General features: G+C 36.5%; 1 long non-coding RNA gene across 1 annotated transcript; it reads left to right on the top strand.

Moving 5' to 3' along the window:
- Positions 1–23,821: 23,821 nt before the first annotated feature.
- LOC139008114 (uncharacterized) lies at positions 23,822–62,146 on the top strand. Its single transcript, XR_011471099.1, has 3 exons — positions 23,822–23,895; positions 61,281–61,411; positions 62,012–62,146. It is a non-coding gene; the product is annotated as an uncharacterized lncRNA (long non-coding RNA).
- The last annotated feature ends 9,943 nt before the right edge of the window (positions 62,147–72,089 follow it).

Below are 72,089 nucleotides of genomic sequence, written 5' to 3'. Positions count from 1 at the left end.
CCAGGCTGAGGGACCCCACCCTTGCACGAATTCATGCACCAGGCCTCTAGTGAATATATAAATAATTGGAACAACAAACTGATGTTTCTTTCTCTTGCTTTCTCTCTCTCTAAAAAATTAATAAATAAAAAAGAGATGTTTCCAACCAAATTTTTCATAGATAAAAATATCTAAATTTTTATTTTCATAAGCTTTACTTAAACAACTTTATTAAAATAAAGTAATTATTTTAGTGTTTAAGCTTTGTTATATTTGAGAACTTACTCTTTATGTGAAGGTATTTGAAAGTAATTATCTATAGTGCTTATGTGGATAATCTTAAATTCTTCTGCTTAATTTTCTTAGTTGGCTATTATGCCAGATACCTGTGATGAATTGCCTTTAGGAATAAAACTGTGTATCTATCTGTCTATCTATCATCTATCTATCTATCATTCGACCTACCTACGTATATCCTAAAGAATCTGAAAATATTAGTTTCAGACTTTAGAAATTAGTCAATTATGAGTGTGGTTTTTATCTTTCTAACTTTCATCTTTCTACAGAACATTTGGAGAGAAGTACAAATCTCATTTGGCCCTCTCCATGGGCCAAAATTTTCTACTTTCTTTATCTGGCAGCTAGAAAATTTAAGTCCTTTCCCTTTCACAGTAGACAATTTCTCCAAATATTGCAGCAACTTTGCAATTTAAAATTAGTATCTTACTGAAAGCCTTAACCTTTTATGCTTAGATTATTTACAGCTATTAGTCTTCTAATAGGACACACCATCCATCCACCAATTTTTTTTTTACTCCAGTTGTTCATATGCATCTCTGACAGATTGATCTTCCTAAGACATGTAGTTGTCAAACTTTTATACATTGCACCTCTACCAAATTGATAAAATCTTCACGCTAGCATTAAAGACTTTACGTGCTTTCAACCTCACCTCTCTAGCACCCGCTAGTTTTTTCTGAGGAGCTTAGTCTACATTCCTTCTCTAGATTTTCATATTTAAGTAACTGCTTATACCATCTCCATCTCCTTGCATAACTTCTAATTACATCAATTAAAATCTTATATAGTTGACCCTCAATAATGTTAATTTCTTTCTACCTGAAGATATAATGTTGTTAATATGTAAATTCTTCATATTCCCTATGTTGCTCATGGTAAATGCTCAGTAAAAATTTGTCAAATAAACAGTAAGATGGAATTATTACTTGGAGCCTATTTTATTTGGAGTTAAAAGTGGTCCTATCCTAAAAACAAATCTTCCCCTCAAATGTGTGTATTTCTATATTAACATTACTCTTTGCTTAGAGATGTTATTTTGGGCAAAAAGACTGGAGATTTCATGGGATCCAAGAGGTCTTTCTGAGGAGCATTCTGTGAAACCCCTGCAAAAGTTATCCTAGCAAAATTTCCCACACTAATTAAATATGCCAAAGATGGCTTCAATGGAGATTAACCTCTGAGTTTAAGGGTAAGTTCTTCCTCCTTTTATTTAAAATAAGTTACTTCTCACTGGATTAGACAGCCAAATAGAGTCCAAAAATTGAATTCACTAGAGGCTGTGCATAAAGAAAGGTATGTGACAGCAGCATCTATTCTCTAAAGGCTTAAATATAATCCAATGATAATCACTTTTGAAAGAGTAAAACAAACATTTGGTAACGAAATGAAGGGCAGGAATAAATTCTCAAGCATAGGGAATAATGATGATTTTATGGCAAATGATTATTTTATTTAATATGTCCATTTCATTAGTTATTGTATTGAAATGCTCTATTAAAAAAAATTATCCCACAAGTACATAGTGCTGAGGGAAAGAAGGTGTTTTTCAGAAATTACTTTGGTAGTGATCAACCAGTTTGAAGCTTTTTATTATGTTCTGTGCCTGGTGAAAATTATTTATCTCTAGAAGCCTGATCTGCAAACACAGTTCAAGAAAGTGAAGTCTTTGGGGGTTCCTTTGCTAGGCCATTTAGTCATATCTCTGCACCTACTCAGTGCTCTTGTTTCTCCTCATACCAATGAAATCTCTTCACAAACTGGTAAATGGTGAAACTGAGATTTGAACCCAGGCCTGCAGACACTAAAGCCTAAACATTAATTATGTATTTTGCTCAAAACTAACTTTGCAGCTTAAGTATCATCATCATCATCATCATCGCTAACATTTATTGAGTGCCTACTATGGGCCAGGTACTGGGTTAAGATTCTTTTTTTTATTATTGATTTTTTACAGAGAGGAAGGGAGAGGGATAGAGAGTTAGAAACATCGATGAGAGAGAAACATTGATCAGCTGCCTCCTGCACAACCCCCACTGGGGATGTGCCCGCAACCAAGGTACATGCCCTTGCCTGGAATTGAACCTGGGACCCTTCAGTCCGCAGGCCAACGCTCTATCCCCTGAGCCAAACCGGTCAGGGCTGGGTTAAGATTCTTTATATTTATTGTGCTAAACTTCAAAATAGTGTTATTGTATTTCATGGATGAAATTTTATGCTGTGGAATGGCCCAAATAAGAATCTAAGTGCTTGTCATTTGCATTTTTGCATATGAGAGGTCATCTTCATCTTAAAAGTAGCCACAGTTCTGGGGCATGTTTATATTTATTTCTCTTACGTTTTAAATTTCTTAAAAGTAGAACACATACAAATATCTACTATTAGTAGAGTAGGTAGCATAAATAAGTAAATCAGACTTTAAGATGATAAGGACTAGTGAGGATTATGGAAAATTGTGAGTTTATGTTCTTCAGGAAGTCATTCAGATTTAATTTGTAATGAAATTGTGTGGGAACACACGCACACACACACAATCACACACACACAAAAGTCACCAGTTTGTAGACCTTTAAACTATTGCTTCTTTTCTTTTTTAAGCAAAGGTTTTTAGATATGATAGATCAAGAAGATTAAGAAAAAAACCTCATAGACATAGACAACAGTATGGTGTTTACCAGAGGGGTAGGGAAAGGGAGAAGAGAGTATGGGGGTATAAATGGTGATGAAAGGAAACTTGTCTTAGGGTGGTGAACACACAATACAATATACAGATGATGTATTATAGAATTGTATACCTGAAACCTATATGACTATTAACCATTATCACTCCATTAAATTCAATTTAAAAATCTAAAACAAACAAACAAACAAACAAACAAATAAATAGAAAGATATACTTCCATTTTGGGAATGAATGTGAAGTAATTGGTTTGCATGTATTCATATTTACGCCCTCAAATCTAGTCTGATGAGTGCATGATGATCGCTTTTAAGGAGTTACTGCTTTGGCTGAATTATTTCACTTAGGTGGTGATGATATATACATGTTTTAGTACTTTATCAAAGAAGAAAAATAGATCCTGAGTTCCCTTCTTCTCTCAGATGATTATAGTTCATAGCTTGAGAGCACAGTAGTTACTTGGCAATCAGAGAACTGCAAGGGCAGAGCAGGGCGCTCACTGCTGTGTGGACAGTCTCAGGCCACGGCTGCTCCGGCCCTCACTGACGGCTCCTTTGTCAAGTGGTTTTTCGGTGTTGGAAAATGGGACCTCATTGTTTCAAAGTTTCAGTTTGGAAAATCCAGACATTAAGGGCTAATCTACATTTTAAAACAGTTGTCTTTGGAAGAAATTATGCTATAAATGAGAAACCTGTGTGGAGTTCTGGGCTCTCTCTTTATGTTAGCTTTGGCAGGGCCAGGAGCCTGTTTTGATGATAACGCCAGCATTTGAAACCTGTATTTTACATCACAGGAAAACTAAACAAATTTAAAACACTCCACATTTGCCTTTTGACACCCCGTAACCAATAGATGAACTCTAATTTCTGGGCAGCCTCCCAGCGATTAATGCCTTTCCATTTATGACGTGAGAAGAATGAGCAGCATGTTACAGTTGGTCTTCTGTCCGTTTCTGAAGAGTGCCGTGCCAGGATTTTGATGTGCACTCGCGTTCTGGCACCAGGCGTCACACTTCTCACCCAGCACTGAGCCAGCTCACAGATCCTGTTCGGCACAGCAACTCCAGACATGCAGCCTGAATTTGAAGGTGCCCTCTTAAAATGTGGCAGGCACAGCCTCTCTCTTAGTATTTGGAGCTCAGCTGCCTTCAGAGCAGCCTTGGAAGAGTTGTGTGTTACCTACTCACTGAAGCAATCTCCATAAAGGTGAGGCTTGGCACTGCAGTGCTGTACCACAAATGTTTTCTGTTGCCTATACTTACTTTTAAGAGGAAACTCTCACCTATATCTTTCCCCATTGTTATTAGAGATTACATACTCTTGCCCTAGCTGGTTTGGCTGAGAGGATAGAGCATCAGCCTGCAGACTCCAGGTTCAATTCTGGTCAAGGACACATGCCCCGGTGCAGGCTCTATCCCTAGTAGAGGGCATGCAGGAGGCAGCCAACCAATGATTCTCTCTCATCATTGATGTTCCTATCTCTCTCACCCTCTCCCTTCCTCTCTGAAATCAATAAAAAATATTTTTTTAAACAAGAGAGAGAGAGATTACTACTCTACTCTCTTGGAGGGAACAATATTGGAGTAAATACCTTTGGGGCCTTCCTTGATTCCTGCATCCTTTATGGAGAGATATGACGTTCACTCAGCCATGTGTGGTAGTTGTTAATGCTGCCCACCAAATATCTTTGCTTCTCCCCACTTCAAGGCAAATGGTAGGATTGCATTTCCTGCCTCCTTCTGTAGCCATGTAACTGCTTTGGTCAGTAAAAATTGTGCAGCCCTCACCAGGTGGCTCAACTCATTGGAGCATCGTTCGGTACACCAAAGGGTTATGGGCTCAACTCCCAGTTAGGGCACATGCCTATGTTGTGGGTTCGATCCCAAGTTAGGGAGTGTATGGGAAGCAACTGATGAATGTTTCTTTCTCACATTGATGTTTCTCTTTCTCCCTTCCTCTTGCTCTAAAAATCTATAAAAACATCCTCAGGTGAGGATTAAAAAAATAATAATAAAGCCCAGCTGGTGTGGCACAGTGGTTGAGCATTGACCTATGAACCAGGAGATCACTGTTCTGTTCTTGGTCAGACATGCCTGGGTTGTGGGCTTGGTCCCCCTTGTGGGGTGTGCAGTAGGCAGTTAATCAATGATTATCTCTCATCATTGATGTTTCTCTCTCTCTCCCCTCTCTCTTTCTCTCTGAAATCAATAAAAATATATTAAAATAATAATAATAAAATAAAAAATAAAAATTGAGCAGAGGTAATGTGTTACTTTGCCCTGTAAATATTAAAAGCCAATGTGAGATTCACCACTTTCCTTCTCTTCCTGCTGCATGATTAAAGAGGCACAGGTTGAGAGGAGGCCTATATTAGCCTGGGCCCCTGAGTGTGTTAAAGAGAACCCCTGTTTACCAGTTTTAGACTTGAAACATGAACAAGAAATACATGTTGGTGTGTTGGTCACTCCAATTTAGTTATTGCTTGTTACTGCATCATAACCTAGCCCATGCTGACTAATGGGCCTTGTTAACTGAAATGTGAAACTATTGCACTGAAGTTCAAACAGGACAGAGCCAGGTACAACTCTTTCTTGTCTTATTATCTTTTAGTGAGTTTCCTCCATGTAGATAAGAGACAAACAGAGCCTTGCTTTAGTAGGTTGACCATCTTTCAAATATTCTCCCTGTAACAGGTTAGAAATACCAAAGTATAAATCAAGAAAGGGGATAGAAGAACATGCTATGCTCTCCTACTAACTTCACCATTAATAAATTTTACTATATTTTGATCCCTACTTAGTTCTTGTGTCTTTCTTCTCACATTGGTTAGGGAAGCTATAAGAAGGAGAAGTGATGATAATTGTTTTCCCAAATCTCCAAACTTACAGAACTTAGATATTTATACAGCACACTATTAAGTCATAACTGTAGATAACAGGTGTAGGCATACTATTGTTATTTCTTAAATGGTAGTAGCCTAATTATTTACAGATGTGATGGGCAGGACATGGGCCCCAACTTTTTAAGCCCCTGGTGTACATTCCCTGAATTCCTTTCCTTTTGGTGTATAATGAAAATATCATTTTTGTATAAATGAAATACCACTCCCCATGGTTAAGTTACATTTTATGGCACAGATTGAAGAGATGTTACCAATGTAAGTAAGATCCCTAATCAATTGAGTTTGAGTTCATCAAAAGGGGGATTATTCTGGTTATACCTAACTTAAGTGATATTTTAAGAGTCACTTTCATAGAAGTCAGGGTCATTTTTCTCCTGGTGTTAAGGAAGCAAATAGTGAAGTTGTGAATAGCCAAGAGAGGAGGCCACAGGGCAAGGAGCTGAAACTGTCCTCTAGCTGCTCAGGGTGGTTCCTGGCTTACATCTAATGAGAAAGTAGGGAACTCAGTCAGAAACAAAATCTGCCATCAACCTGAGGTAGAAGATCTTCCGTAAGTTATTCTCCAGATGAAAACATTGGCAATCAGCATCTTGCTTTAAGCCTTAAAAGATCCAGCAAAATGTGCCAGACTCCTGACCCACAGAATCTGTTAGATAATAAATTTATGTTGTATTAAATTTGTGGCAATTTGTTATGTAGGAACAGAAAACTAATGCAAAAGTAATCTGACCTGATAGTCTCTTCTTGAAATATCTAGCTTTTTAATATATATATATTTTTATTGATCTCAGAGAGGAAGGGAGAGAGAGAGAGAGAAACATCAATGATGAGAGGATTATTGATCGGCTGCCTCCTGCACGCCCCACACTTGCAACCTGCACATGTGCCCTGATCGGGAAATAAACCGTGACCTCCTGGTTCATAGGTTGATGCTCAACCACTGAGCCATGCTGGCCGGGCTCGAGCTATTGTTTTAATAACAAATCATCTAACATTTTCTGCTCTTTAGCTTCCTGAAAACAGTTTTAACTCTCTTATGGAGCAATGAGATTGGAAGAGGTTCTAACAGTGGTTAAATGAGGCCCTTGGTGTCCTCAGTGCATCCCTAGTCAAACCACTGCAAACAGCCTTGGGAGAACCTGTGGGATCTAATAATAAAGCCTTTTTTTGTCAATTTATGCTTACTCACGTTAGTGTTGTTTTCCTACTGATCAGCCATTGCCGTCAGTTGTGTTTCAGGCATTTCTAGCCTTGTCTGAGATCTGCAGTTTTGCTTTGGGTAGAGAATGAAGATTGCTTGTCTCACCTTTATTGCACCCTCCTGCGTCTCTTGTAAGTCCCAGAGAGCCTGGGTCAGAAAGGGGGAGTCATGGCTGCACTGATTCCTTGAGTCTGACACTCTGTCCTAGAGGCAGGAGAAATGTGTTCAGCTGGGAGAGTGAATTAATTAGTGACAAATTCAGAAGTCTCTACCCTTGACCCTTTTCTGCATTACCCAGAGCAGTCTTGAAGTGGCTAATGATGATGTGGTAAAGAGGTGAACAGGGGTAATTCCTTCCTCTGAATCCTCAGAAGATAACATCTGTTGTATAAAAGATAAAATATAGCCAACAATGTTTTCATCATTCTCAAAAATAAATCTTTTTCTCTAAGAAAGAGGAAAATCATACTCTGCATGAACTGTTAGGCCTTTCTGCTCTGAATTTTAAGCATATCAGTCCTTTTGTTTTGGCTGAGTGGTTGTAGATAGGTTATGAGAAAAGAAAAATAAGAAAGAACTTCTATAGTATCTGACTACCATCCGAGATGTTAACTGAAAGGCATAGTTGACCTTGTTCATTTGCTTTCATTTTAGAAGATTGGGTTCACCAATTCTACCTAGGGTTCCAGATTCCATTTTCATAAAGGCCAGTTTAAAGTAAGCCCCACATCCCAACTTGATGAGGTAATTGAGGAAGAATTATAGGCATCCCCTGGGCCTTTAACCGAACAGTTTACCTCTGAGAACATCCAAACTAGGTGAGGCTCAGATCACTTTGTAATTGTCCCAAATAAATCCCCTCAGGATTTTCTCACCTTTCTTTATATTTTTAATCTTATCTCCAACTCTGTCTAAATTAGTAGATGTTAGTCCATGCTCCTTACAGCACTGTGGGAATTCCCATGGGTCTACAGCAGAGGAGGAGAGAGTGCAATGGTAGGGAAGCAGGAATAAATGGTAGGGGGATGTTCTACTCACCCTCCAGACAAAGCAGTTGTGTACTTTTGTTCATGTTTTTCATTTTACTTTTTTTCTGTTTTACAAATTGGATTTAAACAAAGGGACTTGGATCCTGCCACCACCTCCAGCAATCACCTCAAACCTTTCATACTTCTACATCAAAATTCTTTGAGAAAAAGTGTCTATGCTATCCTCCTGAAATTGTTCCTTTGAAGGTTACAAATACCACTGGAACTTCTAATTAAGTTTAATTTAAAAACTTTTAAAATTACAGTTGACATTCAATGTGATATTAGTTTCAGGTGTTCATTACTAGTATAATGATTAGACATTGATATAACTTACTAAAATATCCCCTCCATAAGTCTAGTACCCACCTGGCACCATACGTAGTTATTACAGTATTATTGACTGTATTCCCTATGCTGTACTTTACATTCCCATGACTAGTCCATAACTACCAATCTGTACTTATCAACCCTGCACCTTTTTCACGCAGCCCGCTCACCATCCTCCCATCTGGCAAACATCAATTTGTTCTCTGTATCCAGAAATCATGAAAAGTTTAATTCTACCATAACCAAACCTACAGAAACCTATTTCACATTTGATATTAATTAACTTTTTTATCTTTTACAATCACCATTGATACCAATGACTATTCTCCCCTCAATTAAGATTCTCTCTCTCACCATTTTCAGGATATAGCCCTATCTCTATGATAATTTTTAATCTACTTTTTTATTGACTACAGTTCCCCCACATGTGGCATCTGTCTTAGGCCATGTTTCTTAGAAGCAAAGTCTGAGATGGGAGTTATTGGTCAAGTGATTTATTGGAAGTGCTCTTAGGAGAATTCAGCTAAGTAGGACAGGGCGAAGAGTAAGCAAGAATATGACTTCAGTTGGAGACTAATTCAGTCTGATCTCATGAAACACTCTAAAGCACAAGCACAAATTGCACCACTGTGTTTTCTCTTTGAGGCAAAGGGCTAGAGTTTTGTACCCAAAGTTTTGTCCAACAATCACAGCAATAGGCAGATAGATGTTCCAGCTAGTAAAGGAGAACTGGGCAGGGTTGCATTCGCATACACTATGCCATCTTTAGGGTGTGTTCTCTTTCCTCTTGACATGTCTCCCTTAAAGTGATCTATTCTCAATTCTATATATATGTGTATGTCTGCCACAAAATATCACCAACATCTCATCCCAACTGCAGATCTTCATTTTTAAATCATTGAACATTGGCTATATTATAAAGTTCACAGTTTCAAATTATTACTCATCATTTTTATCTCCCCAAACTGACTTTGCTATATTTATAAATAGTGTTGTTATTTGCCATTATTAGGGCTCAAAAGATTTTAAACTATCATGCTTTCTTCCTTTGTTATCAAATTATCTGTCATGCTTTATTCTTCTTTATTCCCTACTTCTGATGCCTTGCAAAGCACTAATAATTCTACTACCTGACACATTTAGTCTTTGTTCAAGACATTTTCTTCATCTTTAATTTTTCTACCCATTTGCACATGAACGAATTGATTAAGATGTTCTAAAGTCCTTATGTTGTCCTGGAGAATAATAAAGGTATTACAAAATACTACATTTTGATAAATCCAGAGTACACGTTTAAATTTAGAACACCAGCAATGCCACAGATGTTATCATTACCCTGAGCCATACACAATCCATTAGCCCATTTAAATATGCCTGTTGGTGTAATAGATTGTCTGCATGCATGCTGACAACTTAGTATCACAAGTGCCTGCATCTCTCTTCCTCTCCGCCTGAGGGAATTCTATGGCTCTCTGAAACTTATTCCACCACAATAGACAAGATTATTTGTGTGTGTGTGTAGAAAAGCTAACTATTCCAGGGGTATTTCATGATTGGATAGAATTTGTTGAAGAATGCCTTAGATACTCAGTCTTCTGTGGGGTGATCCTATCATATGATCCAGAGGATCCACAGTAGGATTGATCCAAGTTGTCTACAACAATGCCTCACTCATTCATACACCTTTATTGAATTCAATTCTCACCCTTCTGTCTCTCATATCCCACACACTCACAGCTCTTCCTGGGATTTCTCCCAAGTAAGCTTCTGGATTTTAAGTTCTTATCTTAGAATCTGATTTTTAGGGAAGCCCTTAACAATTGCACCAGACTTTGCTCTAGAAATCAGACTCTTAGGACATGATTCTGGCATTGGATCTCTTGGCCATCAGATTACAAGGACACAATTGCTGATGGTAAGTTTTGGAAAATCTTTTATGTACTGCACTATCATAGTTCCTTACATCAACAAATTTTAATTGGTGTGTTGCAAGAGGCACACTGGTGTACTGCAAGAATTTTTAAAATGTAATACCTAACTATTTAGTTAGTACCTCTTTTCCCTTAGGAAAGGTTGAAACTTGCTGTCTTAGACTATCACTGTGGTGGACTTGGATAAGGTGTAGGGTGGCAGGGACAAAGTGCTTGTTTTTGCAATCGTGCTAGCACCTAAACAATAAAGAGGCCATGACAATTATAAACAATGTAGAGTGAGCTGGCTTTTTAACTGACCTACCTAGAAACCTTGAAGAAGGATAATTAGACTTAGGTCAGCTATAAAATCCAGGAGGCTTCCATAAAAGTATTAAAGAAATCCTTATCTGCTGCATCCAGTGGGAGAAATACATTCTAAGTCAGGTGCCCACATTGTTACAGGGATGGCAGAGGCACAAAAGAGGCTGAGTGCACTTCTAGCAGGGAGTTATGCTGAAGTCACGATCTGGAAGCACAGGGAGCCGGACTTACAACCTGGCAGGGCAGGCATGAGGGGTTTGTTTGAAAGCCTTGACTCTCCTAATGCCCTTGAATCATCCTGGCCAAGCAGTCCTCTTCTTTGCTAGAGAGCAGTCTCACATCGTACTTAACTATCAGAGGCAAGATGGATGTGATTACTCCACTGAGCAATGAGGCTAGAATGACTTTGATCCACAAAGATCAATGGCTAATAGACCATGACATGCCTAGAGGCTAGGTGAGTAGGCAAACAACAAAGTGTTTCCTAACTAATCAAAATGTTCATGAGCATTAAAAGGCTGATGTTAGCCACTACAATGAAAGCCTTAACCAGTCCATTAAAATAGCAACCTACTTGTCCTATTAGTCTACCTTGTCAACTCTTAACTACCCTTACCTAGTCCTATTATATCCCTTCACACTTAGAACTCTCTAACACTATAGTTTTCCCTTTTTATTATGGATTTTTAAAAGTATCTACTTTCCGCCATTTGAATGTAAATTTCACAAGGGCATTGTTGGTGGGTATATTTTGTGTATTGAAATATCCCAACTACCTAGAACAATGACTGTCACATAGTAGGGGCTTAATGAATTTTGATTAATGAATAAACCAGTTCTCTGCACTGCAATAGAGATTTATTTTTTCTGAGTAGCACTATAATGCAGTATAATTGGTCAGTATCAAGGGTGATTTAGAAAAAGCATCCATGAATCTTGTGACACTGTAAAGAAGTTGTGCATTCCTTTGTATGAAGTATAAGTATTCTCAGGAGGCATTTCTGGCTGGCTGGGTTAGAATAGTTTAACTTATTCCCTAGGTAATTGCTTTCAGTTGTCTTGTGGACCCAGGATTTAGAAACCCAGGTTTCTAAAGCAATTTTTTTCTCTTTACTGTATTATCATTCTTTAGGATGTAATTTATTCAACTTTTTTTTTATGTGGCATTGTAATATCCAAAATCCTTTAAGGGAAAAATGGGTGTATTTATAAATATTGTCTTTTTTAAAAAAAAGAACAGTTCTTGGTGGAACGAGAGTGTGGAAGGGGTTAATGCATTATCCAACATGGCTAACATACTCTGAGAGAGGAATATGTGCATTCAAAGACCTGAGTAATGATGCCATTAACCTTTCCTAGTCTAGCTCTATAAGACACTTCACCATTGGTTCAAGTGACTCTTTTTCCCTTCATTGTGACTAGCTAGAATTTGTATTAAGTGTCATTAATCAAAGGTGAAAAATTCTCTGAGCAGGAAAATTGTCAGTGAAATTGGCTGCTGTGTGTGGAAAAAAATAAATAAAAAGGTTTAATAATTATATATTAACTCAAGCAGTAATAGTCTTTTCAAATCATCATAGGTTGAAGCTCCTCTTTGATTTTAGGGGTCTAATTTTGAGGAAGACCTATTAATCTTTTTTCCATTTCTTTGCCTTTCTTATTCAGTAATTGAACTGTTCAGGTGTTATTGATTAATGTAGCTTTCTTAAATGACAGGTTGGTATGGCAGCCAAAGCTATTCTCTATGCTGTTCTTATTTCTGAAATGACATGAAATATTCTGGAATCTGGGGAAAGAATAAGATATTAACTTTTTTTATAAAAACAGACTCAGGTACCTCTAGAAGGGGGGGGCGGTGGCAGATTTTCTTTGAACCATTGATGTTGGAGCTAATAAAATGAACTTTAATTTGTAGCAAGAATAAGAGCTAGCCTCCTATAAACATATAATATTTTGAGGAAAATCGACCTTAGGAAGGTTTTTATTAACATGTCCCCATAGCCTTTAAAAGAAGTGACTGCAGGAAGAAATTCTAGTCCAGATGCAGCAAAGTGAGGCTTATGCTGGCTGCAACAAGTAGGTGAGTAAAATTCTTCATATTTTAATAGGTTCACATCATAGAGAAAAAAGGAAAACATAATCTTGAAAGATCAGTAGAAAGTAGCTATTTAGAAAGAAAGACTCTATAGGATTATATCAGAGCCCCAAACTACCAATATCATTTATTTTGTGGAATAAACATCTGTGCTTTGCAATGTAACTGGGAGATAGGAGTGCGATGCCAGTTCCGTTTAGTTTGCACTTCTGGCTGTTCCTTCCCTCACACTGTGTGTGTTAATTGCCCCTTGCAGATGGCCTGCATGGTCTCGAATCCTCATAGTGTGCAAGTGAATTTGTTCTGTGCTGCTCTCAAGCACACCTGCAAGACATTTTAATAGCTTTTAAAACTGACGATGTTTCCTTAACTCCCTGTTGCATAACAGTCCTGACTACCTGAGGCATCATCACAAAAGATAATTTAATAACAGCTATGATGATGTAGGAACCTGAAATTCCATCTGGCAATAAACACTGTAGTGTGATTTATATGTACTAGTATATATCCATTATAAGTGGGTGAATGCTTTGACATATTATGTCCTGTTTCATACCATCCCCTGAATTTTTCTCTTTAACATTTAAATTTAGGACACAAAATTGTATACAAATATAATGGGAAAAATAATTGGCTTCACTAGCTATAGTCTTCTTGCAGCTATGGAGTCAACAAAGCAAAAATAAATGCTATTTTTAATAAAATGTACAATACAGTTTAAAGATTTTCCAAGCTTACAAATTATTTATTTACTATACCTTAAAAAATTTTGTCATTTTTTAGAAAGGGGAATAATTCTAAACAGGGCTAGAGTATTTTTCCTATATGGATCAGTAACTCTTTTGAATAAATAAATGCATCATTGTATAGATGAATAAAGGAATTAATTAAATGTATACATTTGTTAAGATTAATAATTATATTTAACTTATTCATTTATATGCATTTTCAATTCCATTTATTTTAGCCATAGATAAAATTTTCTAAGTATTTCTTGGTTTTTGGTCATCACTAAATGGCTACATCTTATTTGTCATTAATCAAATATTTTGAAAGTTGGACATATGAAGGTTGGAAGAACAATTTTAATGTTATGGTTGTGAATCCTTTACTCTTTATCTGCTCTCTGACCATGTTACTCTTTTACTGTTCCCTAATATGCAATAGAGGACACCTTGCATTTTCCTATCATTGAGAATCCTTTCTAGACTCACTGGGTCTCCTTACAGCTGATAGAATGGTGGGAAGAGCGGAGGGGATTCTGGAAGAGAGAGGAGTCTCCGCTAGAGAGCTGTCTACAGCTGGTGCTTAGCATCCTGTTTTGGATGCTCTCAGCTTAATGCTAGCTTATTAGTTTTATTTCATATATGATCTGTATTAACACCATTATAACTCTTACTGCTGTAACATAATGCTTAATGCAGCATGTTAACTTTTATCAAAGGTAAAAAACAAAAGCTATTTTCAACTAAGATGGTTTGGAGGCCATTGAAATATCACCTGAATGCTTGCCTGGTCTATATTCTTTCTTTAGAACATGTATGTAACAATTTGAAAATTGGACCTGAAGCTTTCATATAGTTGAGGTAGGTATCAAAAAGCACATATTATCAGTCTGTGTCTTGAAAGATACGATTCTAGTATGCTAGAGACCTCAAAAACTATCTTGATATGTTAAATGCCTCAGAAATTTTTCAATCTCAATTGAATTTTTTAAAACTTAAAACTGTTGGTTGTAATTGGTTGAGATTTTAGAATTACTAAGTTCTTTTTGTTTTTAACTTGAGATTTTACCCAGTGTGTTGAAACATTCTTTTTTTTCATCAAAGAAAGAATCAAGGCCATGAAATACGAGATATGGCATATCTTCCTCACATGTACAGTACAATTTTTCAACAAAATAATCTCTAAAAAGAATGTTTATTTTGTTAATATAAAATGATACAATATATTCTTTGCAGACTATATAATTCTATGTAAGATTAAAGTGCATTGCCTGAAAGTAACAGAAAATATCACTAACAGAGGTCTAAGCAATAATGACTTTTATTGTTGTAAATAAGAGGATGTGTGGTAGTAGAAACCAAGAAGTTTGTACATTTTTCACCATGCAGAAATGAACTTCTGTTTCTTCTATTCTTTCATTCTACCATGCTTGTCTCTCTATTTCAAAATTACCATTTCAACTCCAATTGCAGGTAGACAGGAGAAGAGGGACACTAGAGTCTGTCACCTTTTTTTTTTTTCCAGGAGATCAAATCTTTTCCTGGATATACCCCAGGGGACTTCTGCTTAGATCTCATTGACCAGTATTGTATCACATGGCCATTTCTAGCTACAAGGGAATCTGGGATTCTAATCATTTAGATTTCACAAGACAATGGAAAGCAAGTATTTAGCATTTCCACCTCTGTGGTAGAAGTCAGTAAGAAAATAAAGGGTGGAGAATTATGTCATAGTGTCTACCATGATTTCTAAGCTCTATTTTATAGCCAATTGAATTCTAGCAATTTGACTACAAAGAAATATGGAACAACAAAGGAACTGGGGCATCTTTTGAACATTTATTGCAGTGGATCTTATTAAGATATAAATGTCATTATCTAGTAGGGCTAATATGTATTGGAATTTCACACACAGAATGTCACTGACTGTTTTAGAAAAATGAACTTCAGTGGTATTGTCTACTTTAAAAAATTAGGATGGAAATGGGGTTTTCCCTTTAAAAAACTATTTAATACAATTCCTTTTAGGTAAGTCATGTTAACAGACTTGTAGGATGAGTAAATAAGAATGTTTGAGGGGTGGGTAAGAAGTTAGTTAAGTGAGCCCCAGTAGCACTAGGTTATGAGTATTCATAACCACTACTTGTTTTATTCTAGAGCAGCAACAAAATGGCAGAGACGACAGCTGCCACATCATATACATACACACACTCCTTCCTACACAAACTATGCTTTGTACATCAGATGCAGCATAAATATCATGGCATGTGGCAGTTGCTATGGTGATACTTTTTTTTTAAATGAAGAGCAGATGGAATAGGCATGTAAAACTTGCATAAGTTGTTAGTAATCTGTGAGTTACTGCAGACTAGTTGATGAAGGAAACTTTAAAATTCTAGCTCTTCTAATTCCTCCATATAACATGTTCAACCACCACTTTCCTCATTTTCTTCAATTTTGATATATAAGTGGCAGTGAAAAAATTTTAATTGTTTCTTTTGTATCACAGAAATTGTATATATATATATATATATATATATATATATATATATATATATTCCTGTCCTCTTTCTATTGCGGAGCTTTAAACTCTTTCAGTGACTACATGTGTATTTCCAGGGGACCCTATTGAGTTCATTTCCTTTAAGTCTAATTCTAACAATCTACGTTATAATTTTGAGAATAGTTCCAGATATGAAATGATTGCAACCAGTGAGAAGTAGGCTTATTATACTTTACAAAGTGCTGTATAAAACTGTATAATGTATAAGAGCTGTAGGACATGTAATTAATATTTTACATTAGTTTGTGTCTGCTGTGTCTAATCAGCCAATCTAGGCAGACCTTATTCTGAAGACTCCTAATCATCTAAACTTCTTAGCTGCTCTATGGAAATGGGCAAGGGAAAAAAATTTCAAGGGATGATTCATGGTTATAATCATAATCAATGGTTTTTCTATATTTATCTGTAAAACCAAATGGCAAATACTTAACATAATTTAGCAACTACTTAGTGTGCATTCAACTCAAGGCAACATAGGACAATAGCACTTTTAGGGACAAGCCAGAAGTGACCATCATTGGTAATGGCTCTCTTTGATGACTCCGCATCATGTACACTATTGGTTTCATGAAAATCTTAGATCTTCTCTGCAGTCACCTCTGATTCTGTACTTTCTGGTTTCCTTAATCTGATCTGATGGCAAATTTTCTATGCATGTTGGATCACCTGGATAGAAAATAAGATTACATATTTGATCCATGTTAATTATTCCTTGGACTATTTCTTGAGAATTTCCTCGAAGGTGAGTCAGGCTCATTAATTATATTTATATTTCCTATTTTCTGTGAGATTAAGATGAAGTAGAAAGATTCATGATCAGCGGTTTTTTAATAGTCTTAAAATGTAAAGACATCTCTTTAAATTGCAACCCCAATTGCTATTTTAGATGCTATGGGGTCTTGTGTTTAGATGCTATGGGGTCTTGTGTTTCTGCTTCCACCAATAACAAACTTTGTGGTGTGAAGTTACAGTATTTTCTAGCCAAACTCTGATGTGTGTTTAATAAGTGATGTTCCCTGCCCTTACTGCCCAGGTGCTTTCAGACCTGCCTTATGGCAGAAGCTGATCATTAGAACTCTAGGTAAGACTGACCTTCCCTTCACAGACTATCATTACAGGCTCCACTGTTATACATTAGTAGACCAGTAGAAGATTGCCAAGCTGGGGCCACAAACCCTTACTTGTTAATCCATTAATTTATCCATTTAACATCTACATATTAAAATGTACTCTTGCCTGGCAGGCTTGGCTCAATACTTGAGCATTGACCTATGAACCAGGAGGTCGCTGGTTCGATTCCTGGTCAGGGCACATGCCCGAGTTGCCAGCTCGATCCCCAGTGTGGAGCATTCAAGAGGCAGCCGATCAATGATTCTCTCTCATCATTGAAGTTTTTATCACTTTCTCTATCTCCCTTTCTCTCTGAAATCAATAAAAATATATTGATTTTTAAAATGTACTCTACACCAAGCCCATATAGGGCACTGGAAATAACAAAAGTCAATGTGACAGAAAATGTTTATATTTTAGGGAAGGCATCAATCATTAACATGTACATTCTTTGTTTTTTAAAACAATGATGGCAAATTTTATCTGCTTTGAGGTGATAGCATGGGTTGATACAACACAGCACAACTGGAGAGAATAATTTAGACCAGGAGGCAAAGGTGCTTCTCTAGAAAGAAACATGTGTGGTGAGAGCACAGAGATTCCTAAATTGAACTTCAAATTAAAATGATACAGTTTCCATTTCAGGCCTGGATGGTCTGCTTTGTGTGTGTTTTGCAGCATGTTTTAAGTAATCAATGTGAAAAATCCAAGATTAAAAACATGGTTTTTGTTGTTGTGTTATCAAGTATGGAACTGATTAAGTACTCCATTCATTAAACTAAGCACAGTAATCATAGCATTTAAAAAAATAACAATTCACTTTATTGTTATACTAGAGGATTGATGCACGAAATTCGTGCAAGAGGCTCCAAGGGCTGAGGCGGCAGTTGGCTGTCGCCTCGGCCCTCGCAACTGCAGCCCAAGCTGCTGTCCCAGCCCCGGTAGCAGCAGCAGCAGCCCTGGCTGCTGCCTCGGCCCTCGAAGCCCTGGCTTCATCTGGAAGGTTGTCTGGAATGTCATCCGGAAAGTCACTCGACCGTCTGGTCTAATTAGCATATTACCCTTTTATTATTATAGATGTAAGCCTAAAATAATTATATCATTACAAAGAGGAGAAAAGAAAGAAAAGTCCTTTTTTGGGATTAATATTTTGAATTCAAGATGCATTTCTTGTTTCTCAGTGATAATTTCTGAGTACTTAGTTTTTTAAAAAGTCCATTAGTTAAAGGTAAGTATATTCATAGTGTTTTAGGACATTAAGAGATAAAAATGTGCCTTCTTACAATCCTAAGAGAATCACGAAGTGGTACTACCCTCATGGATTTAAAACTCAAGAACATCTCCCTCATCAAGAACCAATACCCAATAATTACTATAATCATACTGCATTCCTTACTAAATTAACCCTTCAATCCATGGAAGCTAAGGAGAATTAATCATGCTTTGAGTTCCAGAAAGTTACATGTATTTTTACATTTCTAATTCATTATAAAAATAATTGTGGGCTCTAATTTTGTTTAACTGGTGTGCTGCTTATAATTGCAAAATAGCTGTTAAGCAATTGTGGCAAAGTCTTGAATCCGTAAGACAGTAATGACTGTTCAGCCTAGTGAGACACTTAATGTGGAAGGACGTGAGAGATTTATAATTAAAACAATTTTCTCAATGAACTGTTTACTCAGACAACAAACAGCTCACCTTTACCTTAACACTAGTTGACAATTAATTGACAACATTGTTGACAGTGCATTTAACTATGCTTTGCCACTTATTAGGAACTAGAGGCCCTAGTTTCATGTGCAGGTAGGGCCCCTAGCCCTAGCCTGCAATCAGGGCCATCTTCCGCCCATTTGCCAGTCACCAGTACTGCGACACCCATCCTTGTTCACCATCTGGCGATCTGTCAGAGTCTGCAGGCCCAGGGGAGGGACCAAGAGGTCGGCCATTCCACCTGCTCACCAGTCCCCAGTCCCGCCCCGCCACCTCCCACCCTGGTTCCCTGTTGGCTATCCAGCGATTGGAGCCTGCGGGCTGCTGGGAGGGACCAAGAAGTGGTCAATGCACCTCATAGCGACTGGTTGATCATTTGTTCTGGTTTTTATGCCATTATGGTCGCTGGCCTTTTATTATATAGGATAGGATTTACTTCCATAACATCATTATAGTACTTGTGATATTTCTAACCATAACTTGCTAGTAAAATATATGTGACTGAACATTCTTTTCTTCTTAGCAGTGCCATTAGAGAAATTGTGAAGGTGTTATACATGTATTAGTGTTCATGCTTCCAAAACTGGTTTTTAGTTTTCATTAGTGTAAATAATACAGTTACTTGTATTTTATTATTTGTATGTTAAATTTTAATGAAGACTTAAAGCAAAGTTATTATAGGCAATGTAGTACAGTAGAAAGATTAATGATTTGAAGTCTGTCAGATTGGTTTTGATCCTTGGCTATTTTTAATAACATGTGTGTCTTCGAGTAAATCACTAAACCTCTTAAGCCTCAGCTTTCTAACCTGTAAAATGGGGTAAAAACCAACATTGCATAAATAATGGGAAGATTAAATAAAGTAGTAAGTGTAAGATTATTGACATACTATAGGAACTTAAGAACTGCTTGCTAGTCATTATTAATGACAACATTTAAGGAATTATAGGACTTTGGTGTATTCTTTTTATTCTCTGAAATTATACCTACTAGGCTATTAACCTCTGTACCCCCTGCTGTACCACTGAAGAAAAAAAGGGTACTCATTTCATTTCATTCTGTGTTGTTGGTTTTTTTGGTATAAAAAAAGACTGATCATTTTTAGCACATGCTTGTATTTATGTACTAAAAGTTGTGTTTCCTCAACTTATTATTTAGTAATAAAGGCATGTATATATTATCTACTGGGTATCTATAGGGCATAGGCTTAGCTACTGTACTAACTTTCTATTGCTGCCATAAATAATTACTACAAACTTAGAGGCTTACTCAACACAAATGTGTTATCTCACAGTTCTGTAGGTTGGAAGTTTGAGCATGTGTAGTTGGGTTCTCTGCTCACCAGGCAGAAATCAAGGGATGGTGAGAGCCACAGATGCATCTGATACTTAGGGTCTTGGTCCAAGCTCACTGGTTGTTGTCAGAATTTAGTTCATTATGGCGTGTAGAACTCAGGTTATTGATTCTTGCTGCTGTGAGCTAGGGGGCAGTCTCTGCTCTGGAGGCCACCTGCGGGATTCTTTGTGTGTGGCTGTCTCCACACTTGGCAGTCTGCTTCTTCAATGTCATTGGTGCGTTTTTCTCCTCCTGTACAGCGGGTTCCTCTTCTGAGAAATATTTTCAACTAAGCACTTTAAAGGTTATATATTTTCTTTTCTTGGATTTAATCCTTTCAATAACACTTTGGATTTAAAAAAAAAAGTGTTTTTCCCCCCGTTCATTTAATCCTTACAATAAGCATTTGGAGTAGTTACTGTTATTCTGGTTTTGAGATAAGAAAACCCAGCACCAAAGAAGGCAAATGATATACCCAAGGCCACAAAGCTGTAAACAGTTGAAAACATTTTAGTATTTACGTGTTCGGGTTGCAAGTCCAATGTTTTAAAAATTAGGCCATACTTTTCTTAAATCAGTTTTGTTTTTCTTGAGATAAATATTGTCTTGATTTTATAATTTTGAACTTTTTATTACAATCCCACTTTTAAGGTATAAGTGAAATTTTTCCAATTTATTTTATTATTCTGTTAACTATAAACTAAGCGAAGCTAAGACAAACATAGACTATTTAGTTTTTAAAATATTCAACTTAACCATTTCTTATGTAAATAGGACCAGATAAAACATAGATCTATACTCATTTCATATTGAAACTCCATGTTAGTTACATTTTCCAAGTAGACAGTTAGTAAATTATTCTAATATATTTAGTTCAACATCATTCTGAGTGGTGATGTTTGGCCTGAAGTATAGTGGCTTTTATCAGCGAATATGTACTTTATTTTCTTTATAATTAAACATGAAATAAATAATTATAGAAAATTTGAGATGTACAGGATAAGTTGACATCTGTGCTATTGGAGCTCCTGATACATTTTGCTGTTCTTAATAATTTGTATTAGGGTCTCAGGGAGATTCCTTTTATCAAGTGAAGTTCATTGAATATAATGGAAAGTCTACCCTTTATCATAGTGCACAAATGTTTCATATAGACATTATGCATACCATTTTTGTTTGAACTAGTAAACTTTATCTTCTGGAGAAAACACATTTGAATGATTATTTTATTTGTAATCATTATTAAGAGAAATGGACTTTCATGACTAGGAAGGAAGGAAAAGAAGTTATATCCCAGACTAGGTCTCAGTCCTCAGTGATCTTTAAGTGAAACCACACACCCTTCTCTCTTCTCCACTTCACTTTCTATTCCTTCGTATTAAGTGGGAACCAATCCTTCATTCAAAAAGTAGTTATCGAGTGAGTACTAATCAGTAGACATTATTCTAGGCACAGTGTTCATCCTTAACTTTTTATCAGCCAACCTAGGTCCTTGTTTAGAGGATGAAAGCTGAGTAGTGAACCCAAAGCTCAATCTGAAGTAGAACTTGGACTATTTTAGTGGGAAAAAAATATGTGTTAACCATATTCATTTACTCCTCTCTGGGTAAGCCCTGTTTCTATGATGGGGCAGTGATCTCTACACCACTTCCTTGGAGTTACGTTGATGGTTATTATTGATTCGGGTGGCCATACAGACGCTGTTTTCACTGTCTTTATAGGGTTATCTATTTCTGAAAAATACATTGCACAAATTTTTCAAAAGTTTAAAGAAACATTTATTTCAACGAAATTTGTATGCATTCCTGAGCCCAAATTAATACTAATTTATTATAAGACAACACCAGATTCCATTGAGATTTACAAAATTATTTTAATATGAAACACCAGCTATCATAACACAACCTAATAAGTCATATTAGCTTCAATTATTACTTTATAATATAATTGTTTATCTGCTATCATTAAATTATTTGGTAACTATTATCACCATATGTTTAATACTACACTTACAAACATAACATACTTACGATACTCAACATTTATGTATTTCAGCCTTAACTCATGAAGAAAAACAGCAAAACAAGAGTAAGGAAGACTAAAAATAAATTGAAATCAACAAAAATGATATAACCAGTTGATCAACTTTGTTGACTCAAAGAGTCTTAACTAGATAATTCGATTATTCTCCATAATTTTGCTATTCTCAAAAACACTACATAAATACCTTGGATTTTAGTCATTAGTCATTTGGTGTGTTGCTGGTTATGTCCAGAGAACAGATTTCTAGATCTTGGTTTCATAGAGTGTTTGAATATTTTTAAAGTTTTAGGTACATATTCCATTTTGCCTCACAGAAATATCTTCTCAGTGCATACTCTCTGTGGCAGAATGTGACACTGCCCATCTCACCAGATCTTTGACACAACTGAACATTATTTTTCAAATTTTTACCAATTTGCTGAAGAAAATAGTGTATGTTTATAATTTTCCTGGCTTTTTCTACCAAAAAGGTTAAGTATTTTCCCACATTCACAGAGGTCCTGTGTTGGGGGACAGGTGCTTGTGTCATTTGCCTATTTCATCGCCTTACCTTGTTTCCATTTTTGTATTTCCCTTATGTTTGTGTGTAGCGTAAACCCTGACATTGGTTTTTGTAATGCAAGTGCCTGACTTAAGTTTTGATGGCCCAGGCATTCCCTTCAAAGGCAGTTATCTCAAATAAATACATTGCCAGCCAGACACTAGGTAAAGAGCCAGGCGCCTCCCCGGCTGAGGCTCCTTTGTTTTGGTAGAGATCTTGGTTGATTTCAGTAACTGTCCACTAGGGCCACTTGTTTGTTTTCTCTACCACAGCTTTAAATGCCCGCGCTTACGTTTTAAATTCACTAATAAAAAGTGAGCCTTGAAACCTTAGGTCCCTCTCTCCACCTCAAGAAAGCAAAGCCCCAGGCCTGTGTACTTTCTCTACCTGCAACTGTGACTTTCCTGTGTGGCCCCGGGTGTACTGTGTAATTTCTAGGTCATGTGAGTAATAAACCTGTATCGTTTCAAAGTGTCCTTATGGTTATTGCTGAAGGGTGTCTTGTAGTCATAATGAGAGCCACAAGGCTGGTCCAGCCACAACACGTTATTGATAGACTAAGGCCAGTACAAAACATTTTATTATATTTTCAGATAGCAGAGTCTTCTGTTGGCTTGAAGTCAAATCTCTTCCATAAAATGTTTTCTTGAGAGCTTCTTTGGCACAATGCGAGTCTGACACAAGAAGGCTCTCCCATCTGAGTCACTCTAGAGCAGTGGTTCTCAACCTGTGGGTCACGACCCCTTTGGGGATCGAACAACCCTTTCACAGGGGTCGCCTACGACCATCGGAAAACACATATATAATTACATATTGTTTTTGTGATTAATCACTATGCTTTAATTATGTTCAATTTGTAACAATGAAATTGGGGGTCACCACAACATGAGGAACTGTATTCAAGGGTCACGGCATTAGGAAGGTTGAGAACCACTGCTCTAGAGCAATGGATGTGTTCTGCCATGATGTCTGAAGTCTCTTTCCTTGGGGTCCCTGTTGCAGGTATTGAGAGAATGAATGTCTCACAGGCTATCCAAGAACCAGGGCAGCCTAAGCAGTGACCTGACAACCTGACAGAGGGCAGTCAGTCTTGAACAGCAACATTGTGTCAACAAGAAACAATGTAAGTGGCAACTGGTGTATGGTTCCCCTAATGGGCATGTGGAAAAACCATTGAGCATTTAAAGTGAAGGAAACCTCCTCAAAAGAAAAATTTAGATTTGCTTGCAATAGGATATTTGAGTGCTTAAGCATTTAATTGAATTAAAAATGACTATATCTGTACATTAAATTTGTTGAAGCAAGTTACAGCATTTAAAACTTATATAATAAGTTGCTGACTTTAATTATTAGAAAATACTGTACGTGCATCAATTAAAATCATGTTAGGCCCGGCCAGCGTAGTTCAGTGGTTGAGCGGTCACAGTTTGATTCCTGGTCAGGGCATATGCCCAGGTTGCAGGCTTGATCCCCAGTATGAGGTGTGCAGGAGGCAGCCGATAAATGATTCTCTCTCATCATTGATGTTTCTATCTCTCTCTCCCTCTCCCTTCCTCCCTGAAATCAATACAAAAATATATTTATTAAAAAAATCATGTTTGTCAATTTTTTGCTCTGTGAATTACCAATTTGCTTTAGATAAATATCGCCATCCTGCTCTATCCTACAGGTATTTTTGGTCATTTTTATTTCTTTTCTTTTAATAATTTTTCTGTTTTTAATTTATTAATTTCTCCAGAAAGTAGAATTCTTTTTGTTGTTGTTGTTGTTGCTGTTGTTGTTGTTGTTAATCCTTACCCAAGGACACTTTTCCATTGATTTTTTTAGGGACAGTGGAAGAGAGAGGGAAAGACAGAGAGAAACATCAATGTGAAAAAAACACATTGATTGCTTGTCTCCTGTACGGACCCAGCACAGGGCCCTGGCCAGGGAGGAGCCTGCAACCCAGGTACATGCGCTTGCTGGACTGGAATCAAACCTGGGACCCTTTGGTCCACAGACCGATGCTCTATCCACTGAGCCAAACTGGCTAGGGCTCCAGAAAGTAGAATTCTAACCCAGATTTTATGTTTAAAACTTTTATATTTGTCTTCATTTCTGCTACATTTAATCTTCTAGTCATCATTTCTTTTTTCTTTCTATTTTTCATGTTTGCCTACTGTGTCCAATGCTAAATGAGAGATCTATTATGACATTATTGCCAAAAATTTAAATTCTTATTTTTATTTTTCTCTCAATAGAGTAGATCAGATTTTCAACATTTTCATCTCATGGCACACATAAACTAATTACTAAAATTCTGCTGCACACCAAAAAATATATTATGTTTTTTTGCTGCTCTGACAAAAAAAAAGTTATAATTTTTATTCATTCACAACGGATGGCTATTGTTGGGTTGGTTGTTGTAATTTCTTTGGCAATCTAAGGGAAAAGAGGTCAGTGCCCCCTGACTAGTCAGGTATTGCCTGTTTTAAAAGTTCTTGCGGCACTCCAGTATGTCTGCTGTGGCATAGCAGTTGAAACTCACTAGACTAGTTTGTAATCTGGTCTAGATTATTTTTAACAGTATTTTTAGTACAGTTTTAAATTTACATAAACATTGAGGAGATAACACAGAAAAATCCCATACCTCACTGTCAGATTCCCTCAGTTTCTCCTATTCTTAACATGTTACATGAATATGGTAGCTATTTGTTAAAATTAGTAGACCTAGTTTGATACACCATTGTAATTAAAGTCTATACTCTATTCAGATTTCCTTAGTTTGGCCTAATATCTTTTTCCATTCCATGATCCTACCCAAGACACCCAGTAGCATTTAATTGTCATGGCTCCTTAGCCTCCTGTTGGCTGTAATAGTTTCTCAGACTTTCCTTGTTTTTCATGACCTTGAGAATTTTGAGGAGTATTATCCAATACTTAATTGGATAAGTATTAAGTATTATCCAATACTTAATTGGATAAGTATTTTGTAGGACGTCCCTCTATTGGAATGTCAAAGTTTTTTTTTGTGTGTAGGTTTTTTTAAATGATTTAAATGGAGTTATGGGTTTCAGTCAGGGTTCTCCAGAGAGACAGAATTAAGAGAGCCTATATAAAAAGAATAATTTTAAGGAATTAACTCACATAATTAGAAGCACTAGCAAGTCTAAAATCTCTAGGAAAGGTCTACAGGCTGGAAACTCAGGCAGAAGTTGGTGCTGCAGCCTTGAGGCAGAATTTCTTTTTCCCTAGAAAACCTCAGTTTTTGCTCTTGAAGTCTTAAACTAATTATATGAGGCCCACCCACATTATCAAGGGTAATCTTTTTTAGTTAAATTCAATTGGTTGTAGGTGTAAACCGCATCTACAAAATACCTTCACAACAATGCCTAGAGTAGTATTTGATGAAATAACGGTACTTTAGCCTAATCAAATTGACACGTAAAACTGGCCATCATAGGAACTTGATGTCAACCTGATTTATCACAATTCTATGTTAACCTTGATCACCTGGTTGAGGCAGTATTTGTCAGGTTTATACAATGTTTATAAAATGCTCATTTTTTCATTATTTGTAGCTCACACTTAAGGGATGGGGATTTATGCTTACCCCTTTTAAGGGCAGACTATCTACATAAATTCCTTGGAATATTGCAAGGGAGATTTGTCTAACCATCTCCCCATGCAGTCATTTCTTTTTACCAGCATGGCTGCTGGATATTGGGTTATAATGCAATGCTACTTTAGATCTTTTGTAGCTCAGATTGCTCTGGCATTGACCATTGGGAGCTCTTTCAGTTGGCTCCGGTGCCCCTTTCACATACCTTCAATAATATAGGTTTAGTTTTTTGTTTGTTTGTTTGTTTTTTACAAGTTCCTTATTTTAAGAAACTATGAGATGCCTCAAGTTCATCCTGTATATTTCCAACCTATCTTTGAATCAGCCATTTCTCCAAGGAACCCTGGTTCCTTTTATTGGAGAGGGATATTAGAAACCAAGATCTGGTGGTACATATGCTCCTTGTTTCTGGAGTGTTATTTCTTCTAAGCCCTCTCGGATGACAGAGAAAGGAAACATATATGCCTGTGCAACATGTACATTTATAAATATTTCTATATGTAACCATCTGTATGTAAATTAAGAGGTATGTTCATACTGATGTTTCCAGCTCTAATCCAATCCTACATGGGTCATTCCAGCCTCCTCCCCTTGCTTATCTGTAATTTTCTAGTCCAACAGTGAGAAATCTGGCTTCCACTATCTACCAGACATTTACTTAACTGGTTAATTTAGTGTACATGTATAGCACTATCAGAGTTGTTAACCAATGCCATGGTAGAAATAACTTTATCAATTACAGTACTATGCACAGTTCCTTTGGACTTTAGTTTTATAAACTCACTAGAGGCCCAGTGCACGGAATTTGTGCACACAGGGGGTCCCTCAGCTCGGATGATGAGAGGGTGCAGGCCAGGCCAAGGGACCCCACCAGTGCACGATTGGGGCCAGGGAGGGACGCAGGAGGTTGGTCAGCCGGGGAGGGACCACGGGAAGGCTCCAGGGCATGTCCAGCCCTTCTTGCTGAGTCCCGATTGGCCAGACCCCAGGAGCAAGCTAACCTACCTGTTGGAGCATCTGCCCGGTGGTAGTCAGTGCACGTCATAGCAACTGGTCAACAGGTCAACTGTCTTCCCCAGTGGTCAGTGCACATCATAGCGACTGGTCAACCAGTTGACTGCCTGCCCCCTGGTGGTCAGTGCACGTCATAGCGAGCGGTTGAGCAGCCTTAGCCTATTATTAGCATATTACACTTCAATTAGTTGAATGGCCGACCAGATGACTGGACACTTAGCTTATCAGGCTTTTATTATATAGGATTTTCAAAGTTACTTGGGTCAGGACATCTCCCCCACCTCGCCACCACTTCAGTGATTTGTAATACAATTAGGTTCACTGGTCACAGTCTGCATTCCTTCCTGGGATCCCTTGTTCTCCTGAATGATTTTATTTTCATTACTTGTTCTTTAACGTCATATGGGTTTTAAAAAATTCGTAATTCCATGTAGTTTTACGGCCCTAAAAAATACCCTATGTTTTACCCAACCTTACCCACCCCACTCTCCCAGTAGTGACTGATCTTTTTACTATTTCTATTCTTTTGCCTTTTCCAGAAGCTGAAATGCTTGGAATCATACAGTATGCAGCTGTTTCAGAGTGGCTTAGTTCAGTTAGCAATATGCATTTTAGGTTCATCATGTCTCTTCATGTGCATTGATGTTTCTTCTTATATTGCTGAATAATATTTTTCATTGTATGGCAGTACCATAGCTTTATCATCACAGATTACAATTTTTAGTACTCAATTTTATAAAAAACATTATATAATAAGTACATGTTTTGCTTATCTGAACACATTTTTCTGATACTTTTAAAAAATGAAAATTTGAATGAGTATAAGATATCTTTATGAACACAAACTTTTACTTTTAATGACAATATTTACTGAGTATATTTAATCAATTCTAAAATGCATATGTTTTTATATTTTAGCATTTTTGAAATTGTGATTAAACACAATAGAATCCCTTTGGGATGACTCTTTGGAATGCCACTTTGGGATGGCAATGACAGTTTTGTTAGATATGCACAAATTTGGTCACAATTCTTTATTTCTCATCACTTCTATTGGGAGTATGCATTGGTGTTACTGAACATATTGAGTTTCAATGCCATGTCAAGTCTCTTCAAAAGAATTGTACACTAACAGTCAAATGTAAAGTTATTGAATATGAAGAAAGTTATAGATTAGAGAAGAGCAGTGTAAATTTGATGTTATTGCAGAAATATTAATTATTGAGTGAATGATTATAATTCCTTTTTTTTTGCAAAGAAAAACAAAATGCTTTGTTATCAAAGAAAGGACAGAACCGTAGAGGATTGAACTATATTAATTAATTATTTATTACAGATTTTTGTGCACAAATATTGTCTATCACGCTCAAAAGAATGCAAGTGAAAGCTGAGAAACTGCCAAAAACCATGGTGTAGCTGAAATTCATTTCAAAGCAAACAAGAGGCTGGTATGATGGATTGTCAGTTAGCATTATCATAAGGAATTTTGTCACAGTTTAATTGACAGTATTTTGCTCCCTTACTTAATAGTAGATACACTAATAGTATGTTTTACAATCATTGAATTATTATATTTAATAACATGGTTTTTATTATGTACTGTGCTACATGGTTTATGTACTCAGTATCATTTCAGCTTTGCTATCACCCTACGAGACTGGTATTACTGTCCTATTTATTAGTAATAATACCACTTAGAATATATAGCTTGCTCAAGGTCATAAAGCTCGTAATCAGTAGAACCTGGATTTGAATCTTTGCTAGTAGAGCCTGTGTTTTTATACTCTGCTGTAGTGCTTCAATGTTTCTTGCATTTAGAGTTACTGAAAATTTTTAAGTGAGCTCATATTTTACTGTTTTGTTATTGTTGTTAAAATATTTTTAGCTGACTTTTGGATTATTTTTTAATCCTGCCTGGATAATGTTTATTTTTGAAATTTTATAATTTTCTTAAATCCATATTGGTATGTGTGTATCATTCATTCATTTTAGTGTAAAATAGATACTTTCAGATAAAATATTTACAAATATTTTACTGCCCTTGACTTCACCTGTTATCCACTTGGGTACTAAGTCCTACAGTTGTAAGTGACTTTCACAGTCACCTGACCAATTAAATGACCAGCAAGCTCTCCTCAGATATGACTCTGTTGGAGTGAATTGAGACTCTCTTCTCCTACCTCCACTGCATGGTCCTCGCATATTCTTGGTCAACCCAATACAACATAGGCTAAATTTTCCACAGAAATTCCTGCCTGGGCTCTCTGTAGGTTTATGGCTCTCCAGTGCCAAAATCCACTTTCAGTGCCCATCTTTTTTGTGCTTGGTGTATTTTTGGAGTCTAGTCACTAAATGGGAGTACATGAAGGATACCTAGAGAGGAATATTTCAACTTTTGGGGGAGAAACATATTTTTTTATAAAAAATAGAGAAATAGATGCCTAATTTTTCAGTTATAATTCTCTTGGATGTCAGAGTTAAGAACTAGATCCCATGTTGGGAAGGTGAGGGGAGAGAAAGGTTTTCTAACCTTATTTCAATTGGAGCAACTTCATTGTTTTTAGGAGCTAAAGATACATGGCTCACTGATCTTAATTATAAATCATCTCCATCCATCTTGTTTGTAATGGATATATCCTAAGGAATTTGCTAATAGAGTGACTACAGGGTTTCATTTTGTGATTGAAATCTTTAAAAAATTATTTTGCATTTTAAAAATGATCTGTAGGTAATTTTTAATACCTCTGAGAATGTGGAGAAGCTGTATTATGGGTTCTTATACTCTTTTTAACAGAAACTCCAAGGTCATGAATTTAAATGATTTTTTTTTAACTCTTAAAATGTCACCAAATAAAGAATTTAGAAGAAGGGAGATTTTTATTTGAAAATAATAAAATGTTTTTCCTCTTTCCTTTGACAAATATAATTGTCACTTCCAAGTTAGATTTATTTTTATTTTCTTCTGAATTTTTGAAGTTTGATATTTCTTTATTCATATCCCTGTAATTTTCATCTTTTAACTCATTGGTGAGTGCTGCAGAAATCCAGTCACATTTTTTAAACTTGGAACATGAATACAGGTAATACTCAGTAAGCTCAGATTCATTAAAGATGTCTCAACATTTTTAAACAAGATTTAGACTTTTTCTCTACTCTTTCCTTCACCTTGAATCTCCTCCCCTTCCCTCTGCTGTCCTTTCTCCATCTGTGTGCCAGCCCCCAGAGTTTATTCTTGTGTTTCTACCACCATTCTTAGAATCAAAGAGTCTGTTCTTATTTCAGTTTAAACAGACCTTTCCTAGCCACTATATCCTAAGTTTGAAAACGGCTAGACATCTTTCATTTGCAGGTTGGACAAAAACTAAGTGAAATTAGAACACTTCGAACATCCAATAATCCCTTCTTCCCTGCTCATACATGCACAGTAGCACTCTATTTATAATGAGTTGAGAGAAAAGAGACCTGGAGTGATTGCTGGTTTAGTCAAATGGGAAACAACCTCAATCATTCTGCTTATTTTCTGTTCTCATGCCCTACAGTCCCTAACTGCCTTAAGGAATTCCACTATCATATACCATCTTACCCAGCTGACAGAATGTATACCAACAGGACCATATGCTACGTTCAATAAAATCCTATGGGGGTTGAGATAAGTGCAGGTAGGGGAGTTTATATTCCTGAAAGCATAGCAATTTCTTATCATTTGATGAGTCATTAAACAGGCAAATCAAAGAAACATGATCAGCATTTGCTTCTCTTAATATCTATTCTGCCATCCTTCTCTTAGTACCTGGGAGAGAGTTAATCTATACAGGGATCAATATGGAATTTACCTAAGATAATCATAGAAAATATGAACAATATTAAACTCCTTCAGAATTATAGCTATGCACATGAAGAATGTCTCCATTTCTACCCAGTTCAGCAGATAGTATGGTGAAAGATGAGACATCTTTTTAATTTACTCTTAAAATTTATTTAAATTCTGAAAAAAACTGCAATTTTAAGTTCAGAGCTATGGAGAACTGAATTGATACCTGTAAGTTGTCTGTGAATATGTTAGAATACCTGGAATGTGGGCCCACATTCATTGAAGTATATTTTTTGGATGACAAAGTGATCCCTTAATTTATTCTATCCAGCTTATAGAATTTTTAGATCCATCAAGAATAGCAGGTGTAAAAAAATAGAATACCATAGAAAATGGTATTGAATGGTATTGAATGGTTTGAAATAATGTTGACACACTTTTTAGTCCATTTTCTCCTGAACTTGAACATTTTAAATGTGTTGATTTCAATCAGTTGGCCACATAGCAAAATGTTGTGTGTGCTATATGCCATTGTGATTCAGAAACCATACTATAGGAGCTCCAGTGGCGCAATCGGTTAGCGCGCGGTACTTATACAGAAACCATACTATAAATACACACAAATACACAGATACAAACACATAGACATAAACACACATGCACATACATAGACTTCCATACATAGATCATATTGTTAGTTTATGTGTTCCAGCACTACAAAAAGACTATTCCTGTTAAAATAATAATGATAGGAAAAAATTGATTCACTACATTAGTAGGAACTAACAATCATATTTAAATAATGCTCCTTGTCACTTACTTGAATCCTAGATATATTTCCTCTTGATTGACTTTGAGGAAGAAATGAAAACAATTGGTCTCTTAGGTTGGGTTCTCTAGAAGCAGAGTCTAAGAAAAGGATTCAATCTGTACCTGGTTTAGATGTGCCAGGTGTGAGGTATGGGAGGGCACCTCCTTGGTGAGGTAGCTCTCACCAGTGAGGTCAGCTATCCAGAGAAGAGGGAAGCCATGAACCATTAGTAGCCAACATTCTAGTAACTGGTGATGGGTGTCACTGCCATGAAAAAGATCTCATTATGATATCAACTAGAGGCCTGGTGCACGAAATCTGTGCACTTCGGGGGGAGGTCCCTCAGCCCAGCCTGCACCCTCTCGCAGTCCGGGAGCCCTTGGGGGATGTCCAACTGCTGCAGAGGCAGGAGAGGCTGCTGCAAAGGTGGGAGAGGTTCCCACTATCACTGCTGCACTTGCCAGCCGTGAGCCCGGCCTCTGGCTGAGCAGTGCTCCTCCTGTGGGAGCCCACTGACCACCAGGGGGCAGCTCCTGCATTGAGCGTCTTCCCCCAGGTGGTCAGTGCGCATCATTGCAACCGGTCGTTCTGCTGTTCGGTCAATTTGCATATTAGATTTTTATTATACTACTAGAGGGCCAGTGCACGGATTCGTGCACCAGTGGGGTCCCTCAACCTGGCCTGCGGGGATCGACCAAAACCAGCAGTCCGACATCCCTCAGGGGTCCCATAGTGCAAGAGTGCACTCTGCAAAGTTGCTGTCGGTGGGCAGCTCCTGCATTGAGCGTCTGCCCCCTAGTGGTCATTGTGCATCATAGCTACTGGCTGGCGGTCCCTTAGACGTTTATATATATAGATGGTATACTACCCACTGCAGTTGTATACACTCTTCATTGAAATAAGAAGACACATTTTGGTATGATTAATAACTTTTCTCAATCATTACTATTTTACTTAATAGTCTACTTTCTATAATGATTTTATTTTTCCCAGATATTATTAGACTTTCTTGAGCTTTGTTTTCATAGATTTTTTAAAATAATATTTTATTGATTTTTTTACAGAGAGAAAGGGAGAGGGATAGAGAGTTAGAAACATCGATGAGAGAGAAACATCGATCAGCTGTCTCCTACACACCTCCCACTGGGGATGTGCCTGCAACCAAGGTACATGCCCTTGACCGGAATCGAACCTGGGACCTTTCAGTCCGCAGGCCGACGCTCTATCCACCGAGCCAAACCGGTTAGGGCTGTTTTCATAGATTAATAGAGGGTGATACAGACCCTAGTATAAAGGGACAAGGACCAAGATAGTTGCACCTATTCTGTGGCTGCTTCAGGCTTCTAGTGTTATTTTATTATTATTATTAAATGAAACATTATATTGGTAACTCAAAATTTGGCCAGGTGGTTACACTGATAATATATGATAACATTTACTATTATTTCACCTGGAATTCATTTATTATTATTATGTCATTTGGAATTACAATTTAATACTTTAGAGGAGGATATTTATATTAATGTTTTAATATGAGATTAATTTGTTATTTTAGAAAATGTTCAAAAGACCTTTTGAGGAAAGATTTGATTACATTTATGATATCTTAAAGTTGCTTTAATTTAAAAAATTATAAAACCCTCTCACTGGAAGATTATTAGTCTAATTATGTTATATCAATGCATTTATTTAGGGTAGGTACTACATGGAATAAATCACTGTTTTTTGGAATAACTCCTTTATAAATTGTATGCTGTGATGCAGCTTCTGGAACTATACAGGATTTAACTATCATGGGTGAGAAAGATGATGTTTTAAAGTTAAGGAAATGGGAACTCAAAATAAATAAAAATATGGCTTTTTCACCAAATTCTTATTTTATTAAGCAATGAAAATAATAACATAGGTATAATAATAGTAAAAAAAATAGTAATGCTAAACATTTATATAGAATATATGCCAAACAATGTTCTGAACAGTTTCAATATATGAACATATTTAATTCTCATGACAACCCTGGGAAGTATGTGTGATTAATATCCCTATTTCACACATGAAAAAATGCATGCACAGAGTGATTAAGTGACTGGCCTGAAGTCACGTAGCAAATATGAGATAGAGCCGCTATTCAAACACACAGTCTAACTTCAGAATTGAGTGCTTGGTCTCCTCACTAAGAAAAGCACTCTCATGAGCAATCTTACTCTTCCTTCTCAAGAGAATTGACATATACACAAGGAGTAGATAGTATTGCTCTTGTTAACCCTAGTATGCATTAGAAATTACCAGCAAAGCACTGTCCCTCTAACTAAACCATGATCATTAGCCTTAAACTGCCATGATGCTAGGATGATGACATCACCTGGTGCTCTTATTCTTTCCCTCCCTCCTCTGTCTTTCTCTTTTCTCTTTCTTTCTTTACCAAGTACAGTGCACTACTAAAAAACTAATGGGTCAAATGATTGAAAAAAGCTCTAAAATTCTGCAAATCCGAAAATGGGTTAAAAGATTTGGTCAAAGTTTATGAAAACATTCTAGATTTAACTATTTTATAAGTATCAACTTAAGTATGATAGAGTTGAAGTATAAATGCCTGCTGTATACCTTTTCACTCTGCTTTCTAGAACCTGAGTGAAGTGAACTGACCTGCCCTATAATAAAGACCTTATCATACTGATGGGAACTTAGCAAATTAATTTATTAATGCTATTGTCTTTAACATTGAATATATATTCTAAAATAGTACCAATAGTTGATATGCTGGGGAAAATCTGCTCACTTTATTATTTTATTGACCTAAAATTTACTTTGGAATCTTTAAACAGTCCTCCCAGAATGAGAGAAAAAAATGTGTGCTTTTAATTTTCAGAATTAAAAATATGGTTACAATTGTTTTCTCTACTTATATATATACTAGAGGTCAGGTCCACAGATTTGTGCACTGGTGGGGCTCCTCAGCCTTGCCTGTGGGGATCTGGCTGAAACCAGCTCTCTGACATCCCCTGAGGGGTCCCAGATTGCAAGAGGGTGCAGACCAGGCTAAGGGACCCCACTGGTGCACAATCAGAGTCAAGGAGGGACCACGGGAGGGCTCCAGGGGTGTCCGGCCCATCTCGCTCAGTCCCAATCAGACCCCAGCAGCAATTTAACCTACTAGGCAAAGCGTCTGCCCTTTAATGATCAGTGCACATCATAGCAACTGGTTGAATGGTCAAACGGTCAGACATTTAGCATATTAGGCTTTTATTATATAGGTTATATATTTATATTTTGAGATTTTTGCTTTTTTACAAAGTGAAGAACATTTTGGTGTTTAACTCTCTCTTTGGAAAGGGAAATTACCAGCTGTTGACTATTATTCAGACTTGCTCTAATTTTATATCTAGAAATGGAGTCCTAGCTTAACTGTTTAATTCAAGATTGGAAGAAAATATTTAAGCAGGTGTTGATCACATCTTTAAAAAAAAATATTGCATACTCCAGCCTTTCCAGGTGCAGTTGAAATTTTCTTTCCACCTACAAAATAAAACAGATACTAAATAGAGAGGTAGGGTCTATTTTGAGCCTGGAAGTTTATTTCTTAAAGTTGAAGAATCTATGGTTATCACTCGACATATAGGACCAGTTTCTTTTAAAAAATAATACACCTTTAACTTTTTTCACAGCTTTATAATTGGCATTGCATTATTTATAATTGATATGCATTCATTATAGCAATATATATATATATCAGGTGTATAACTTAATGTTTTGCCATGTATATGCTTGAAGCCACCACTGCAGTCAAGGTAATGAATATAACCCTTTTTATTGTCAACTAAATAAACATACAGAATATATACAAAACAAAGTTGTAAAACTCAAGGATTTATCTCAAAGTGAACATTCATAGTCACTCTTCTCTTCTAGAAAGAGAACATTGCCAATCCAAAGAGCCCCTTACCTTCTACTTCCCTCACAAAAGTAGATCCTAACCTAAATTTCTGGTAGTTGTTTGCTCTCATTGTAGTTTTAGAAAATAAATTTTTATCTGTAAACACCATAGTAGAAATTCATCTATTTTTAAACTTTATATAAATGGAATACTATAGTATGCATTTTTTTGGTGTCTAGCTTATTTTACTCAATATTATACAGGGTGGGGCAAAAGTAAGTTTACAGTTTTTCTTATGAAAAATAATACATGCCGAAATCGGTTTGGCTCAGTGGATAGAGCGTTGGCCTGCGGACTGAAAGGTCCCAGGTTCGATTCCGGTCAAGGGTATGTACCTGGGTTGCAGGCACATCCCCAGTGGGAGATGTGCAGGAGGCAGCTGATCGATGTTTCTCTCTCATTGATGTTTCTAACTCTCTATCTCTCTCCCTTCCTCTCTGTAAAAAATCAATAAAATATATTAAAAAATTTTTTTAAAAAAAGAAAAATAATACAATGATAAATAATAATACAAGAATCAACTCTGTGTTTCACATACTCACAACTGTAAACCTACTTTCGTACCATCCTGTACTTATAAGAATGAATTTCATTATATAATTTTTGTGCATGTATACAAATAATAATATGATTGTTTTTCTCCTATATTTTTTAAATTGTTAAATCACATTGATCTATATTTGAATGTCAAGTTAATCTTGCATTCTTGGAATAAATATAACTTGGTCAAGAGATGAGAGATGGATAGCTGATAAATAGAAATATTTATATGTATATATTGTATTATATATTTAATATATTGCTATATTCCATTTGTTAATGTTTTAGTTAGAATTTTTATGTAAATGAATGTAATACATTGCCTTCAGAAAATAGGCTTATAGGTCCAAGGTAATTGAAAAAAATCTGAATAATAAGTGGCTGACCACCAAAATATTCTTATGCAGCCATAGGAATGACTTCAAGGATTCCAGACTAGGAGAAAATAAAAACAATAATTTAAAAAACCCTATAGAGTCCTCAGTGTTGGCACACCATGGGGGATGCACACTCCACCAAATTGTTCCAGGCAAATCTCTTAATAAGAAACATACAACACAAAGCATAAACCACAGCTTCCTGGAGTGGGGATCAGAACTAGGACTATGGACTTGCTCTTCCCTTTTCATGCTTATTCCAGACTAAATGCTCTTTAATCTGGAATGGCAAGTAAATTACCTCAATTTGGCAAACCACTACTTTTTCCCTCCCTTCTTCCCTTGCTTCCTTCTTTCTCTCCTTCTTTTTACTCTTTCTTTTTCCTTTCTTCACTTGCTATTCCTTCTGATTATTTATGAATCCTTTCTTTTCCTGCTAAGCATTTACAGTGATATTGCATTTGTTTATTTGTCTGGAAAACACATATATTTGCTGTAGACACCAAAATGTTTACATGATTACCTGTTAATAATGGTTATCGCTACTTAAATGATGAGTATTGCTTTTGTTTTATGTTTCTTTGAACTCTTCTGTGCTTTTTAAAGTTTTCTACAACAAATATGTAGTTACTAGAGGCCTGGTTCATGAATTTGTGCAGGGGTGGGGTCCCTGGGCTTGGCCAGTGATAGGCGGGGGGTGAGGCGGGGGCCCGACCGGCTGGGGGAGGAATCGCTGGAGGTTGGCCGGCTGGAGGGAGGGACAGTGGGAGGTTGGCCTGGTCAGGGAGAGGGACTGCAGGAGGTTGGCCAGCTAAGGGGACGGACCACGGGAGGTTGGCCAGCCAGTCGCGGGAGGTTGGCTGTGGGAGCTCACTGACCACCAAGGGGCAGCTCCTGCATTGAGCGTCTGTCCCCTGGTGGTCAGTGCACGTCATAGCAAATGGTTTCAGTTGTTCAGTCACTTAGGCTGGTATATATATATATATATAGATATATATATATCTATATATATATATATATTCCTATAAACTCTTGGGGGAACATCAATAAATGCTGTTTTATTAGGTGACTAATATACTTAAAGTAATTATTAAACAAGTCAAAGTAAAATAAATTTAGGTAATTGAAAAATGTAGCAATTTACAGATGCATAAGAAATATTGAATGCAAAAATATGTAGAATTTAAATTTTGAGATTGTTCTTGGGAGTTAAAAAATTTGAACAAAATTTTATTTATTCACAATTTGGGACACACCCAGTTATATTACTTAATACTGAATAATACAGAATCAGTATTTTTCAAGCATTTTTTATGAGTTCAAACTGAACTGTATTATTCTAAGAATATTTTGCCTTCATTTTTAATATCATGTGTCATTCAATGAAAGCTAATCCATATCTTTGATTCATTTAAATTAAAATATCAAAATATTGATTTAATAACTACTTGATTTCTAAAGAGAAATTTTAGAGTTTAAAAAAACAGATAATTTTATTGTACCAATGGTAAGAAAATCAAAATGTTATGAAAGATTCAAAATTATTTTAACACTGAACAATGACAGTTTTAGGTTGTTATAAAATATTTATTCCTGCCCTAACCGGTTTGGCTCAATGGATAGAGCGTTGGCCTGCGGACTGAAGGGTTCCAGGTTCAATTCCGGTCAAGGGCATGTACCTTGATTGCGGGCACATCCCCAGTGGGGAGTGTGCAGGAGGCAGCTAAATCAATGTTTCTCTCATCGATGTTTCTAGCTCTCTATCCCTCTCCCTTCCTCTCTATGAAAAATCAATAAAATATATTTTTAAAAAAATATTTATTCCTATTTATAAAGGGATAAATGCATTTCTCTGAGTAAAGTTAGAATCTTTAGTAATGAAATGAATAAAATTTTCTTCATATTTTTGTTTTTAAACAATTATATGCAAATACGTACAATATTAAAAAAACATATTTTGATTGATTTCAGAGAGGAAAGGAGAGGGAGAGAGAGAGAGAGAGAAACATCAATGATGAGAGAGAATCATAGATTGGCTTCCTCCTACATGTCCTACATAGGCCAGGAATCGAACTGTGATCTCCTAGTTCATAGGCCCACACTCAACAACTGAGCCACACTGGTTGGGCCAATGCTTTTGTTCAAAAGGCTCTTTTCAGAATATTTTACTGAATGTTTCTAGTTTTATACATATCACATGACAAAAGTTAATAGCTCTTCAAGTAATTCCCTAATAAGTCTGAAATTAAATCTTCAAATATTATTATCTAATTTTAAGTTCTGTCTTGTTGCTTTTCATGCTCCTAGTAGTTTTAAACCTTCCCATCTCTCTCTTTTACATTTCTCTAATCATTAGATGAGTTCTAGAGCTTACATATCATATTTATTTATCATATATAGCTCATATATCCATATTGCTTTTATAGCTATTTTAAATCACATCATATTTCCCAGCTTTCTTTGAATAATGTTCAGATACATCAGCTTTGGAACTCAGCCATCCTGGTTTCTTTCTTGCTTTCATCACATACTACATGTATCACCTTGTACAAGTTACAAAACTTCTTTGAGCATTAGTTTTTTTCACCAAAATAATCCTAATCTGGAGGGTTATCTTGAAGATGAAATTATATAAATACATAGTATAGTTCCAGGCACAAAATAAGCATCTAACAAGTGGCAGTACAATAAGTTGTGTAAGTTCACGTTATACCCTATGCTCATACTAAATTTAGAAACTTTTTTTTGTTAATCCTCATCTGAGGATATTTTTCCATTGATTTTTTAGAGAGAGTGGAAGAGAGAGGGAAAGACAGAGAGAACTATCCATGTGATAGAAACACATCGATTGGTTGCCTCCTGCAGGAGCCCAGACCAGAGCTCGGGCTGGGTAGGAGCCTGCAACCAAGGTCCGTGCCCTTGACCAGAATCTAACCTGGACCCTTTGGACTTCAGGCCGACAGTCTATCTACTGAGCCAAACCGGCTAGGTCCTTTTTTTTTTTTTAATTTAGGAACTTTTAAAAAATGACTCAAGTTGGATAGCACTATCATTCTCTGAGAAGGGCATAGCATAGTCATCCTAGAGGCTTGGGTAAACTACCCCTTCTTCCTGTCCTGCTTCCCCTTACCCAGCTCTAGATTCATTTCCTGGAAGACAATTATCCAAAGGTCAATTTGATAAAAATCCAATCATCCATATTTATTTGTTTCTTTTAGCTGTTTTGAACACATTTACAATAAGTTTTACTACATAGAATAGTTTTACTAACCATTGGAGTTTCCTATAAGTTTTATTTGACAATTTCCATTTTTTTTCCTCACAGTGTTTTTGATCATTTTAAATTGTCTCTCCCTGACTATTTGTTGCTCTAACTGGAAGGAGCTGATATAAAAAGTAGAGACCACCTACTGGGAGCTAGGACTGCCATCACAGAACAAAACACAGAATGGAGATGCCAGAGATAGAGGACTCAAGGGAGGTGAAGGACCACATGAGATATTGTTCAAGTCAGAATCATTTGAGAGGGAAAGAGGATGTTAAAATATTTAACAGACATTATGTTATCTACCACAGTGAAAAAACAGGAATGTCTTGGACAAGGATGTCTGGCCACCTTACCTAGGGGCACACTGCAGGGAGATTTAGGGTTGAGTGACAGAAGGGGAGGTTAATTCGCATTGAAAAAGGAGACTGAGATAATAAGATGCAATAAAGGAGATAGAGCAGAGAAAGGGAAAATCTGAGAGACATGAGACTGTATTTAAAATATACTTTAAAATATATCCAAATAATTATCCAAAGCTATATTCTTTATGATTATATAAATGTATTCTTCATGAAAATAGTTTTCTGATGGATATATTTTTATGGATATATTTTTCTATTGGGGCAAAGAGAAATAGAGCATGCTTTAAGATGCTGTGATAAAGAAAAATTAAAATACTGTCAACTAAAACTTTCCAGAAATCTTTAAAAGATGGTGAAATTGTCCTAGCCAATATGAACTATTGTAAATTATATTTTTAATGGTAAGCAAATAAAAGTTTAGTCTTCAACAAATTAACTTTCAATGAATTTTCTCACAGTGAGTAGACTTTCAGGGATTAGCTGGATAAATTTTAAGTCCAGAGAAAATTATAGAACATAATTAATGTTAGGAATCAAACTCAGGAGAATTAAAGTTGAGATTGCTTTTAACTTTTGGTGAGTAAGTATAATGGGAAAGGACATATATTTCTATATGAAATGCTTGGATTTCTTTATCTCTTTTGACATTGGCTCCTCCTGTGGAAATCCTATTGGGCACTAGACTAGCCAAAATGTCGGTAGGGAAGAGGGCGGGAAGAGAATGTGGCAAAAAGTGGGTAGGTAGAAGCTAACATTGGATTGCAATTCTCTACGAAGGTGGATCGGTCAGGTCCTTAGTGCAGAGTTAGAGGTGTGTTCTGTGTTTTGAATTTAAGCAGTCTTAATATTCCTGGGGACAGAAATATTTTCTTAGCATGAAACACAGGTGCAGGTATCGTGCCGCCAAGGAAAAGCACTGGTTCACATTTAAACATCCTTCCAATGGCATGGTCCAGAGCCAGACTTTCAATCTGCCTCGGTGGCTTAAGTGCCTCATCACACTCACATAGAGATGGCCTGTTCTCAGTGTAATGAAAGGACGATCTCAAAGCAACAGGAGGAATCTTTGTGAAAAGGCAACGAGAGCTAAAATAATCTTCAAGGGAGTTGCCTATGTTTGTTCAGCAGCAAGAAGTTTTTAAATGGAAAGTGTTCTCTGGCTGTTTGTACTGGACAGTAATATTTTACATTCCAGTCATCTCACTTAGTCTCATTGGACTGGGTTCTCCTTTTTAAGTTAAGAGGTAGTTGGCAGAATGTCTCTTCTGGCACAGACCAGAAGCTTTTTCTTTCTATGTTTTCAGACTTTTCAAAGCTCCTGTGTTTATGCCAGGTTATGACAATAAAAGCTAGAAACAACAAATTGCTCTAGTGTTTTGGTAGATAAGAGAACTATACTTTTGCTAAGAGGTCAGGATCCTTTTGGATTATTGCCTTGAAAATGCATTTTCTCTTTTTTTCACCTTATGTTCTCTCCCTGAACAGAACTGCATGTTCTCAGAACATGGGCAACATTCCCTCCTTCCCCTCAACGTGTATTGGCCATGACTGCATCGTGTATTCCTTCTGCTTGTCAAAGAGAAGCACTTATTTTCTATTCTGATCCACTTTACTTTTCTTCACTAATTCCTGAAGCTTTATGTCTCCATTAGAATGTATGTTCACATGGACTGTTTGGTCATAAGAATCATCACCAATATTCCTTCCTTTATGAGAATACACTTGGGCATCTAGGACATCTGTATGGGGGCTGAATAGACTCTCTTCTTCAATTTTGGCGTTTTTGTTGTTGACAAATATTTTGAGAATTATTTTTAGAATTACTGTGCTTTATTTTTTCCCCCTTGAGTTCTGACTCATTTTGACCAGTTTTCTCCTTTGGGGATATAATATTGTTTATTATGATGCTATAGCTTCTCCAATATTTGGATGGGGAGGTGAGAAAGAAAGGAAGGCAAAGAGTGTTATGGAAATAAGACAGAAGTACCTTTACTTATGAATTCTTTTCAGGAAAGATGCAATTTTGATTTCATGAAATATATATATGATAATACTTAAAACACTGATATTTAAAGTGTGATGTTTTGATAGTGAGAACGAGAAATTTCAGTTAAATAAAGTTGCTTTCTGAGAGGGGCTGATCCACCTTTAACAGTAGGGATGCTTTATGTCGATTCTGATTCACAGGTGTAGTGGATTGGCATGATGCCATGTGTCCAATCATGTGCTCATGTATTAATCCAAATTGAAGCCTTAAAAATATATAAAATTTAAATGATACATATTATGTTTTTCTCAAGATAAAAATCAGTTTCTTAAAATACCATTTCTCCAATGCCAGGTTGTAAACATTAGATAGCTATAATCAGAAAATATTTAATCAAGTTGGTTTTCCATGTAGTGGTGTTCTTCAAACAGAATAAGTGAAATATTCAGGGTGCACGATAAAAGCAAAATGATAGCAACACTCATCTGTGTTGGGCTGGATGTCTTCAACAAATTAAGGGTTGCAAGGTACCAGGTAAAAATAAAAAATCCTTGTGAGGACTTACACTCCAATGTGAGCTGTGGTAGAGGTCCATAGGAAACCCTTTTGGGGAGGGAAAAACAATTATTCTGGACATGTGGCAAGGCAAAGGAGTTGGAATTTGGCAAGCTCAACTGCATTAATTTTTCTCTGGGTGTAAGATATGTTCATTTGACACTGTCTGGAAGAAATCATGATGAGTCATTCACAGAACTACTTAGCATCTACTTATAGCATTCTAAGTATGTATTGCTTTGGCCATTGCTTTTTCTTTTCACAGAAATATTTTTTAATGCTTGTAAAAAGGTATAAAATCGCCCTAGCCGGTTTGGCTCACTGGATAGAGCGTTGGCCTGTGGACCAAAGGGTCCCTGGTTAGATTCCAGTCAAGGGCACCTACCTTGGTTGCAGGCTCCTCCCTGGCCCAGGCCCTGGTCAGGACTAGTGCAGGAGGCAACTAATTGATGTGTTTCTCCAACATTCATGATTCTCTCTGTCTTTCCCTCTCTCTTCCTCTCTTTCTAAAAATTAATGGAAAAATATCCTCAGGTGAGGATTAACCAAAAAAAAGTATAAAATCATTTTATTTTATCCCACATGAAACAAATTTCTAACAAAAATTCCTAAATTGAGTAAACAACTGATTACATTTAATTTCTATTCTGATATTATTTTCTGTTTGGTCATGGAATGTTTTGTGAAAAAGGGAAGAATCATCCTTCATTCCTTCTGAAAATATATTTTTTCCAATTTGTTATGAAATTGAAGCCATACTATATCCATAAAATGAGCTCTTTCGATACCCAAAAGATTTTATTCACACTTTCCAAGGGTTCAGAATAATCTTGGGTAATTGGTTCTATGTTGAAGCAGAAGAGGATTGTATTAAAAGCAAAAATAAAAAATCCAGTGGATTTTTAAAAAAGAGTTTTGTTTTATGATATCAAAATTTCTCCATAATTTGAAACATAACACGCTTACCACCCTAACAACCTAATTTGGGCAGATGTTTCAAACCTTGTAATAAGAACTCCCTTTACTCAGTATTCAAAACACTACATCCAAGCTCCTGTTTTTCTAAACACATTTTATATAATTAACATGAATTCTAAATTAAGCAATTTGAGAATACAACGTAAATGTCTACCTGGGTTTATCATCAGTCATTAAACAGTTGACATTAAGCCATTGAATTAGACGCAGCAGTTTATGACATGGAAAAAAAAAAAAAACCACCACAAAACAAAACAGAATAAAACAAATCATTGAAAAACTTGTTTAGCTTTCTGGATCTTGGAGAGAAAACACAGGTTCTTAAAATGCTGCCACCTCTCTACCTGTTTTCAACTAGCAAAGCACATGGAATCATAAAAATCCGCACACATACCATTTGTCTCTGAAAATAGCACTAAGGTATGTGAGTCTCCAAATTAAAGCTTCCCCCCACATACCCGCAACTGCAGGACATTGTAACCACAAATGCCTGGAGATATTGGTTGAATCATCCCTCTTTCCAAAATTGTCCATCTGTCTTTAGTGTAGTTGTGATCTGGAGGTTCAAGTTCACTTACTCACCGAGTTGCCTGCCAGCTTAGATGCCCTTTGTAGGTGGAAAATTGTTGGTCTCTGTCCCTTCCAGCTTGCAAGTAAAATGAAGCTGCCAAGAGATAAACACATTCTAAGTTTATCATGCTATTCTTGGCCTCAAACTACAAGCCATAAGGCAACTATTGCTCAAGGTACCGTGTTTACAAGTGTTCAGTCCTCAGCTGTTTCAGAGACCCAACAAGATGGAATTTCTTCCTTCCAGCCTATATTTTGTGTTTTTTTTCCTAAGCGTTCACATTTCTCAATTCCTCTTATAAAAAATAAAATAAAAAATTTAAAAAAGGAGCAGCTTCTTTGACAGAATCTTGAAGGTCTGAAGTCTCATTAACACTGTGTTTATGATATTTTGGGGTTTTCTCCCCCAGAGGAACCATACATTCTTAAAGAGACTAGAAGCTTCTGTTGTCATCAAAATTATTATATTTATCATCATCATTATCACTACCTTTATTTTATTTGAAAATGAACAAGATGTATATGAATGTATTTTTATAGAGGCCTTTTGAATTTGTTTACTGCATTGGCCTTAAACGCATTTATTATTATGAAATCCATGTTTCTCTTTCAATTAATATGATTTTTTCTCTTACGTGGCTATAATGCAAATAATTTAATTAGTTTGGTAATGTTTGCAAAACCTGAAGAAAGAAAAAAGTTTTTTGTGGGATTTTTTTGGAGAGAGAACGAATAGGAGTTAACTTTCTTCACAAATGTCTTCCTGGCTGCGTTGGATAACAGGATGTATTGAGTTCATACATCTTAAATATAAAGAGGAGTATAGCTATAGCACATCCTATATTGGCACAGACTATTGACATGTATTATGTATGATGTTACACTGTTTAAATTATTAGAAATCACATTAAAAGAAATTATAATAAGATAGGGCTTTTTACCAAATCTAGAGTATTTGGCAAAGATATGATAATCAACTTCAATCCTTGATTTACGAATAAGACTTTGAGCTCTCAGAATTTTATAACTATATTCTATACCATAATTATTTGCATTTCATTAAAAGTAACATTCTCTTTAGAGTTCACCATAGTACATGGATAATTTACCTACATAATCAGACCTTAATTATTTTCTCAGACACCCTGAAAAAAAATTGGGAGTTTACTCTCACTAATGTCTTCTCCTTCAATGATTTAATGTTGTTGCAAACTAAATTCCCTGACTATGTGACAGGTGAAAAGAACAATAAAGAAGTATTACTTGTTCCAGTTTAAGTTCTAAGTGTAGAGAAGAAAGATTTGAAACAATGTACTCTTTGATTACAAGAAAACATGTATGGTTAATCTGGAGCATTACTTAGGTTCACTCAAAGTTACCAAAATCATTATGTCCTCATTGGAATGGGTAGAGAGAGCTATAAGAACTAACAAGCCTAAGGGTTAGAATGGACTACAATCCACCCAGTGGCCTCTGAAGATACACATATCAGATAATGGAACACAGTGGATGAGCATTTTATTTGAAAATCATTTATATGTCATTAGAATTTACCTGCAGCACTCTAGTAACAATTCTCATCAATACCTGTAAAATGTGTACTACCTTTTCCCTTTACAACTCAAAGTAGCTAGTAAGGCTCATGTATATTCTGAATACTATCTGGTCAAAGACATTTGATGTCTTTGCGTTACAGATTTCTTGCTCTTGATTTATTAATTTTCAGTGTTTTTAAATGTTCTTATCTAACACATAGTGCTTAAATAGACTATAAAGTTAGCTATAATGTTTCGAAACTCATATTGTTAAAATGTAGACAGGCTTCTATACTAAAGTCTAAGAAATGGCCTAGATTCCGAGGGAGTAAGGAACTGATTGCTCATTAGTGCCAAACAGTGCTAACAGGCATTATCTTTGATTGAACTAATATGCACTTTCTCCAACTGCTGGAGGGGACTCAGTGTTTTTATTTTGCTGTTGACAAAGGCACAAGGTAGGCTACTAGCCAATATGTTAGGACTTGTTATGGAGAGTCTTCTTGAATAGTATTTTATAATCTTTTGTACTATATTAATGTATTATTTAGTATATTACTTACTTAATGTATTACTTGTTTCTAAGTCTGATTCTTTGTTTAAGCTAAATGTAAATAACCCAGAATTAGAGTTATGAAATAGGTAGGCACCAGAATTTAAGGTAACTAGTAAGAAATTAAAATTTTAAGTACCAGTTCACAAATAATGAAACAATTAAAACACACACAACCTTTTTTCTAAAAGATTAAGAATTGTTTTTAAAAGTAGATAGTTTTCCTATTTTTGAAATACGTTTTCATTACTTATCAAGCCAGGATGGCTTTCCAGTTTTCAATTTAACCTATTAGAATTCTTAGTTTTGATACAATTTCTTTGCATTTCATTTGGTAGATGTCTTTGAGGGGATATGTGTAAGGTCATGCTGTACCAGTACACATTGGTAATCTAGATAGTGCTATTGTGACAACACCCATAAATCTCAAAATCTCATTGGCTTAAATAAAACAAGAGGTTTTTCTCGCACACTACATGCTCAAGCGGGAGAAGCATCAGTCTTGAGGTTAGTTGGAGACTCTAAGTATCATAGTTACTCCAAGACCCAGAGGATGGAGGCTTTATTTCAACACATACTTTGATTACTATTCAGGCAGGAAAAGGGAACAAGGTGAATTACTTCATGGCTCTTCAAGCTTCTATCTGGAAGAGACATGGATCACTTCCTATCACATTTCTGTAGCCAAAGAAAGACACATGATACTGACTAGCCCCAAACATGGTAGATTAATACTGCTACCTTTATCTTGAAAGAGGAGAAATGAAAATTTCCTGAACAGGCCTCATGTCTTGATTAACCCAAGGTTTAATGCTTATAACTACTAAGGGAATCACTTTTTCTTAAGCTATCAGGAGTAGAAGGCATTTGATACAAATTTCTACTTTCCTGCCTACTAGAAATTTAATAGTTGGGTACCATTCTGGCATTTGGAATATATGACATTAGAAAATGTGGTTCTTTAGTCTTAAACATTATGCTGAAACACTGTTAAGTATTATCAATAATTTAATTTAAAAGAATCAATAAATTTTGCACATAAATATAAAAATTTAATAAGTAAAAATGTACCTTTAAGGACTTTATGGAAATCTTATTTTGTTCTATGGTCTCACCAGCAACAGTGACATAAGGATTATCCCAAATCTTACATTTTATATTTCCCTCCAACAAATTCAGATATCAGAAGCCCAAGAAATAACCTAAAAAAATTTCCTTAAGGACAATACAGATTTACATATGGTTATTGTTACTTATATAATAAAAGGCTAATATGCAAATCGACTGAACGGTGGAATGACTGGTTGCTATGATGCGCACTGACCACCAGGGGGCAGCTGTTCAATGGAGGAGCTGCCCCCTGATGGTCAGTGTGCTCCCACAGTGGGAGTGCCACTCAGCCAGAAGCCAGGCTCATGGCTGGCAAGCACAGCAGCAGTGGCAGGAGCCTCTCCCGCCTCTGTGGCAGCACTAAGGATGTCTGACTGATGGCTTAGGCCACTTTCCGCTCCCAGATTGTGAGAGGGCACAGGCCGGGCTGAGGGACCCACCTAAGTGCATGAATTTCGTGCACCGGACCTCTAGTTTTTGTATACTATCCCTACCACCCTCATTTTATTTAAAATAATTAATTTACCCTCCCTCCTTAAACAACTAAAGAAAAAGATAAAATATATGAAACAATAGGCATTGGACAAAAATTAGTGTAAGACAGTGATCTAAGAGAAGGGAACTAAATAGCTGTGCTCGATGGTTGCCCTAGTTCATTGCCTACGATTTCCCTAGTTATTGTCAGGCAGGGTGCAGGGAGTTTGGGAACCAGTGAGAGCCCAGAGGTCTCCCTGAGTTGAAGAGGCGGGGAAGCCAACATGATGGGACTTTGCAGAGCAGATGCCAGAAAGGAGAATTGTACTAAGAAGAGAGAGAGGAGCAAAGACAGAGAGAGCTCTGGAAATCTGCACAGGGTTTAGTTGTATACATAATGAACACATGTATGTGAGAAAACTACTCAAGGCCAGAGAAAGAATGTCTGGAAGAGAATATTCAGAACAATCCCTGGTGATCACAAGAGATGAGAATACATTAGTTTGTGTTCTCACAATGCAGAGAAGGAAAGTCCTCAGAATACACAAGACACATGGTAGAACACTCAAGATGGGTATTGCCTCAATGGGTGGGGAGTGGGGGGCAAAATTTTCTCTGGACTAAACATTGCCCTGGAACTACCTAACAAAGCTTAAAAGCAAACTTTTAAGGATAACAATTATTTTCAAGTAACTTCCATCTTAAGCCAAAGCTCAAGATGTATATATATTCTTGAATATATATACATCAATCTGTACTCCATAGGTAAAAAAAAAATTGGTATGAAATTAAAAACTGACATGCAAAGAATATAAACCATGAAGAGGAAAAAAATTAATCAATTCAAACAAAATGAAATATTATAAAACTAGTAGAAAAGCACATTAAAACAGTTATTATAATATTCATATTCTATAGGAGATAGAGAATGGCATGAGTGTGTTCTAGACATCCTAATTTGTGAATTATATCAGAGACTATGCTGAGTGAAAGAAGTCAGACAAAAAAAGACAATGTATTCTATGATTTCATTTATATAAAATTCCAAAAAATGCAAACTAATGTATAGTGACAGAAAACAAGTGAGTGGTTCCCTGGAGATGGCAGGTAGGGGAGGGGGGATAAAGGTCTGGATTACATTGGGACACACAGAAAAATCTGGGGGACAATAATGTATATATTCATTACCTCTACTGTCATGATGGTTTTATGGGTGGGTATATGTTAAAACCCATAAAATTCTACATCAGTATTTGTAGTTTCCTTTACATCAATCATGCCCCAATGCTACTCTAAAATCAAATCTAATATATCTGTAATAAAACAAAAAAGACTACGGATACCTTCATTTGTATGTGATCAGTTAATAGCAGCTTTTACATAGATCAAAAGTGACCATTTTCAAGTTTTTTTTAAATGAAATGTACATGGGTTTTGACTATCAGAGCATTTAACATAGCTCCTACTGAGGCATAAAACTAAAGCTACACCTAAGAAATATATGTATTTGAAATCATGCTTAAATGCCTTACTGACTATTCATATAAGTGAAAAGATCAACTTGGCTTTGATAATCAATTCTTAAAGACAGCTGAAATGTACAAATCAATTATGTGCATGGGTTAGCCCTCCACGTCCCATTGTGGTCTTAATAACATTATTAGAAGAGAAATGCCATTCTCCAACGTGATCTCATAAGCCACCATGATTTATAGCCACCCCTACGTATTTTCTATTCTAAAGAACAACTTTGTGGCTTCGCTTAAAGAAATTGAAGTCTTTTGTTTCTCCCTGAGGTTGTCATACCAACAACAATTATTCAATTCTAATTGGTCTGTAGGAGGTCAGAATCAGTGCCTAAAAACGCACTTTAAGGATTTCAATTTCAGCTCAGTGGTTAAATTACAGCAATCTCTCTCTTTATGGTAATATTATGAAAATGCCTATTTAGACCTTATTTGCACCTTCTTTTTTTCTAGAAAAAGTTTCAGTCCATTAATAAGGAATAAACTCAGGGTGTTTTTGGCCTTAAAATGTGATTGTTTTGCTTCTTAAATTTATCTCTCTCTGTTTCTTTGTGATGTGAAATCATGCTTTTGTATTTTAATAAGTATACCATCCAGTTACGGTATATTTTATGTCTGAAAAATTAAAGCACTAAAGAAGATGAAGCCATCCTAAATCTGATTATTTTATAGCTACCTGAACTCCCCTTTTCCTCCCTGCTTTCTCCCTTTCTAAAAAATACTAAAGTTTTCTTTCATCTAATCTGAAAGCCTCATTATGCTCATGTGTAATTTATCATAGCTAATATCCATGTGTTTAGCAAGGATAGTAAATTAGAAATTATACAAAATATAATTTGATAATAGTTAAATTACCAGTACTAGTCATTGTAAGTTTGACCTTAAGACTTCTTATAATCTTTAATGCTGGTTTGATTTTCACAATCATAACACAATTTACCAAATCTAGCATTTTTTAGAAAAGTCTGAGTCAACATTTTCATATGTTAATATTTTTAACATTGGCATAGAGTCTTCCAAAAGCTACCCAATGTTTTTCCTTGCAAGAGAAATATTCACATGTCATTAATTTATGGACATGGCAATGGTTCTTTACTCCAGAGGAGTGGAATCTCTGCCTAATCTGCCATTTTCTAATTTTATTTACATATATCCATGTCCTTAAGCTTTGGCTTGATCTACTTTTTTTAAATCTTACTATGTCCCCCAGCAGAGATAATGTATCATTGGGTAACTTTTTGTTCCTAATTAAAATTTAATGGCATCATTTATTTCTTCTAGAATATTTAACTCCTAACCAGCTGTGTAGTTAACCTTATTCCCTTAAATATAGCCCCTAATTGTCCCAAAATATTGGCAGAAAATATTGAATAACAAATAAAATGAGAAAAATTTGCCTAGCTTTTGAAACATTTGACTCAACTAATGCTCAGATGTAAAAGAAGTTATTAATTTTACTTAGAAATTCTGGAGAAGGTAGCTTTATAGAGGCATAACAGACAAGTTGGAGGAATTATTTTAGAAAAAAAACAAAACACCAATAGGATTTAGTGCATTATCCTTACTAACAACTATATACTATAGTTAACATTATAACTTAACAGACAACATTATGTTCTAACTAGAGGCCTGGTGCACAAATTCATGCACCAGTGGGGTCCCTTGGCCTGGCCTGTGGGATTGGGCCGAAATCAGCTCTCCAACATCCCTTGAGGGGTCCTGGATTGCAAGAGGGTGCAGGCCAGGCTGAGGGACCCCACCAGTGCACGATTGGGGCTGGGGGACGCGGGAGGTTGGCCAGCCGGGGAGGGACCATGGGAGGGGTCCAGGACATGTTTGGCCCATCTCGCTCAGTCCTGATTGGCTGGACTCCAGCAGCAAGCTAACCTACCAGTTGGAGCATCTGCCCCCTGGGGGTCAATGCACGTCATAGCAAGCAGTTGAGCGGTCTTAGCCTATCATTAGCATATTACACTTTGATTGGTTGAATGGACGACTGGACACTTAGCATATTAGGCTTTTATTATATAGGACTAGAGGCCCGGTGCATGAAATTCATGCATGGGAGGGGGGTCCCTCAGCCCGGCCTGCACCCTCTCCAATCTGGGACCCCTTGGGGGATAACCAGCAGTCAGATATCCCTCTTATAATCCAGAACCACTGGCTTCTAACCGCTCACCTGCCTGCCTGCCTGATCGCCCCTAACCTCTCTGCCTGATCACCCCTAACCCCTCTGCCTGCTGGCCTGATTGCCCCTACCTTGCCCCCCTGCCTGCCTGATCACTTCTACCTTGCCTACCTGCTGGCCTGTTGGACCCCAACTTGCTCTCCTGCTGGCCTGATCACTCCCACCTTGCTCCCCTGCCGGCCTGATTGACCCTAACTTGCCCCCCTACCAGCATGATCGCCCTTAACTTGCCCCCCTGTCAGCCTGATCGCCCCTAACTGCTTCTGCTTCAGGCCAGCCTGAGCCAAAGTCTGGCTTCCTTCTGTGGGAGATGACCTGTCAGATCAGGGGAAGGTGCCACCCCCATTACCCCACTAATGCTGCCACTGCTGGCCTGAGCCTGGGCCATTTGCAGCCTTGCCTGGGCCCTTCGCAGCCATTCTTTGGCCCTTCGCAGCCACACCTCAGCCCTTCCCAGCCACACCTTAGCCCTTCGCAGCTGCCAGCGGCTGCCTGAGCCTCGGCCCTCCCAGCTGCTGCGGCTTTGTCCAGAAGGATGTCCAGAAGGTTGTCTGGAAGATGTCTGCCCTAATTAGCATATTACCCTTTTATTAGTATAGATTATGACCTTTGTTGCTTCTTAGCTATGTGATTTAAACAAGTTTAATAACATTTTAAAATCTAAGATTCTTCACATATAAAATGGCAATGATAATTTCTACTTCAAATATGGATGTGAATGGTTAAGTGGAATTATGTGCATTAGGTACTAAATGCCAAGTGAGCATCCAATGAATGCTACATAATAACAATAGAATGCAGGGAGAGTAAAACAACTGAAATGATTTGAAAAGAGAAAAACTGAAGAATGTAATTATGAGAATGGTTGGATAAAAATGAAATATTAAAAAGTAAGTTTGAGGGTCTATTAGCTTTTTTAAAAAACAGATTTCATTTCTTAGAGCAGTTTTAGGTTCACAGCAAAACTAAGGAAAGGCACAGAAATTTCCCAGGGACTTTTCTGCCTCAACACATGCATGGCCTCCCCCATTTTCAACACCCCCACCAGAGTGGTACATTTGTTGCAATTGATGAACTTGCATTGACACAACATAATCACCTAAAGTCTACAGTGTACATTAGGGTTCCCTCTTGGAGCTGTACATTCTATGGGTTTGGACAGATGTACAAAGGGACGTATTCACCATTGTAGTATCACACAAAGTGGTTTCATGTCCTAAAATTCCAACATGAGCTGGCTGGAACTGGGTGTTTCTGTCACTCAGATCAGTTTGTTTCTCAGAGAGCCCAGCAGGTTAGATTCTGGTTAAACTGTTTCTCCTGCGAGCAGAACTGGTTAAGAAGAACACAATCTTCTAGTCAAAATGGTTCCTTTTTCTTCCTCTTGCTGGAAGCATAAGGGGATTTTTCTCAAATATTCACTGTGAGAACCAGCCTGAACTCTTGGAGGTAAAACTCACAAAAGTGGGCGAAGGGGGTCACCCCTATGACTGGGGCCCCCTGGAGATTTAAACCTTAGAGTTGTGCGCGCTGAGCCTCAGGTAATTGATCAATTACAGTGCAGGTTCTCCTACCTCCCTGCTGGCCCCTCCACCCTCTTCCGCAGAGGCTTCTGCTCCAGGAAAGCGAGGTCTTTGTTCTGCCAGCTGGTTTCCAGGGCAGCAGTTCTCCCCGTGACCTCGGTTTCACAGGTCCAGGAAGGGCTGTTCACTTTTCATTTTGTTCAGCTTTTTACTTGTCAGGATGGAGTGGCAACTCCCAAGTCTTGTACATGCCATTCTGGAAACTGGAAGCCTTCTATCCACTGTGGACAATTGTTTGAGATATTTTATTACAGATATTAAAATTTAAAATATCACTTTTCAGATTCAGTCCTCCAAACATCGTATCTTTGAAATTAATGTGATATATAAACAAATCACTGTGTCAATGATTTGTTAAGCCTTCATAAGATTACAGTATTGAAGGTGTTGATAAGGTGACTAAATTATCTTTTAAATTGCACATTTATATTTTATGCACAAAATTTTAAAGATGAATATCCCAACATGCTACTCAATATTGTACCATGTGTGTGGTCTCTCTGTGTGTAGATGTGTATATTCTCTCTCCCAGTCTCTCCTATTTTGCATTTATTTGTGCCTGTCTTGAAGTTGGTTCAATTTTATTTAGTCACTTGACTTGATTAAGTACTGGATCATGTGAGAAAAGGTAATTAGGACCTTGGTTCAAAAAGACATAATACTACTGTTACTGTAGCTCAAGAGCAGAACATAGTTTTTCCTGAAGAATCTCATAAACACCTAGTAAGGTCTGTGTTGCCATCACTGAAGTTTATGTTTGAGGGAAAATATTAATGTGAATTGTATAACCGTAAAATTATTTAAGATGTGAAATGTAGAAAGAGAATTGGTGATTGGAGCTCATACACTGGAAAATGGAAGAAAGCCAAAACATTGTCACTAACACTTTGCTTTTGTTAAGAAAATGCCAAGGGATCTTTTCACAGATTGCAATACAATTGCCTTACCTGGCTCCCGATGTGCAGTAACACACCACATTTAAATTTCCATCTGTGGTGTCTTGAACTATTGTTCTCACTGTGAACTGCTCTCCTCCCCCTAGTAAATCTGCAGGTTCTGAAAAACCTTAGAACATACTTCTTTAGCAGGACAAGCAACTAAACTTGAAATTAGAAATGAAGTTTGTAGTATTTCTGGCAACCTTGGCATCATTTCATGTTTCAAAACAAGTCAGTTTGCATTGAAATTCCACACAGTCTGGCTGGTGTGGTTCAGTGGTTAAGCATAGATCTATGAACCAGGAGGTCACAGTTCTATTCCTGGTCAGGGCACATGTCCGGGTTACAGGCTTAATCTCCAGTAGGGGGTATGCAAGAGGCAGCTGATCAATGATTCTTTCTCATCATTGATATTTCTATCTCTCTCTCTCCTTCTCCCTTCCTCTCTGAAGTCAATAAAAATATATAAAAAAAGAAATTGCACATAGAAAATGCTACATTTTTATGTCTGGAATAATTCATTTTTCTTGAAATCTTATGTATTCTATTGCTACATTGTGCCTATATGAGTAGAAAAAATGAGGATGCTGTGTTTTTTGTCATTTCTCTGGGAAACTTATTAATCAACATCCTTAGAGTGAGCCCCAAATAATTGATGGTTATAAATTAACTGCATTGATAAAAGTAACTATTTAGCAAAATTACTTTAATACAATTTTGTCTATGCAATGTTTCCTTTGTACTAGCTAAGTTGTGTTGCTGAAATTTCACATACACACTCACACAACATCTGGTTTGTAAGTGCAATAAATTGAAAGGAACATTAAAGTTCATGAGCTTATTATATGACTTATCTTTCCTCTTTAAGAAGAGGCAATGATCTTTTAAGCTTTCTCTTTTTTACATGTTTTTCTACAAGATAAAACATACTATGCTATATTCAACTTTCAAGAACTTGGAAGATTAATTGAAGTTAAGTGTTTTAAGATCTTTGAAAGGAAAGCTCACATAAAGTATTCATATGTACTTTAAAACAAAGGGGTATACACATGGCGATGTCTTTCATATCTTTGCCTTATAGATTAACCTAATAACCATTTCTATTTTTAATGCATAATTTTTCATCTGTAATATATACTTTATATATACATTACACCTATCTATACTAATAAAAGCCTAGGTGGCCCTCATCACGATGTTGTCACAAGATGGCTGCCACAAGATGGCCACACACACAGGGGAGGCGGGGCCCAGCAGCTGCTCTGCACAGTGAAGGCTGGGGGTCCCACGGCTCTGTGTGGCACTGAGGAAGCCGGTCTTGGCGTCTCTGCCACCTCATGTGGAGGAGTTGGGTCCTGGCAGAGGAGGTGGGTTGCGGCAGGGGAGGGCAGTTGTGGGTGATCAGGCCAGCAGGGGAGGGCAGTTGGGGACGATCAGGCCATCAGGGGAGCAGTTAGGAATCAATCAGGCTGGCAGGGGAGCAGTTAGGGAGCAATCAGGCTGGCAGGCTGAAACGGCGAGGGGCAATCAGGCAGGTAAGCATGTGAGTGGTTAGGAGCCAGCCGTCCCGGATTGTGAGAGGGATGTCCAACTGCCAGTTTAGGCCCAATATCCTGAGGGGTCCCAGATTAGAGAAGATGCAGGCTGGGCTGAGGGACACCCCTCTATGTACGAATTTCGTGCACCGGGCCACTAGTTATACACACACACACACACACACACACACACATATATAGTATAATTTTCATCTCTTCTCCATTTTCTACATTACAAGTTAACATCTACAAAGCACTTAAAACAATATTTAACATAGTCATGTATCAATAAATATTAATTAAATAACAATATTATAATTATTGTAATGTTGCTATTGAAATGGCTTTCTATTCATTGTTGCTGGCTTTCAAAGTTGCACAATCTTTAAGGACCTTGAAATGATCAATAAGCCCAAGAAGCTACATTAAAGCAAGTTCCCCTACAATTTTGCTCAGCAATCTTGTTGCTAAGCAACTAAGTTTGTTTATCCTTTTTTGTTTGGGTCAAGACTGGGGGTAATGAGCTGATGTTGCATGTCAGAGAAATGAGTTAGTGGCTGAAGATGAACTTTAAACTTCCTGACTTTGCATTGTTTTCCCATCTAGTGACCTCCTGGGTAATTCTGAGCACATTATTCCACTTCTTTAGGGTGTTCTTTTATCATTAAATTAACAATTACATAACAGGGACTTTAGCAAAGTGCCTACATCCTGATATAAAGATGATCCAAATAATATGACAAAGCAATTAGATTTTAAGACAAATATTTCAAAACTTTTAAATAAAAATAACATAGAAATGTCTCTTTTGCCACAGTGAAATATTTGTGTGTGTGTGTTTTTTCTTTTTGCTGATTTTTTAGTTCCTTTAAGAAATGAATGGCAGAAGTGATTGACAAGGCACTATATACATTTTCAAAGCCAATCCTTATGACATAGTGCTACAAATAAAAATGTCTATAAAGATGCATAAGTTATTTCTGTAGGAATAGAAGAGATGAGTTATATGCTATTCCATTTTGATGAACTTGAATCCAGTTTCTAATCAACAAGATTGCCCTATACAATAAACTACTGATTGTGACTGCTGGCGTTAACAGTTATAGGACAAGAAATGTGTGGCACAATTTTCTCCATTCAACTATTCATTTCCCTACTGCTTCGAAGGAGTCTTTATTTCCTTATGATCTTTCTCAAAGTTAGCCTGATCAATTGTGCTAAATGTGCCCAGTAGAGCTGATGAATACATGGACAACTTTGTTGATTGCTAAGTAGTGTCAGTTTGGCCTCAGTTCCTCATTTCTGTCAGAGTTCTGAAAATAGGAATTTAGTTTCAGGGTGTTTTTTCACCCTTGTAAGATAATGCTCCGTACTCAAAACCTCTTTATTTTTTATGCACACTGGCAAATATAATAAATAGATGTGCAGAAGCTGATATCCTCAGGCCATATTATCTCTTATCTATTTAGTCTCTCCGAACTCTGCAAATTCCTTTTTTCTCAGCCAGTGCTAACTAGAGACCATATGATGTGTTGTATTCAGTTGGAACAAAAAGCTTTATAAGAACAGTAATAGGATAGAAAACATCAACAAAACCTCTACTTTTTTCAGTCATCATAATCTCTAGCTCTGACATTTGGATTTGAAGTTTGGAGAGACCATATGAAACTGCAGTGAAAATTATTTCTCAACTCCAAAAGGCTTTCTTTTGTAGGCATCCAAGTTTCCATTTTCATAGCAAGTGTGTAACTCAACATAAATGTCAAGGTTTAAAGAACATTGAAACAGCGTGGATATTTATTTGAAAAAAAATCACTTGATAAATTTCAGAATGCACTGTTTTGTTTATTTTTAAAGAACCTGTCAAACTATATTGTTGGATTAACTAAATAACATAAATTTCGTGTGGTAGATTGCTATGTTCACCACAGTTATAATGTGCTTTCTTCCCACTTTCATTTGGTATGTGTGGTAGCAGATGCCTGTGTAGCTGCTACTGGTTCAAAATTATTCTTACTGATATGCTGTTGGGAATACAATGAGAAAGATACTTTTATTAATAAATGTTCTCCCATCTAATTTATTATTCATTATTCATACCTAACAGCTTAGCCATTTCTCATGAAAACTACCCTATGGGTTCAAACATGATCTCTTCCATAGCACAAACTAGGGTATTGGCTAGCTGCTACCTGTATTTCTAACTAGTAAATATAAGAGATTATGCCAATTGTAGAGGCAAAATTAAAGATTATTAACCATTTGATGAGGATTGAAAAATCTATATCCCCCAAAACATTATTTTAAAAATAAGAATTGAAGTATATTTTTCTCTCTTATTGTTCTCTCTATCATTCTATGGTAGAATAGTCATAATAATAAAAAAATTGTTAAGTTCTATATCTATGTATACTCTGTACTAAAAGCCTTATATGCTTAATTTCATTTTCTCCTTCAAACAACCCTCAAAACAGAAGTGGTGCTATTTAATTTCCATATTTCTGGTAAGAGGTGCAGATAAGTGATGGAGGTCGTGCAGCTAGTGATAGTAAAGTGGATTCTAATGCAGGCAGCCTCATTTCACTCTTGTCCTCCTGCCTCAATGCCGCACAGCATTAGACCAACAGGGGAGTCATCAATATGAGATTAAATTCTTTACTTAAAGGTTGTTTTTCTAGATGTTCTGCATTATTTGGTGTTGATTATAGCAATATTAATCTAAAATTTTCCAAAATATGTAATATAACCTTATATTTGAATATTAATTAGAGAGCCAAACTATTAAGCCTTATAAATTATAGACTATCACAACTTGAAGAGGCTTTTATAATCATTCTGCCTTATTCACACATAAATGAATTGAGAATCTGAAATTTGTGAAGAAAAGCTATTTATCTCCCCTCATAATACCTGGTTAGAATTAGAGCCAGTGTAGGAACTTGGATCTCCTGGATCCCAGTGTGCTGATAAGTTCTGTTTCTTCCTTAGTAATGACTGAAGACAAATTCTAGGGAACATTCACTATAATTTTCTTTTGAGAGGATATTTTCTTCCTGAGTACATTGTGTGCTGCTGATTTTCACTATACACATATATAAAAACTTGGGCAAAATGTACGCCTGCATACATACATGTACAGGTCTCTTATTAACTTTCAACTACTTCCAAAAATGTTTGAAGGCAGTTAGGTCATGGTTGTATGTATGTGAGAAAAGATTTGTTAGTAGCAAAAATCTAAATAACTTGCTGTTAACTAAAGATAACACTGATGAACAATGATGTTTCTGCTAGATGGAAATATTAGATGTTCCCTGATTCCATTGGAAAATATCAATGAGGGAATTTTCATCAGGCATTTTGAAGATATTATCTAGGAAGATATAAATGAATTTGATGCATTCCTGTGGGCAGAATTTTTAACACTCTCAAATGCTTCACACTTATATACCAGGCCAAATCCACTTTCAACAATGTAGGCTAGATAGAATGAAGAAAATAAAAAGTTTCCTAAGATAGTCACCAGTGTAGAAAGGATCTGCAGACATTTTCAACAAAAGAGTTCAATTTCTTTGAGCTCTGTACAAGTGAGAAGAGAGCAATGTCAAATGTTTTCACAGGATTTCCCAACAATCTCCTATGCCAGAGAATTGTAGCATACTTTTAATTGCCCCATCTACTCCTTTTATTCACATGGAATCAGGCAAAATAATATCAAAAAAGCTTCTAATCTATACTTACATAATTTTTCCCTTATGTATTTGGGTAATTTGCATTTTATTTATCAATTGTTTTGAGCATTTCTGAGAAACATTGTGTTTCTGTTAATACATTTTCAGTTTCCTTTAAGTAATTGAATGCCATCTTAGCCCCAGCGATTTATGTTATTTTCCTGAAAAGCTGGCATCAAGGGGATTTCTCAGATAATGTTCACCTATTGGAATAATTTTCTTACATTTTGTAATTTGTGTTTATTATCCTTGTTGTGTCATAGAACTCCATCTATTCCATAGCAAATACTCACTAATACTTACTACATGAATGAGCTTTGCTGGATTCATACCATCTAGCCAACTGTTTGCTTCATTTTTAATGAAAATCAGCAGTTACTTTGATTACCCATAGTACAGTTATTCCCCACATGTATTGCCCTATGGATATTAATAGGAAACAATCCTCATTGTAATACTTATTTTAACATTCTCGACTGTCGTAATCGTTACCATCAGAGGAGTTCTAAAAGCATTGTTTAGAGGTGTACACTAGAGGGTGGTGTTTTACCTGGACACTAGACCTATCAGTGTATTGGCTTTGAGAAAGAATGAAACATTTTTACAGGAAGTGTTTCCCATGTTTAATGTTACATAGTTCTCAGCACATATGCCCCATTAACAAAGTTGATAAAGCCCAGGGAATGGAAGCGGAGACTGAGTCACTTGGCGGCCTTGCTATCTGTTTTTTTCCACACATTCCAGTAGGTGTTTGGTTCTCCTGAGCTCCACAGGCAGAGTGTCAGTTGAAAACCAACACTGATCACAGGGTGAGAATATGTTTGACTCTGTTTAGCTACAGGGAATTGGAAAGCACATGAGGCAAGTAGTGAATGAGGGTAAAGCTCTTAAACTCACTACTTCAATCTTCAAATCCTTTGAATAATATATGTGTACTCCCATGACTGACCTCAGAACAGAAGCCACCAATAATGGAGGGAGGAGGTATCTCTGGGAGAACTCATGTTTCTCTCTGTGCCCTGTTTCCTCTGATTTTTACTTAGTTTCTCCCCTCCCTAAAAAAAGTTTCTAATATAGTGCAGCCCAACTGTCATAATAGCTTGCATGGAATGATCAAAATGTTGCTATACATTTCCCCCCTCAGCAAACATTTTAATGGTCATGATAGGTTATAGCTCTGGTTTAACTCATTTTGCTTCTAGCTGTTGCTTTGATCTTTGAGTTTTCATCAATTGACTCTTCTAATATTGGTAGTAACTTTGCTCAAATTTTGAAATCTATTGTGGTTTCTCATGACAAATGTCCAAATTTTCATTGACTTTTATCTGGACATGTGAATGAATACATGAATGGAAGAGGGGGAGATCTCAGGTTTTTTGCTCTCAAATTTCCCTAAAAGAAAAACATTCCCCACCCCCTACCCCTGCTATGGCTAGGGGAAATTTCCTTATAATGCATGCAAGTCTTCATCTGATGTTGCAGGCTTTCAGACCTATATTCTTAATTACTCTTTACCACTATCTGATTTAGAAAGACTGCTCGAATCAAGATCTCCTGGAACAAATTTTAAAGCACAATTTTACAGGATTGGATTAAAGTTGAGTTGACTGGTTCCTATTAAAGTTAAGCCTCGTCCAATGCAGCCAAACTCTCTGCTGAAGGTAGGTGCACTCTTTCTTTCCAATGTTCCTTAGCCTGGGCCCTGCTGTCTCCATGCTCCCCTGTCTTCAGCAATATGATAACATTGCAATAATACTCAAACGCTGACACAACAGAAAACGTTGCCAGTTTGGCTCTCAACCTTGGCACGCTTTTTGTTATAGCTGCACCCAGGCTTACTACTTGAGTTGCACAAAACTTCCAGAGCTCTTCCACAGCATGTCTTATAAAGGGGACTAAAGAGAGATGCTAATTTTAGACAGAATTGTAAATAGGACAATAAATAAAAGCTCTGTTTTGGCAAATTGGAACTTTCTCTTTTTCCCCCTTTTAAATGTGTGATTCTTTTTCCCAAATGTTGCACTAGGTTTATTTTTAAAGGTGTCATCTATTTCCATTCCAGTGCTATGTCATCTATAATTTAAATTTATGAGATAAATCTTGAGGTTCACCAGTGGAGCAGCTGTAGAATTCTAGCCACTTTGCCGTTGAAAATGCAGATCTGCTGAAGATTTTTGTGTCTGACAAGTCCCACTGAAAGCCCCTCATTCCCTTCCCTGACAAGCATCCATCAACATGTAATATTTATCCTTCTGTTTTAGGTTCACTACAAATAATTGGCGGGCCCTCATCAAGGAGACTGGTTCCCGTGGAGGCAGCACCACCTGTGTAGTTTCATGGAGCTGGGAACAAATGCTTCGGAAAGGAAGCTTTCCTAGAACTAATAGATAAAATGAATGAGGGATATTTACTAAAAGGAGGAAATGCCAAATTTGCTCCTCTATTTTCATGATAATTGTTCTTTAATCTTCCTTCTATCACCATCAGAATAGCAATGGAATATTCATACATACATTTTATGGCTGAAAAATAATCTTCTTGTTGACTTGTCTTTTACTCCACTTCTCTTTCTAGGTAGGTAGGTAGGTAGATAGATAGATAGATAGATGGATAGATAGATAGATAGATAGATAGATAGATAAGTAGATATAGGTATTTATATATCTGCGCCTTTAACTTCACAATTATTATCTTCTCTGGACTCAACCTATGGGCTTGTATTGATTTCTGTTTTTAACACCCAGCAAACATGAAACTTTTAGAACCAATTGTAGCTGTTATAATGGCCAATTTAATTTGCCAGGGTCTTCCCATGATTGCTATGACCTCCAGTTTTCCGTAACCCCCAGACCTAGATTCCCCTTGTTAGAAGAGGAGGTGTTCTTAAATAATTATGTTTCTGTAAAATGTGCATTGTTCTGCACTGTTAAAGAAAAAAAATAAGACAGGTAAATGAAAAAAAAATGAGTTAATATACAGATTATCTATATATATAAAAGGCTAATATGCAAAGTGTCCCCTTGGGAGTTCGATCGGGAGACCGGGAGTTTGATTGCTCACTATGACTTGTGCTAACCACCAGGGGGTGGCATGGAATGAAGGAAGGCCCTGGCCAGCAGTCAGCAGTTGGGGAAGGAAAGCCCTAGCCAGCAGCCAGAAGGCCCCAATCGGCCCTGATCGCTGGCCAGGCTTAGGGACCCTACCCTTGCATGAATTTTGTGCACCAGGCCTCTAGTCTATATATATAAAAGCCTAAGCAACCATTATGAATGACTGGAACAACTGGTCTACCAGTCACTATGACGTGCACTGACCACCAGGGGGCAGATGCTTAATGCAGGAGCTGCCCTCTGGTGGTCAGTGTGCTCCCACAGCCAACCTCCCATGGCCCCTCCCCCTGGCCAGCCAACCTCCCATGACCCCTCCCTCCAGTCTGCCGGCCAACCTCCCATGTTCCCTTCCCCCAGCTGGCCAACTTCCTGCGGTCCCTCCCCCTGCCAGCTGGCACCCAGATAGGCTTTGATTGCCAGCCAGGCTGAGGGAGCCCATCTGTGCACAAATTCATTCACCAGGCCTCTAGTGTTTAAATAAAGGTCACACGCAGTGGTTTTCAACCTTCTGGCCCTTTAAATACAGTTCCTCATGTTGTGACACAACCATAAAATTATTTTCGTTGCTACTTCATAACTGTAATGTTGCTACTGTCATGAATCATAATGTAAATATCTGATATGCAGGATGGTCTTAGGCGACCCCTGTGAAAGGGTCGTTAGACAGCCAAAGAGGTTGCGACTCACAGGTTGAGAACCGCTGCACTAGAGGGACAATGGAGATTCACCTTGATTTCCAATGCAGGAGTTTTCAAACTTTGAGCATTCAAACTGGAATATTTATGTTTCATTACCAAAATCAAGCAGTAGTTATTTTCTCCCAATTTCCAGGAAAATAATACAATTGTCATCTATTATTTTTCCCAATATTAGTGTTAGTTTGATGATTATAGTTTCAAGATTTGGTGTGTATCATTACCCTTACTCTAGTGAGCAAAATGAATAAACGAGTAAGAGAAGAATTTTAAAATATAAACATACCAATTCCTACATAAATACCAGCTTTTGATGAATGGACATGAAGCCCTTGGTTGTTATTTTGCATTCTAAGAAATTAATTTAAACTTAAGATTAATAAGTAAAATATTAAACAGTACATACCAACATTTATGCTCAATTACTGTGAATAAGATGGAACTGAATAATATTTTGTGGACTTTCACAAATGACATCATAATTTCTGAGGATTGTGCTATCACAGAAAGTCTGAAAACTGTGCTGCATTTATATTTTTAATAATTTTTCTACCTAAGTAAAATAATTTGATTAAATGAAGTAGATTTAGTGAAAACCCAAGATATTATGTATTTTACTTTATCATTTTATTGGCAATCACTTTTTAGAATATATATAGCCCTGGCTGGTTTGGCTCAGTGGATAGAGTGTCAACCTTTGGACTGAAGGGTCCTGGGTTTGATCCTGGTCAAGGGCACATACCTTGATTACAGGCTCAATCCCCAATAGGGGCCATGCAGGAGGCAGCTGATCAATGATATTCCTCTCTCATCAATGTTTTTATCTCTCTATCCCTCTCCCTTCCTCTCTCTCTAAAAATCAATAAAAATATTTAAAAATGTATATAAATAATATGTTTTCAGTACATATTTGCTGGTTTTCTTAGTGGTCACATGAAAAATCAGTAGTCAAATTGACATGAGAGTCCTAAGTAGCATGAGTTGTTAAAATATTTATTCAAAATCAAGAGGATATCAATTTTTATCACCAGGGGTTAGTGCAACTTAAAATACTTGGTGTAAGCCCCTCCCTGAAGGAAATTATAATCTAAATAGAAGACATATACCCTGCAGGTAACTTATAGACCCATTCAGATGCAATAAAACTCACATGGCTCAGATAGGAAACCAAGGAAAGCTTAGGAATTATATTAGAGACAGCCACTGAGTCAGCACATTGATGAATTCTTCCCCTGGACTGGTTTTGGAGTCAAGAGCTCTGAGGCACCTGTTTATTTAAATTCTAGCTGAATTATGGAATTTAATTTGCAAACCTTTTCCAAGCCTTACGTCTTTCCTGTTATGGAGACAGCTAATATGACCTACCACTAAGTGCTTTTTAAGGATTAAATGTTTGACCAACTTCTTGGTAAACTCAGTTGTTATAACATGTAAGATAGCTTTATGATAATTTATTTGTGCCAGGCAAAGTAGGGAAGAATGTAGTTGAAAATTTAGTAGAGGAAAATCATGATATCAAAATGACAAAATAATTATACTAATACTGAGGATTTCTTAAGTGCCAGACATAGTTCTCAGTTCAATGTGTTTTAGTTCAGTTAATTCTTATAGTACTCTTAACTGATATGTATAAATCGCCTAAAAAGGTAACAGTACAAATATGTGTAATATTTAAAATAGGTACCATATACCATTCATCAATGCTAAATGTGGTGTTCAGAAGATGGAACTTGTGGATCCTGAGTAAGAAGAGATCATTATGAACTGTGAAAACCAGGAATGACTTTATGGCAAAGCTTGGATATAATTTGAACTTTTAAAGATGGAAAGACCTTTGATAATTGAGAGGAAGGAAGAGAGCATTCTAGTCCAAGGGAACAGCAGAGCATAGGATGCAAGCGTGGTATCAAAAAAGGAAATGTCTTTCATGACTTAAGAAATATATCTGTGCCCAGATGTGATGTGTGTTAAAAATGACTTTCAATTTGAGTACCTGAATTCAGGGCATGCAGTTGCTAGTTTGTCTCTAGGCACCATTACTGGCTATTGTTTGATATTGAGCATCTGCACATTTTAATGTTCTCTCTCTTGCCTTTCAAAGCATTTGAGTTTGAGTGCCCTTCCATAAAACAAGAGCAGGTTTAAAATAGACAAGAGAAAAGTGGATCAAAGATGATCACCTTCTAAGTTTACAAGTCAAAAATTGGTGACTTCAGATACAAAGAATAAAAGGTATTGTAATAGAAAACAAAAGGATTTTAAAATGTGAAATCATGAGGTTATGCAGTATCCTTGACCCTTTTGAGAGGAATAGAAGCAGGTTTTTAGTCTTTAAGTTATTTATAGTTGATGGAATCAGCCTTTATTTTATAGATGAGCAAACTGAGTCTAGATGATTGTGACTTGTCCAAAGTCATACCAAGAGGTGGCTTTGGGATTGAAATATTACTTGTTCATCCATCATGTAGCAGGTACTGAGAGACACTTCCCATACATTTTCTTCTTAAATCCTCATATTAAGTTTGTGTATGTGGTATTAAGACTCTTGCTTTGATGAAGCCTTTTTTTGCTATGCATCTCAAATCGAAGCTGAGACCTCTCGTTATCATAGAACACTCTATTAATCCCAAATTTAAGAACTTGAGGCAGACACTTTTGTTCCTTTATGTCAGCAGCATCAAAACCTCAGACTCTAATAAATTCATTGTCAATAGAAGCTTACCAGCCCTTCATTCTGGTGTGGATTATTAATTAATATCTTTGGTTAAAGCCATAGGGTACATTCAACCAACTTGTGGTGGAAAACCCTCAGGTACAGCAAGGAAAACTTAGACTTCTCTGGACTCTTAATTTTAGTTCAATAATTTAAAGACTGTCCCTAATAGGTATGTGTACTCAAATTGGCTGGTTTAAATAAAAGAAGTAGGCAGACACTCTAATTCCATTCTTGCTTCTGACCAGCCATAGCCTCTTGGGCTTTAGAAAAATGACTCAACTTCCCCCAGGCTTAAATTGGATTCCTGCAGCAGAAACCTTCTGAAGGAAATACATGTTGCAGTTGAGATCCTGCTTCTAATCTACTTGGTGCCTCAAACAGCAGAGTGTCTAGAAATACTAGTCTCTGCTGCTAGAGCAGAAATCTTAAAGAGCCATGCAAATTGTATCCAACCGGTCTTTAACTTGGGCCAATTCTTCCACAGTATGTGCAGACACATTCTTAGTTGACTTGACTGCATAATAGAGATAATTATACGCACTTACTTATCTCACTGAGGTCTACTGAAGATTAATTAGTTAATGTTGGCAGACCAAAGGTGCAATATATGTGCTAAGTATTATTATTATTACTGTGCCACTTATCTTTAAAGAATGTTGTTTCTGAAGTCATAGTGCCTATGCGCCATCTGCTCACAGCAGCCTTTACCATCTCTCCACTCAGAGACTGAATCCGGTATCTGAATAAATAGATGTTCTCAAAAAAAAATCTATCACACCTCCATCTGTGCTTATGGAATATGAATTCAGACATAGGCAGAAATGCAAATCAATCACAAGTAGAGAGGCTTCTCCAGGGCCCAGAGTCACATTTTGAGATGTTGCTCTAATATTCTTGCTTTTCCTTTTAGAATCCGCTAACTCACAATGCTTCTGTGAAATTCTAACTCTTCTGCGTCTGAAATAGGGTGACATAGTAGAGACCTGGACTGCCTTCTCTTTTGTTCCCTGAAAGTTGAAAGAGAAAAACTTACCCAGAACACCTTCTCAGCTGATGTTTTGCAGCAATTAGCTCCGTGATTTTAAGGCTTTAGATATTAGTATAATTATCAAAAGCTAATGAGTTTTTAAAGGTTCCTATGTGAAATCATGATCTTGAAACTTCCCTCCTGCCAGAACTGTAACTAGGTTACAGACAACATGACATGATCTATGACCCATTTTCACTAATGACTAAAGAATGAAGATGCTGCTCCTTCTGAATAAGCACTCCTTCCAAACATGACAGGGCACACTGCCACTCAGAAGGCTCCGGAAATCAGATTAAAACCTTGAACTAAATTATCTAAATGTTTCACAGATGCCACAGTAGGAATGTAAATACCATTTCTTGCCTTTGAAATAGTTATTGGTACCACAGTTATCATAGATATTTAATATTCTTTCATAGTAGGTGGATCAATAGAATTGTTTCTTCCCCCACAGCCCACTAGCTCTTCCTCATGTCAGCTGCAGAAAATAAATTTATCTTGTCTCTGAAACTCACCTCCCTTGACCCATATACCCATAATTCCAATAACATTTTTGTTTAGTTTTGTTTTTCTGTATCAAAGTTTATGTAAATGTCTCATCTAATACAAAGGTATACTAAGACACTTTTTATGGTGGTGGTGGAATTAATCAGGTAGGAAATAAACTCTGGTTCATGAAAGCTTCTGACTTATTATATGCATAGTCAGATCTCATGGAGGACGCAAGTAATATTTGAATTCAATTCATCTAATCTAAATTATGCATCCACCTTATGAATTGGTTATGTTTTAGGGATATAAAGAGGAATAAAATACCATACCTAGTTTCAACTCAAGAAGATGAATCTTATACCTAACTATATTAAAATGATAAGTTCCAAACTAGGCAATTTGAGCAAGTCTTGAGAGAGCTGAGAGGAGGGAATGATTCATTCTGTTGAGAGTCAGGAAAGAGAGTTTCAGAAGGCTTCAGATGGATGATATTTGAATTAGGCTGTGAAGAATGAAAACATCAGTGGTAGGTGGAAAGGGAGAGAAGGCACAGTTGCTGTCTGGACTCTAGACTTTTAAGAAGACTGATGCCTCCCTGCACTATGCTGTCCTATCCTATTAAAAATGAGCCTTAGACACCTATCATATTCTTGAAAAATTTCTTCTTAGACTCTTAGATTTCACTCCCCTCTCAAATCCCAACTACCTTGATCTTGTTTTCTGTTCTTGCCCCAATACTTGAAAACAGATGTCTTCCTCAATTTTGAACTTCTACTTGGACATAGCTTTCACCTATATACCAAAGCACAGAGCCCCAGATAGAACCTGATGTCCCCACAAAGTCCACATTGGCCCCTAGAGAAAAGCTGAATATTTTCAAGCAGAGGAAACCAGAGGGAGAAGACATAGACAGCAAAGATCAGGACATCTGTGACAAAAGACAAGTCATCTGGTGGGGCCAAAGCTCTCTGTTGCCTCATGCATCAGGACATTTAACAAAATGATGTAACCAAGCCCACAATAGCAGTGATACTGAGAAATAGCAAAGGTAATCCTATCCCAGCAATGTTTTAGCCCATCCCTCAGAAAATGCTAAATATAGATGGGGTTTGCACACAAATAGGCTTAAGTCCCTAAACAACCATGACATCATTTCTTCTTAGAGATGACAGTCTAAAGTGTCATTTTTAAAACCTAGATTCTACACATTTATGGGCCCAAGTCTCGCAGGAGATGGTTCTTAAATAACTCTGGGAAAATTAAATATTTTATAAGTTTACTGATTACTAATTTGTAATTATAGAACAAACACATACATATCCAGTGGCTTGCATCTTGGGTATTTTAGAGCCTGGTGGCCTCTGGCAACCTATTCTATTTGTGATATGATAATGTCCTGTAAGATGAGGATCCAAGGTTTCAACTAGATTTGCTGATCTTTAATGGTACTTACATTATTGGATAGACTAAGAGTCTGAAACCGTTGTGTCCCCTCAGGAATAAGGATGTGATGGAGTGTGGCTAGCTCAGAAGGCTTGCAGCATGACAACTTATGCAATCCCTTCTCTGTGGACTAAAAAAGGGAGTCTGGACTCAGGGCTGTAAATTTGGCACTGTCCACGAGTTCTAAATTGACTTTAAAATGAATGAGGTAATGGAATACTCAGACAGAAGGCTCATCCATTATAGAAATACACCTCAAATTGGCTCTTCTTTTGGTAAAGGCTAAGGAATACTCCTAGTTAAAACTTGGCCAGTTATTTGCTTACCAGGTCTTGCTGGGATTTGAATTAACTGTCACAGTGATAAAATTTTCCTAGAAACTAAAAGAAAAAGCCAACATAAACAAATGTTACAGAAAGTCTTCAACATTTTCAAAATTAACTGCTTGATCTAGTTAGCACCTCCAGTTCTGCTGGTATAGTCCATTTAAAACAGCTTTCTATAAGGGGAGAAAGTGAAATTGAAGCAAATTACACATATGGCATGGGTTTATCTATTTATGTAACGAAAGAGGAGGCAGAAAACAGAGAAGAAAATTAGAAGAAAAGAGTTGTGCTAAAGAACAAATAAAATGCTTCTTTAGTAGAACCTGAAATTCTCAATCAGGTCATTAAAAACAACAACAAATTAAAGAGTATTTAAAGAGCATTCAAAACACACCCAGCTGACTATAACCCACATGCCTCTGAGCTTTTCACATTTGGTCAGAAGTTGCTTAGTGAATTGAGACTCTATTAAGTTGCATGTGGTTTCCATTCTTCTGTTTTTATAGTTTTTTGGAATTTACTCTGGATCTGCTGGGACCTCTAACCATTTTCTGGCCTGAAGATCCTGTTGTAGACAATACCAAAAAGATAATCTCTTTTGTATAGACAATTTATCATACTAAAAGTCCTGGCTGGAATCTTTATTCAGCGTTAATATGTCATAATTTAACCCTCACAACTACACTTGTAAAGTTGTTACCATATCTCTGTTTTTTTCATTCAGTGAACTGAGGCTTTTAAAGATTAAATAACTTGCCCAAATAAGTCACACAGCCAGCTTCAAACCAATATTATCTGAATACAATTCTTGTACTCTTTCCTTTAAGTCACATACATGCTAATAGGTTCTTTTAGCATCAATGAAATATGTTAATCTTTTTTGCAGTTGCATTATAAGGATTTTGAAAGATCACATTGATCATTGCAAATCTCTTTGCCTCCTCCTGACCCCCAGCATTATTTTTGCTTTGAAGGGAGGGAAATATTAAGATGAGAAATTGTGATATTAAATTTTGTAATCCAATTCTAATATTCTGTAAAATTTATTAGTTGTTGTCAAATCATGAAAAAATGAAGTTTATAAAGAGGCTAAGTAATACTTCAACTTTCTGGTTTTTAACAGTATTTTTCCTTTTTTAATTTAAAAAGTAGTATCTCTATGTGCAAAATTTTCAAATGGCAAAGAAGTTGTAATATGAAGAACAACTCTCTTTCCTATCTTTGCTCTCCAATCCCAGCTTAGATTTAAGTCGTTTGTATTTATTTTAAAAAAATGCATATACACATGAAGACATGAAATATTTCTCTATTTAGCATTGCATTTTGGTGATGTTTTTATTATCAGCTCTGAGGCTTCTTTTGCTTTTCACAGCTGCAGTGTATTTCATTTATGGATAGACTGAAATTGATTTAACTTATTACTGCTTGACATTTAAAGGTACTGCAGACTTCTGTTCTTCCTAAGTATGCTGCAGTGAGCATCCTTGTTCTTATATCTTTGTTTACAGATGGATTCATGTATAAATGTTGGAAGTGGCATTTCTGAGTCAAAGGCTAAGAGTTTATAATTAGATATGTATAATTAAATTACCCTTCTGTATGAGCCTACTTTCTAGTTCAGTTATGATTTTTAAAAATTACTACATATTTATTATAAGTAAAGAATATTACCCTATTTAGTAAGCTTGGCAAAATATTTTTAAAATTCTTCATATTGAGAGGTTTGGGAGCATAAGAATTTTTATGTAGTCAAATTTAATATTTTCTAATGCTGTTTTTGGATGGTCTATCTTATTAAAAGGCACATTTTCTTATCAAACAAGTTTTTTATTAATATAATTTTTAGTGCTTTGAAACTTTTAATTTTACATTTAAATATTTGATACATCTGAAATTTATTGGGGTCTACTCTTAAGACAATAACCAGCTTGTGTTTTTTCTAAATAGCTAGCCTGTTATTCCAATATCATTTAATGAAAAGCTGCTGGTTGTTTTTTTTTACTGATATGAAATGCCACTTTATTATACAATAAATTCTCATATGTATTTCTGTTTATTTTTTGAGCTTCTGTCCAATTGATCAATCTGATATCAGCACCAAACAATTACAGTCGTATTAAAATATATCTTACTATCTTGACGAGGTTTTCTCCTTTACTCCTTTTTATTTGTTTCAGAAACTTACTGCCAATTTTTCCATGTTTATTTTTACATAAGAAATTTAGAATCAGCGAGCTTGAGTTCCAAAAATAAGGTTGTTGCTATTTTATTTGGATCATGTGAAATCTGTAGATTAATTTAGTTTAAACTTACATTTTTACAATATTGAGTCTTTCTGTGCAAGAATAAGTTTTATCTTTTTTGCTTTTGAAGTTTTTAAAAAACATATATCTTTAGTAGAATTTAAAAGTTTTTCTTCATAAAAATCTTTCACATTTGTAATTATCTTCATACCTAGATATTTATTCTTCTTATTTTAAAGATGAAATTGCTATCTCTCTGTATTTTATAGCGGGGAATGCTTGTT

This window comes from Myotis yumanensis, unplaced genomic scaffold, assembly GCF_028538775.1.
Source record: "Myotis yumanensis isolate MYYU_CA2020_CCGP unplaced genomic scaffold, mMyoYum1.0.hap1 SCAF_4, whole genome shotgun sequence".
Taxonomy (NCBI): domain Eukaryota; kingdom Metazoa; phylum Chordata; class Mammalia; order Chiroptera; family Vespertilionidae; genus Myotis; species Myotis yumanensis.
This window is presented reverse-complemented; position numbering and strand designations above follow the sequence as displayed.